The sequence below is a fragment of the Gymnodraco acuticeps genome, unplaced genomic scaffold (assembly GCF_902827175.1).
Source record: "Gymnodraco acuticeps unplaced genomic scaffold, fGymAcu1.1, whole genome shotgun sequence".
NCBI lineage: Eukaryota > Metazoa > Chordata > Actinopteri > Perciformes > Bathydraconidae > Gymnodraco > Gymnodraco acuticeps.
The window spans coordinates 183,484-246,842 of record NW_022991025.1 but is presented as its reverse complement, the minus strand read 5'-3'; the positions used below and the strand labels follow the sequence as shown (position 1 = coordinate 246,842).

General features: G+C 40.9%; 2 protein-coding genes and 1 long non-coding RNA gene across 5 annotated transcripts; 1 reads left to right on the top strand and 2 right to left on the bottom strand.

The window, feature by feature from the left end:
* Positions 1-3,914: 3,914 nt before the first annotated feature.
* LOC117559537 lies at positions 3,915-41,271 on the top strand. Of its 3 annotated transcripts, none has more exons than XR_004570982.1 (7): positions 3,915-4,170; positions 4,636-4,699; positions 7,038-7,084; positions 7,626-7,693; positions 23,306-23,364; positions 23,456-23,610; positions 39,509-41,271. It is a non-coding gene; the product is annotated as an uncharacterized LOC117559537 (long non-coding RNA). The 3 variants fall into 3 exon arrangements; XR_004570983.1 differs by lacking the exon at positions 39,509-41,271 and adding an exon at positions 28,851-28,955; XR_004570981.1 differs by lacking the exon at positions 39,509-41,271 and having other exon boundaries at positions 23,456-24,048.
* On the bottom strand, positions 29,365-35,331 carry en2a (engrailed homeobox 2a). Its single transcript, XM_034236325.1, has 2 exons — positions 34,505-35,331; positions 29,365-32,097 (listed from the first exon to the last, which is right to left on the bottom strand). Exons 1-2 carry the CDS (start codon positions 34,992-34,994, stop codon positions 31,715-31,717), a joined length of 873 nt encoding a protein of 290 aa, XP_034092216.1. The 5' UTR covers positions 34,995-35,331; the 3' UTR covers positions 29,365-31,714.
* Positions 41,272-47,011: 5,740 nt separating the features above from the next.
* On the bottom strand, positions 47,012-55,632 carry insig1 (insulin induced gene 1). Its single transcript, XM_034236326.1, is given in 6 exon segments — positions 47,012-48,755; positions 51,428-51,527; positions 52,898-53,064; positions 53,763-53,887; positions 55,288-55,413; positions 55,416-55,632. Coding segments are annotated over 6 exon segments (753 nt in total). The 5' UTR covers positions 55,621-55,632; the 3' UTR covers positions 47,012-48,725.
* Positions 55,633-63,359: the final 7,727 nt, after the last annotated feature.

Sequence of the window (63,359 nt, the reverse complement as noted above, 5' to 3'; positions counted from 1 at the left end):
TAAAATACTATATTTATCCCAAAGTTCACAGCAGCATTTTGACAGTCAATCTGCAGGAATTACAAAATTACTTATAATAAAATACAAATAAATTCAAGATAAACATTACAAAATTAAGTATAATATATACATATTCTCAGTAAAGGAATACCTGTATTCAGACGAGTATCTAAAACACTTTAAAATATACAGAATACATAAGAAAACTCTACCAATCTACTTAGCATGTAAACATAGTGTACTATATTAAAACGTGTTGGACAGTAGATTCATTGCAAGTAAACGCAGCTGCTAACCACCTTAAGCCAGCTAAACTGAACTGAAATGTACTAAACATTTAAAAAACGTACATTATTCAGTGACTTCCCCTTATCATCAATCAGTGAATATTTATTCTGATTAATGTCAGTAATCAAGCTGAGTTTTATAATGCTAATAACGTAGCGCTAGCAGCTAAGCTATCGGCAAGGGTTTGTTATAATTAACGTAATGTTAGCAAACATAAACAAACGTCACCATGTGTGGGATTAATATAAAATTACATATCAATACTTAAGCATAAATGAGGTTTGATACGTGGCCTACTTTTAATACAAGACTGTCTTAAACATTAGCAACATTAGCCTAGCCATGTCAGCTAACAAGGCTACATTAGCAACATTAGTAATGTCGATTAAAAAGCAATGTTTTTACTCACCCTGAGTGTTTTCTGTCATGTTGGAAGGCGCGTCACGCTTTAGAGTCTCACTACAAAACCGGAGAAGTGCATTTAATGTTTAGTATTTCACCATTTTAACGGTAGAAACGTGAAACTATCTGCGGCGGAGATTTCACGAGCAGAGCAACAACATGGACGAGCTGTGTTTGCTGCAGTGATGCATTGTGGGTAGGAGACGCTACAAAAGAGGGAGCTTCTTGACAGGTCATGTAAACACAGATGCAAACATTAGGACATGTTTACTTTGTTTGTACTGTAATCCACACATTTTGAGATGCTTTCCAGTATTGGTGAACTTATATTAAGCCACACGTTCCGGTTTTAACATATGATGATATCGAATTCGTCCTTCAATTTGAAAAACTAAACAAAAACTCAATTTTGAATCAATAATTAATTATACAGAGGTCTAAACACCTATGACCACTTGCTGTTCATAATGCCCTCACTTTTGAATGAACACTGATGTTAATGTGACTTTTTTTCATATGTATTGGAATAATTGTTCAATAAAGTAAAAGAGTACTGACTGGCAGGATTCATTGATGAGAAATATTGCAGGTTTTCTTTCTATAATGTGGTTTCTGGTATGCTTTTTGTGTAGATGTGAGGGGTTGACACATGACTGTCAGTCCCATGATTCTTTAAGGAGGCATGTTTAATAGAACAACAACTATATGCATGCATCAGACACTCAATTTTCAAATTTGGAAATCCAATATCGTACTTAGTCTTTATTCAAGTCCCTCCTTTGATTTTCCTTCCTTGTAAGGTCAAAGCCTTTTTACATTTCTATCTCTGACCAGGTTTTTCTTCTTCCTTTTCCTTTCTGAGAGTAAAACTTGTTGTCTGCAGCGAGACTACAGTAGATTTTCGAACCCCCAAATTCCTCCTTTGGCTGACAAACGTCAACAAAGCCCCCGAGAGACACCAAAGAGAGGTGAGCAGTGAACTGAAGCCTCATTGTATCGGCTCATTATGGCGTCCCGCAGTGAGGAAGAAGCTATTTTGTAGCAGCACAAGGTCAATATCTGAAAGCCAGGGCGATGGAGTGGATCAGCCATGAGATTTTTAATTTGAGAAAGCGTAACGGGGTTTTCCTGCAAGACGGTGTGTGAATTTCAATGGACTGTGGGGATTGTACAGGCAATATGTGGAGTTGGCAAATGTTGTCCAAGCTCCCTGATACTTCTTTGTGTCACATGCAGTTTTTGCTATCAAGATTTCAGGCAAGGGATGAGTGCTGCTGCTTATAAAAGCATGATGTTTCAGCCTCACACACACACACACACACACACACACACACACACACACACACACACACACACACACACACACACACACACAGTTACCATGCTGCACGTACATGAAGAAGCTTCTGTATCCAGTGTTTGTCCTTCATTTTAATGCAAATCATATCAATACGTATCCCACACTTTATTAAACAGCTGTTCCCAAAGCTGTCTGAGATATTTCTCTGCTTCCTGGATTCACTTTCCCAGGAATTTTGATTTTACTTCCAAAAAGATGTGAAAAGGGGAGCTGTCACTCTCTATTATGGTGACCTCAATGATTGTGTGCCCTATCCAAATCCAGCGGTTTTCCATAACAATGCAAATTAAAGGGTGCAAAGCCGAAGGAGACAAGACTTGTTATTTTCAATCCGAAGGACAGAGGTTCTTTACAACAAACTTGTCTGTACGCCTCTAAAACTTGATTCAAATGCCAACTTGGAAGTTGTTTTGTGTGTGAGACAATGCGTTTTTTGCTCATGAGGGTCAGCTACTATCTTGAGAACGTGATACTGGAGCTGTGGAGTTTATTTTGCAAATGAAAGATTATACAAAATAATAATCATATTGCATTGTGTTTTTATGTATATTGTTGAAGCAGACTCAAAGTTAGGGGAGGTCAAATTAATGTGTAACCATGTGGATGTATCATGGACACTATTGACTTAATATACTTGCTTTTGGCAGACTTAGTACTGTAGATTTCAGTTTTATCAACAAGGACCAATTTGGGTATCAATGCATGGTTTTAATTGGAAACTGGTCAAGGATCTGAGCTTCAATTGAAAGGAATACAGTATACTCCAATCCAATTTGCATATGTATGCTGAATACAATAAGCAAGCAACAGTAATACATCCTGGTACTCATAAAGGACATTTTCATTTCATTTCATTTCAAACCTTTATTTAACCAGATTGGTCCCATTGAGATCATAGATCTCTTTTTCAAGGGAGACCTGCAGCATATAGGTTCCACATGAAACATAAAACAATAAAGGACATCATACATTATATGTACAGGATACATTTACATAGTTATAGACATTTACAAGCGCCCATAGTATCAACGAGCATTTCATTTAGCCTAGCTTTAAAAACATGCAGAGGAATGAGATTGCTCAGTTTCAATTCTTGCTGAAGACTGTTCCAAGCAAGTGGAGCTGCGCACATAAAAGCTGTCTTACCTAAGACAGTCCTTGCTCTTGGCACATCTAACAATACTACATCATGCGACCTCAGACAATAGCTGCTTGCAACTCTCTGTGTGATCAGAGAGCAGATATAATACGGGAGTTTACCCAACAAAGCTTCATACTGCATAATGCTTTGTTGCACAATTTAATGCTAGGACCATTGCTATAATTTCAACTGTACGAAGTCTTGTGCAACAAAGCATTATGCAGTATGAATTAAAACAATGCATATCACTGACAATTGTAACTGCTGCTTTAAAACAAAATGGCACAGTGGGAAAAGGGAAAATCGACGTGGTTATTTATCCCCAGAGGTCATATATGTTATGTAAATCTGTAGAAATTAGATAAAAAAACATATGAAATTAGGGTTATTTAAGTTAATTGCATCTAGGTATTATTGTGTACAACTACCCGTATAATTTATGTACATGTCTGAGGTATTACTAGTCTTTGTTATACACAATACACTCATCTGCAATGGGTGAATAGTCTGCAGTCAGTGACCCACATCTCAGATCTGCTTAACTCAGACTGTTGTTTTATTCAGTGCACTGTCAACACTACTGTGAGTAGGCGGAGGGGGCGGGGTTTCATGCTTATCTGCCTCTCTGATTGGCTGCTAGATTCGATTCCTCATTTCCTATTGGCTGCTCGCTGCTGTCAGTCTATATCTGTTATCACCGCTTCCCGCGCCATTCCACGTGCACGCGCGGGACCAGCAGGCACGTCCCCGCTTGGAGACTGTCTGGAGTCTGTCTGAAATTGATAACAATTGGAGATGGAGTTTTAATTGGCATCAGGAAGACGCTGGTTGGAAATGGATTTTTATTTCTCGCGCTACTCCTAGAAAACACCTTCGCCAAAAAGAGTCTCCTTGCTGAGATATACATGTATTTTCTTTAAACGCTGTGAAAGTTTTTTCTCCTGCAGTGTGTCAGCAGCAGACAGCTCTTTATTCCCAGGTAGGTGAGACAAGTTAGTGCACTGAGCTAACGCTGCTGCAGCATTCGCCTTTAAATGTTGTTTTGTGCACGCTTTGCTTAGAAAATAAACAACCCTGTTCTGCATTATCATACTGAGTTTTACATTAATCATTTTTAGCTGTTTAAAGAACGCGTTTAATGCATATTTCTCCCACATTGCACCCTGGAAGCTAGCTGTTTTGTTTGGAGGTGGTGCAGGTGACGCACCTGTGCTGATGATGACGCTGTTCATTAACCCCACCTGTTCATTACCTGAGCGAGAAACTGCCTATTTTGCAACATTATCCCCCGTTATTCCTCTGATTAAAATGCACCACACCACGGCTTTATATTTCATATGTCACAGGTGGCAACATCTCAACTAATCTAAATGAGTGTGGCTTTAGAGGTGACGTGAAATGCATCCTGTTTGACATGTTTCCTTCTTCCTTTGCTCTTGCTTAGGCTCTGCAGGGGATCATCCGTCAGCCTTGAGTTCAGGAGGAGTGCACCATCCAGCCTGCACAAGGTTGGTTGAGACTGGGGTCAGATCCACTGCATGCATGAAATGGAGTTTATCAGATAGCATTTATTCATTTATCTTGATTACACTCCTAAACAAATTAATTCATGTTTTTCTTAATGCTTTCAATGTTTACTTTAAGCTTTCCACAAGTAGCTTCATAGTCCAATACAACTGTCTGGTAGCATATTTAGCACATATTTAGCTTATTTATGAGCACATACATGTACACACTAATAGTTGAATGCCGTCTTTCACACTTAATTCAAGGTTGGTTGAAACTGGGGTCAGATGCATGCATTTAATGGAGTTTATCAGACGGCATTTATTCATTTATCTTGATTACACACCTAAAAAAAAACATTGTATTCATGTTTTTCTTCCTTTGGCATCTTAATGCTTTCGGTGTTTACTTTCCACAAGTAGCTTCATAGCCCAATAAAACCTCCTGGTAGCTTCAATGTATTATATATTAGCACATACACACTGCTATTTGAATGCTGTCTTTCACACTATATTCAAATGCCTAGCTTTGACGTCACTTTAAATATGTTTAATATTGCTGCATCAGCACTTTAAATGGAAAAAATCTGCATGTTTTGTATTGTTTTTACACGCTATCTGTGGTGGAGTTTGGCATATTTGATATATTGGATGATTATTTCGAACAAGGCTTGTCCAGACTGTGGAAAAGGTCTATCGTCATACTGTTTCTACCCAAAATGTGTCACTTTTGCATCAATTTAGACATGGATTTAACCCAAAACAGTGTGTTAAATGCAGTTAATGTGTACCTGGTCTGCTCCCTCAGACGCTTTTGCTCTGTCACTGCAGATTTGAGCATTGAGTAGTCATATGACTCAAAGCCCTCCTCCCCAGTGTCTGCTCTTTTGGGGCAAGATGGCTGCTATAGCATTGTTGTAATCAATGAGTTGATGTTAGCAGAAAAACATGGGGTTACATTACACTTCAGTGACACCCCAGGAAATCTGCACATTTGACACTGAAGAGACGGTTAATGGACATCCCTTTAAAAGGTTTCCCCAACTTAAATATTGTGCGTTTAGACGATTTGATGATTATTTATCGCTATTTTTCACCAAAGCAACCCAAATACTGGGCAGTTTTTGTGTAATTCTTGACTTGATGGGTGTTTCATTCCCTACTTCTTGCTCCATGCTGCGTATCGTTTTGTTTTGGGACGCATGGTAGCCATTTTGTCTGATTCATGACTGGCAATTGGTGCCAAAGGCTTCCTAAAATGTGTTCTGAGCAACTCAAATGTCTCAGCAATTTCTAAAAATATCAGCAGTGGCTTCTGATCTTGAATGTCTTCTCTGCTTTCTCTGTATTTTTATATAGAGAATAGAGTATCTTGCAAATAGGCACACCTACAGTCTGTTTCTGGACACATATCAACAACACCGTACAGACAGTTTGCAAGAAATAAAAAACAATTGCTTATAATTAAAGCATTTTTTAAACATGTGGCGCCACCGAAACACAAGTATTATTTTACGCGATGTGAAATAATTTACAAACGTTGAAGATAACGCATTAGCAGCTGCAAAAAACATTTTGTAATTGTGTATAAATTAGCCTTTTCGGTACATTTTGGATTAATTACCTGCAGTCGCCTAATCTAGATTGCATTTGTCGAAAAGGTGCATGTGACGGGTTATATTTGAGGCGATATCATCACCTTGTTTTGAACTTATCTGCTTTAATAATAACCTATAATTATTTTCGTAAAATTGGAAAGCTATAGGATGGAAGAAAAGCGTCTTGCTTACGTTTTTTTGGACCTAACTTTTAGTGGATTAATTAAAGCACACATTTTTAAGGCCTTCATACGATGGATGTATGCATTATTATCACATGTTTAACGTACTTAAAAACCAACTCATAAAAACACTGGTTGATAGAAGACAAGCTTGTTGCACTCCTGTAAAGTTACGTTTTATAATCATCAACCTGCTTTTCAGTGGATTTATTAAAACGACATGCATTTGTTCTCCAGGCTGCACCATGCAATATTAGTTTTTGCACTTATTCTCACAGCCCTCAGTGATTTTGGATATTATCTGAGGCATGTAAGAGTGCTCCTCGCCTCTCTCTGACATTACGAGTTACTTCCCCTCAGCGAGTCTTGTGATGTTTATCAGTTTGCTGTATCAGTGGCCAGCCTGGACAGATCTCTTCATTAACACCTACTTACTGCATATCTGCTGTCAGCTCGTCCTGTCATAACCCTTAAAGCTTCTCTGACTGCTTCTTGTGATTATGGTACTTTCTTTTTAACCTGAGAGGACAGACACACTCAAAGCATGCTCTGTTTCTGCAGGGCCTGATCCAGTGTCTCACAAATGACTGGTATTGCAATTAGGAAAGGTAAGAGAATAGAAAAACACGGGAATATGCATTTTTGTTGGCAAAACGTCTCTATGACATTGCAGTTTTTAATATTTTATTTTAATTATAATGATTACGAATGCATAAAACAAATCTGTTTTCGCAGTATTTATTTAATAATTGCGATCATTAGCTTTTATATGCATCTAACTAAATGAGGTTTTGTGCATTGTCCTACATTAAGTGATGCATTTCTTAATATTACCTTAAAACAATTCCTATTACGGCTTGAATTAAACATTTAAATATCTTTGTATTAATGTGAATACAACTACTACAGCTCAGGCTTTTATTACGAGGATGTTAACAAGCATTATAGGTATAAAAATAATATTTAACACCTCAGCAACATGATATTTTGTTAACTGTTCGACTGTAAATTTAGCGAAATCCACGAAAAACAAATATAAAAAGGTGTTTAATTGAATGCATTTCCTTCCGTATTCTCTCAGCTTATTATTAACCCCCGTGGTGTGTATCTTGACTTTTAAACCACAGTGTTTTCTCTCTGTTTTCACAGAGATCCAGGGTTGTCCTGCAGCCTGTCATGCCTCCATGCCCTCTCTGTTGCAGTGTGACCGCCCCATGGTAAGATCCCTGTTGACCTTTCATTAAAGCACATTTGGGCTGAAGTTAAAAGTGCAGAGGAGCTATTCCAGGAATGCTTTAAGGTGCTGCAGAGTGCCTGAGGGAAATCTGCACACTGCACTATTTACTGAGGAGTTTTCTCTGGCTCGTGACGTGATGAGGAGTGATCAAATTCAGCGCCGTCATTCACTCGTCAGCGGCAATCTTTTTCCCTGATTGGTGATCTCTTCATAAGATAATCATGGATATGGATCTGGTAACTTTCACTTGAGGCTTAACCCGGAAAATGCTGATGCAAGACGAGCTTCCAGCCGAACACCCCGCGTTTCTATTGGCTCGTTGTCTCCACCCACAGTCACGAGGTACAACTTCATGATGATGTCTGGAGGAAACAGGCTTTCATCGGCAGCTTCTAATGCTGCCCCTGAGCTGTACTGAAAAGATTTCTGGGGTTATTTCTGTGCACAAATGTTGTTTCTGAGCTCTGTCGTTCAGCAGCTACAGCCATTGTGTTCCTATAAAGCTGTGGGTTGTTGATAATCCCAGAATCCTTTGCTTCGTAGTGACGCAGTTTCCTTTGACATTGGCGTGGCATATTTTAAATCAAGGCCTTCGCTGTATTTTAAGGAGTCTCCTGGCAGACTGCCAACACATGGATCCATTTGCCTGTTCCCTCCTCCTTCAGAGCACAACTGCACAGCTGTGACTCTGCGCTGGCCATCGATAACTCACAGCCAGTGGCGTCCATCTTAGATTTGGGCGAAAGAGATGAAGTGAAATGAAGCTTTGCAGAAAACAGAAAATCTGAACTTGCTGGAAAATGTTCTAAAAAAACGTCACGACTTTTACAGAGAAACAAATTTCAAAATGATACTGAATGTGGAAATACGTTTGAGTTGATTAAATGTTATTTTTTGAGTTCTGCGCGATGCATTCTCATTTTATTTTAGCGTCAGAAAGTCCTATTTTTCATTCTTTTAAACCGACTCACAAATGCATTTCATCGAATATTCTTTTGCTAGAATTTCAAGTCGATAAAGCCTAGAGTACATTCTTAAAGCCGCAATTAAATTCAAAGCAGATCATAAAATATACAGCAGTTGGAAAATAAAAAATGTATTTGTCTGAAAATGTTTGTGCGATTTTTTTTTTGTTGCAAAAGCGATCGACGATTTGAAACACAAGCGTTGCAATTTGAGAATTTTGTAAAGCAACGTAAATATGTTTTGTTTGTATAGTCCCGTGTTTAAAATGTCTGATTATTACAGGCGTTGTTTGACTCCGGTAAATTGTGTTTGACAATATGAAATCAAAAGATGACGGCAAATTAATTTGTCTAAATAAAATAAATGCAGTTTTTTTTTTTTTAAGCATCGTCCAAATTAATCTGTTAATTCAGAAAATACATTTAAAAATAATAGGATGCTGTTTTATATCTGATTTGTACGACCGTATTATCCATTTTTATTTAATTCACTACACTATTTTATTCTCCTACTCTTTATGTATATTACACGTTCTGTAAATATTTTTAAAACGACATAAAAAGTATTTTTGCTCAAGTTTTTTTAATTCTTCGTCGTAAAATCGTCTTTATTTTAAAGTTGCACATGCAAATACACTTTAAATGTATAATATTCCCCTTGCATGATGCATTTAGAGTACTGTATATTGTGCTGTGGAGGGGCCTCCTGACTCCCTGAGAGGTTTAGCTGACCTTTACCCTCTTAAAGGCTTGTTTTGGTTCCCTGTTAAGAGCGGTGTGAAAGCCACACTGTGTTTAATGCCACGTAGCACAACAGTGGCTGTCAGGGACATTAAGCCTCTGCACACAGCGAGAGGAAACGTGCTTTAATGCACATGTTGCCCAACCTATAGGTGAACGCATCAATAGTTGAATTTTATTGAGTGTATTGCACGTTTTAAATCTGTTGCAGAATGGACATGCACGTTGAAATTGGCAGAAATGTAGTAAAAATAAACGGAAATATCGTTAAGATATTTTTTTATGTAAGACAACAGAACAATGTGACTTTAGAAGATAAGATATTTAGGATTCAATTGATAGGAGAACCTTTCATGAAGCATATTAAGCCAACAATGAGCTCATAGTACAGTTTAAAGAAGCAGAAATCAAATCTAAGCTGCTCCGTTTCACTCTCACACACAGTTACTCTCACACACACTATTCTCTGAACATATAGGTTCACCTGCTGCATTAAAACAGAACACATGAAGCATCAGAGAGTTGTTTATGGGCTGGATTTAAATCAAACACTCAGGTTCACTTCCTGTTTTTTATTTTGACTGCAATCCGATTGACTTTGTAACGCAGTGTGCTCGTCTGTAACCCTCTCATAAACGCTCAAACAAGTGCTCACTTTCTGGGTAAGAAGCTTCTGGCCTGAGATGAACTCCTGCTTTTTTTTACTGAGTTCTCATAGTGCTGGATAAAAGCTTGCATGTGAAGACACGTCGTCCAAAACGGTTGCATTTAAGCGTTCAATATACTACATAAATAATCAGGATACTAATGAAGGTAGCTGTACTCCCTTACAGTTGCATGATATCAATCAGATTACTGTTAGAAATTGGGGATTACATTGATACTAAAACCTAAATGGAGCATATAGTGTTTGTTGTAAAGGATCAGATGTTATCTCTTCTCTGTGAGCGGTTCTGATCTGTAGGATAATACTTTCAGAGTGAATCTATACTGCCTGAATCTGCTTCATGGGTTTCACTTTCTTTGCTTCATGTGTTCTGTTTTTAACTCAGCAGGTGAACCTATGTGTTCATACAATAGTGTGTGTGAGCTTCACTGTGTGTGTTAAACTGAAATGGAGCATTTTCTGCTTCTTTTAAACTAGTCTGTGTTCATGTGTTTCAGTGTTAGCCTGAATCTGCTTCATGAAAGGCACGATTTCCTATCAATAAAATCCAATTTGATCCTAAATATCTTGGTTTCTTGTTCTGTAGAAAAAACACCTTGTATTTATTTCCTCTTTTATCTGCATTGCATTTGATATTGGAGTAATCCGGTTACTTTTATTATTAATGCACTGTTGGTTAATAACCCTGCACTTCAGTTTCTCAGCAAAGGTTGCATGTAAAGCACAAAGTGTCCTTGTAACCCTATATAGATCTCGACCTATACTTAAAGCATAATAGGGATATTAAGACGTATAGAAAACATTTTGATTTGACTTTCTACCCATTTTAATCACGGAACAAGCCCATTAGTTATCCTACAGTTCAGCAATAACATCTGTAGTGACCCTAACCCTAACCCTAATGTACTTTGAAAACCATTTGAAAAACGACGTTACGATAATATTTAGGTTATTTTTTAACTCAAATGCTAAAATCCTCGTTTAATATCTTGAATTTACTCTAAAAATATGAATTAGGAGAGGAAATATAAAATTAAACATGTTTTAATAAAGCTTTTACAGAGATGTAATGATGCAACCCCACTGTTAAGGAGGACAAATCCAAATGTGTGCTTTTGCTCGTCTGTAATTTAGTTTAAATATTATCTTTTAAAGGGGTTTGTGTGCAAATCAAACATTAACATATAAGTTGACTTTCCACCCATTTTAATGAAGGAACACTTCAATGAGTTGTCGTAGAGTTTCGCAATAACATCTGTAGTGTGGTACTTTGAAAACCATTTTAAAACAAGACATAATGATAATATTTTGGGGGTTTTGTATCTCAGAAATGCTAAAATCCTCGTCTAACATCTTGCATTTACTAAAAGAATATGACTTTGGAGAGAAAATATCAAATGGACATGTTTATACTTTGAAAACCATATAAAAACCAACGTTAAGATAATATTTTGGTTTTCTTTTTACCCAAAAAAAGGCAGAAATCCTGGTGAATTTACTCAACATATACAATTCAACATGTTTTATTCAAACTTCTGCAGGTTTTTAAACTAACATTGCAGAGATTTAATGATGCAACCCCCTGTTAAGGAGTACAAATCCACATGTGTGCTCTTGTACTCGTGTAATTTAGTTTAAATATGATCTTTGTGCAAAGGGGTTTGTGTGCAAATCAAACTAAAGTTCTATATATGCAAAAATAACCACTTTTTAATTGCCTGAGTTTAGCAGCTCCACTGAAACTTTTCGAGTTGTTTTGAGGGGTGGGTGTGCTTGCATTTCTCCCTAATTGGGGCTTATTGGAACACACCTGGACACACCTTCCTCCTTTTGCCTTTTGACCTTTTTGTGAATTAAGACGGCAAGCTAGAGTTCGTCAACGAAGGGTGGAAAGGGGGGGGGGGGGGGTTCACCGTGACTAATTAGTAAGTCTCACTCCTCTGAGGTGAGGTCGGGGGGTTTATGAGTAAATACCCACCTGCTCCAAGTTGCAGTAACCTAATCAGTCTCGGTGGACGTTTGAAAGTGAATATTTCATATCTGCGCTGATCTCTACCAGCTCTCATATCTGACTCTCTCTCCGTAAGCCTCACACAAGCGGCAGGGTCTCTTCCCTCCACACAATGAGGAGGGAAAGGTCAGGCCTAATGAAGTCGGGGGTGTGACCTCTAGCATTCAGTGACTTCTCCCTCCGTCCTGCCGCTGAAGCCATGCCGCTTAATCCCTTTTTGATCCTAATTGATAGGCATTAACATGATCCTTATCCAGGAGCGGTGTTTTGTCTTCCGCAGCCCTGCTCTCTGGGTGTCGGTGACACAAAGTGTGAAAGCGTTAAACCAAATGTGAAATTGATATTTTTCATGTTAGTGCGCTGGTGTTTTCTGAAACGCTCACACAGCAGAGCGGCCGGTGTTTCAGCGTTTCGCCCTCTGAGCTCTTAGCAGGACTTAACACATGACCTCTGGAATCCCATTCTGGCCTTTTATCTCCGTCACAAGGTGATTACCGCCTCACACCGTCGACTAATTACCCTCTTCAAGTCACACTGCAAACCAAAGCTGTTTAGATTTATTATCAATTAACTGGTGGTCTCTCGACTCTAATTAAACATTTTAAATAAAAGCTATGAAGACACGTCGTCCAAAAGCGGTTGCATATAAGCGTTTAATATACTACATTTAACGGGATAATCAGGACACTAATGAAGGTAACAACAATCAAGATTAATGTTAAAACATGTGGATTACTAGAATCATTACAGTGTTAGTTAAAACCTAAAAAAGGCATATAGTGTTTGTTGTAAAGGATCAGATGTTATCTCTTCTCTGTAAGCTGTACGGATAATACTTTAAGTGTGAATCAAACCAAAGCTGATTGTTTATTATCAATTAACTGGTGGTCTCTCGACTCGAATTAAACATTTCCATCTAATCTAAAGTTCTTTCTTTACATTTCACAACTTGTTCTTTAACATTTTAAACATTAGCTCAGTATAACATGCTGTGATAACATTGAAAATCTTGATTGGACGTTCATATATATTTGTTGACTTTTTTATTTTATTCTATTTTTCATTCTTAAATTGTGCACAAAAAACCAATTTCCCTCCTGGGATTATTCAAGTATTTCTGATTAACAATAAAGCAAGTACAATCATGAATACATCTGTACTGTGGGGGAAACTTCTGAAGCAAATGGAGTCAGGACTCAAAGAGACACGAGGAGCTTTGATATCAAACACTGACGGTTTATTTGGAGCTTCGGCCGGAGTATTCACGAGACATGTCCCGGGCCACGATCGACCACACGGTTGAGATGCCACATCAATTCTGAAGAGCCCTCCTGCAGCTCCAGGTTTTAGTTCAGAGTGTAATAATCAACATTCTTCAATAGAGAGACTAAACAGCTGAGGACACTGAATCACAGTCGCTTATGGCTCGAGGTCATCTCCACCCTGAGAAGGATGTGTTCCAGGTGTCCCACGACAACAACTATCTCTGACCGAGAGCTGCCCGCTCACAAACTGGCAACAACAACAACTTGCTAGAGCTCCTTAAGGGAGATAGCGGCTGCTCAAGGTCGGTCAGCTGCGTCAGAGGGCGAAGAAGGAGGAGGACATGCAGGGCGAATTATTCCCTGACATATATTTTTGACTAACCAGTTGCTTGGGAGGATTTGACTAGTCCTCTTTGTGTGGTCACAGTTAGTCACGACTTCCTGTTCATCCTTCAGTCAGCAGTGACTCAGTGATGTTGAGCCATCTTTCGTCTTGAGATGGAGGTCTCACCTGCCACCCATTTAAGACATGTTCACTTATTCACGTTGAAAGTCATATCAAATAAATGCCTGACACACTGCACAGGATGCAGATAAATAGTTTGTTGGGAATTGACCTCACAACACTAACCACAAATTGCAGCAAACAGGTGGAGTGTGTTTAATTATTGCACGAAAAAAGTATTTCCTCAAAGTATGTAAGGCATGCTATGAAAGAGGAAAGAGACATTGTTGTCTTTAAAATATATCTGAAAGTGAGACAAATAATTGACCCAAAGAGGCATTAACATGTTGGATATATTCCAAGAAAGTAACATTTAAAAGCACTTAAAAATGTGATCCTATTTAAGTTAAGATAAAATAGATCGTTATTGATCCATGTTGGGAAATGCAGGTGTTTAAGCAGCACCAGGAATACGACTCAAACACAGGGTAGCCCAGGTAGCACAAGCCTATATAGAAATACAAATATAAATGGCAATATGTGCAACTTGTACACCAGTATCGACAATGATTTGACTTTTTAAATCGAATATATGTGCATTTGTATTCAGATTATTTGTGGTTTATTGCACTGTAATTAGCTTTGGATGAAATTAAGGTTTAAACACGTTGACTCTTTGCCTTGCATCTGAGATGATCCTGGTGTTTCTCAGATGTTCTTTAATATACGCTAAATGCGTAAATACAACAGTGGACCCAAATGGAGCATTGTTAACACATTTGATTTCCTTAAAGGCAATAACGTTGGGAATGTTCTTTGCCCTCTTGCTTTGGATAAAATGATTGTTTGAAACACATTGACTCTTCTGTAGCATCTTGAGATTATCCTGATCGTTTTTGTACCATTACATGCTGTAAAAATAGGCAAATACTGACTAGACGCTTTCTCTAAATGGGGCATCATTTACACATATCCTTAAATGCAATAACGCTGGGAATGTTCTTTCCTCTTGCCTTGGATAAAAGGATAGTTTAAACACGTCCTGATATGATTTTCTCCGATGCTTTTACATTTATTTTCACCATTAAATGCTATAAAAACGCTCTTAATGCGGCATTATTTACATATTCGATCACTTTTTGCCCTCTATATCGCTCATCCCCGCATAAACCCACGTATATTTGACTAAAAGCATGTGTATAAGTCCCTATATAACGGACCATATGTGCTGTGTGTGCCTCAGCTCTGTGAATTAGGCGTCTTTGCATCGTGCTCAGCGGCGTGCAGCAGCCCACTTTAGCTGGAAAATGCCAGGTGTCGTGTTGGTTCTTGTTGGTTTCACACAGCGACTCCACTCCTCCCTGGAAACGCTCCGCTCAGGTCTCCATAGGATTGACTGTTATTTCCAGCTTGTTTGTGGCGCTGAATAATGAGTGCTCTGGAAGGCCTGATGATATCATTTGGAGAAAAATAACTAATTATGGAGCGAGGAAGCTACAGATTGGGACTGCGCTGGTGTATTTCACTTGACTGGCACCACCTGCCCTCTATATGTCACACTCACTTCACTTAAACCCCCCCACAGTTGGAGCTGCCACTTATGTGCAAACCCCCAGAAGACTCAGAAGAAGTGGGTTGGACTTGATTGTGATTTTTTTTTATTTACTCGTAAACAAAAGAGCAGGAGTTTTGGTGCAAGCAGGATTCAGGGGTAGCAACAGGAAGTCCCTGCAGTGTTGCGGTCTTTAGGAAAAGTTGAGAAAGTCAGAGCGTTGGAGATGAAGTTGTGGAGATCGAGCAACAGTATTTAGCACATGTTGTTGTGTCCTAGACTAGCTCCGTTTGTGCTGCATTTTGTCTCAAATAGTCCATTAGATGTTCAGGAAGTAGACTTTTAGCAGGGCAGGAGTTAGCTTCAGTTAAGTCGTGCATTTCTCTCATTGTGCATGATATTTCTCTCACACTTCTTCCTTTAAAAAGTGTCCAAAATAGTTGTATTTGTGCCAAGAGTGCCTCATCAAGTTTTAACATTTATGCTGGTGCTGCACGGATTCGACAAGCTCAAAAACATCAAGTGATTTTCAAAATAAAATGTAGATGATGCCCACTGTGTGTGTGTGTGTGTGTGTGTGTGTGTGTGTGTGTGTGTGTGTGTGTGTGTGTGTGTGTGTGTGTGTGTGTGTGTGTGTGTGTGTGTGTGTGTGTGTGTGTGTGTGTGTGTGTGTGTGTGTGTGTGTGTGTGTGTGTGTGTGTGTGTGGTGTGTGTGTGTGTGTGTGTGTGTGTGTGTGTGTGTGTGTGTGTGTGTGTGTGTGTGTGTGTGTGTGTGTGTGTGTGTGTGTGTGTGTGTGTGTGTGTGTGTGTGTGTGTGTGTGTGTGTGTGTGTGTGTGTGTGTGTGTGTGTGTGTGTGTGTGTGTGTGTGTGTGTGTGTGTGTAATCCCTTTTTGAGTGCATCTCAATACAGGAGGTCTTGAGCATGAAAAAGCCTCATATTTTCATTTTAGAACACTCACGCTCCTATTGGCTCGAGCTCAATCACATTGTACGTGATAGGCTAAGGGGGCGGGACATCTCTAAGCTGGTTGACCAATCACAACAGAGCTGGCCAGCTAACCAATCAGAGCAGACTGGGCTCTGGTTACAGACAGAGGGTGAAAAAAGGTGCTGCAGCACAGGCAGTATGAGAAAAATAAAGAGCTTTTTGAACATCAGCAGGTGAGGACTCTTTAAAGTAGAGACACTACATACTGATATACACCTGAACATCAGCAGGAGAGGACTCTTTAAAGTAGAGACACTACATACTGATATACACCTGAACATCAGCAGGAGAGGACTCTTTAAAGTAGAGACACTACATACTGATATACACCTGAACATCAGCAGGAGAGGACTCTTTAAAGTAGAGACACTACATACTGATATACACCTGAACATCAGCAGGAGAGGACTCTTTAAGTAGAGACACTACATACTGATATACACCTGAACATCAGCAGGAGAGAACTCTTTAAAGTAGAGTCACTACATACTGATATACACCTGAACATCAGCAGGAGAGGACTCTTTAAAGTAGAGACACTACATACTGATATACACCTGAACATCAGCAGGAGAGGACTCTTTAAAGTAGAGACACTACATACTGATATACACCTGAACATCAGCATTAGAGGACTCTTTAAAGTAGAGACACTACATACTGATATACACCTGAACATCAGCAGGAGAGGACTCTTTAAAGTAGAGACACTACATACTGATATACACCTGAACATCAGCAGGAGAGGACTCTTTAAAGTAGAGACACTACATACTGATATACACCTGAAACATCAGCAGGAGAGGACTCTTTAAAGTAGAGACACTACATACTGATATACACCTGAACATCAGCAGGAGAGGACTCTTTAAAGTAGAGACACTACATACTGATATACACCTGAACATCAGCAGGAGAGGACTCTTTAAAGTAGAGACACTACATACTGATATACACCTGAACATCAGCAGGAGAGGACTCTTTAAAGTAGAGACACTACATACTGATATACACCTGAACATCAGCAGGAGAGGACTCTTTAAAGTAGAGACACTACATACTGATATACACCTGAACATCAGCAGGAGAGGACTCTTTAAAGTAGAGACACTACATACTGATATACACCTGAACATCAGCAGGAGAGGACTCTTTAAAGTAGAGACACTACATACTGATATACACCTGAACATCAGCAGGAGAGGACTCTTTAAAGTAGAGACACTACATACTGATATACACCTGAACATCAGCAGGAGAGGACTCTTTAAAGTAGAGACACTACATACTGATATACACCTGAACATCAGCAGGAGAGGACTCTTTAAAGTAGAGACACTACATACTGATATACACCTGAACATCAGCAGGAGAGGACTCTTTAAAGTAGAGACACTACATACTGATATACACCTGAACATCAGCAGGAGAGGACTCTTTAAAGTAGAGACACTACATACTGATATACACCTGAACATCAGCAGGAGAGGACTCTTTAAAGTAGAGACACTACATACTGATATACACCTGAACATCAGCAGGAGAGGACTCTTTAAAGTAGAGACACTACATACTGATATACACCTGGACATCAGCAGGAGAGGACTCTTTAAAGTAGAGACACTACATACTGATATACACCTGAACATCAGCAGGAGAGGACTCTTTAAAGTAGAGACACTACATACTGATATATGTTGTTATTTGCCTATTTTAATGCATTTCACTTATTTATAAATGGATTAAAAGCAGGCGAGTGTTTGGGTCTGGATGATGTGATTTAATAATGAAGAAAGAGGCAGCAGCTTATAACAAAGGCAGATAATGAGTACCTGTAGATCATCAAGAGTTAGAAAATGTGCTGTGTCGGACCAGGCGAAATATATTAAACTTACATGAAAGTTCAATACTTGAAATCAGCTTTACATAATTTCACCTAGAATGGAAAGTTAATGGGAGAAAAATGGTCTTTAGGTGCCGGAGTCTTACCTTGGATATCCTCCGTTTCTCATGATTCATTAAAACATCAATTTGTTCTGGTAACACTTTTAATTTGGATTAATCCAGCAGATCTACATCAAAACGTTTGAGTGACAGGTCCATTTAAAACCTAAAGGGAAAGTACTTTCACTTAAAGGTCCCATGTCATGGCCATTTCTACTGATCATAATTCCATTGTTGAGCTCGACTAGAATAGATTTACATTGTTCAATGTTCCAAACTCACATTGGTTTCTCACAGCATCTCTGTAAAGTCTGTGTATTCACTCTCTGTCCTAAACGCCTTGTTGGAGCTCCTGCCCCCCCCCCCCCCTCCCTATGAGCCCAGTGTGCTCTGATTGGTCGGGACGTTGCGAGGCTCGTTGCGAGGCTCGTTGCGAGGTTCGTTGCGAGGCTCGTTGCGAGGCTCGTTGCGAGGCTCGTTGCGAGGCTCGTTGCTTCGAGCTGCTGCGAGGAGCGGACAGGTTTCCGGGTCGGCGATACAGCGCGAAACTCATCCTGAGCACACACACACACAAACACTCACAGCCGAAAAAAAAAACATGAAGTGTGGCTTGATATTGAGAAAGAAAAAGGTTTATAACGCTGTGAGAATGGGTCTGCGGAGAGCATTGCTCCACGACCCCAACTCGTCTATTACCAACCAGGGAGCTCTATGCAAGTCAATGGGACTCCCTGTTAGTTAGCCAAGGGGTCCTGGTGTGTGAGGAGCTCCACGGATTGGTCCATTTCTTGTTGATCTGGGTGTTCACACGTCACTGAGCCCAGGAAGCAAACAATGGGAAAAGAGAAATGTCCAACGAGGCGTTCTGGGGCAGCACAGACAGGTCTTCTCTGTGTTAGAGTTTTACTCGCTGCAGGGTGCACTTTGAGGGTTTGTGACTCTGCAGACCGTTCACATGCAGAACAACCTTCACAACACAAGGGGACGGGTGATAACCAGAAAAGAATGGCATGGGTCCTTTAAAACTTATCTGGCTTGTCTTTAATAGTGATTTTTGCAGAGTAACACATGTTGATAGACACACTTTAGGAGCCTTAAAATCCTAAATCCTAATGGTTTTTAGCATTTGTATCATATAATGTAGGGCTGTGTATTGGCAGGAATCTGTTCAATTTGTTGAACAGTCAAAAATAAGAGCACCATATGCATATCAATTGTGAAATTAAAGCAATCAAAGCACTGATTTAAGAGTGAATATCAAAGCAGATTTAATGACAGAGTGCATCATATAAACCATTGATTACAAATATATATATAATCATAATTCAAATGGTTTATAATCGATAAAAAACTGTCATAAGAGGGGACGATATCTTTGCAAAAAATGAGAATTTAAACAGTATTACAAAACATGATACTGCGTTATAATACTGTGGATATTTTCATATATTTGGGCAAATGTAGGAAGTTGTGTACTCTCCACATCACCATATCTGATCAATCTAACATCACACAAACTCACCTGAAGTACCTGAAACACTACATTATTATAACATGGATTTTAAATGGGACATTGTGTTCGAAAGACAACCAGACGAGGAGATAATAAAGTACATTTACGGCTTATCAATGTAAAATCAGGTTTTTTAACACACCCCAATAAATGCCAGATAACGTCCAAAATGATGTCTTTTAAACTCCCAGCGCTTCGTTTGATTGGTTATTTTAATATTTAAGTTACAAAGCAAACTCCTAATGAAGTCTGTCTGACCTGAGGTTAGAAATACTCGTAATAAAACGCCAGTTGTTGGCAGCGGTTTAGTAATCAGCGAATTTGGATTTCTGGGTCTTTTCATGGCAACTTGAGCTGCCGAGTAATCTGCGGCCAAAACAGCAGCTGCAACAAATCAAATGGGAACATATCGGATCCAAACGTCATGACGCCATGTGCAAAAACACTGACGCACAACTAACCAATAGGGATAGACGTGCATCATGCAGGATATACCTATTGTAACTGACACACCTTCGTACACAACGCTTATGTCAAAAAAACAACATATTTTTTTGTTTTTTAGGCCAAAGTGCTTCGTTTTCAATTATTTACCTCCTTCTTTTGACTGGATTGTAATTAAAACTCAAAATGATCACATGTATTCGTGTTTTTCTGGTCATTTCCATCACAGATCTATCCAAACCACAGATTATCTTTGCAGTGATAATGATGTATGTTCGGTTAAACCCGTAGATCTGCTCATCAGCCTCGCTTTATTTGCTGATGCAGATTTTGGCGTCCAATCTGTGCGAGGGCTTTACTGTATGTTTGAATAGATGGGATAGACGGACAGATAGGCAAACAGCAGCGGCCCTTTTCATTTTAAAAGCCTCTGTGTGTTTTTTCATTCCTTTTTCTCTGTTTGGGGGACCAGATGGCGAAAGGGGGCACGGAAGCGGCTCTTTTGTCCGAGGCGCCCTCAGTGAAAAGACCCTGTCGTCCTCCTCTTTTAATGTAATCAGCGGCACCGGAAGGGTCCATTTTGGGGGCTCTTGTGAAAAGAAGACAATTGGGGTTTTTGGACACGTCTAGATTACAGAGTTCATCTCCCCCCTTTGACACGGAGGATCCTCAGCTTTGATCAGTGGAGGGTGGAGGTGCTGATCCGACCTCACGAGGGTTCAAAGGTCCGACCCCCATCCTCCGAACTGTTTAAACTGCACTTGGCTGCTCCTTCCGGAAGAAACCAGGGGGTGATTTGGGCGTTTTGGGGGATACCATGACCTGTCTAGACCATCTTGTGTTGCCCTGGTGTTTCCAAGGGGACTTAATGAACTTTGACCTCAAATATAGTTGGTTAGGAGACACTTTGGTCATCCTAGGAAGCAGTTTTTCTGTTTTAATTTCCACTTTTGGGGGTGGGGAAATGAGGCGGGGGACCCACATTGTATAAAGAATCTGCTTTGAGGGAATAGAAGCGTGGCAAAAACGTCCTTTTTTATTTTTTAAAATCCTCTGACATCTGCAGTTTGGACACAAGAACAATAAGATCTTCGCCTCTCAGCTTAGAGATGTATATCGGTGTGCTTCAGGTCATCTGATCCCACAATAACTGAATTACATTTTTGTATTGTTACTATTAATTTGTGACATACTTTGGAAGTTTTTTATTTGTGACATTTACAGGGAGTTTTAATTTATTCATGACATTTTTTTCTTTGGATTTAAAAAAGAAATGTGACACATACAGGAAGTCCATTTTTGTATTTATTTATCCATTTTTTTAATTGTCATTCGATTCATTTTGTAATTTGTGAAACGTATTGGTCATTTTTGGACGTTTTATTCCACATGCGCAGTAAGTAAATCCAACATTTGTCTTACTTCTCAATCTCAACAAGCATTTTGAGGATAAACCCAAACATATACTTTCATTGAGATGTTTTTTTATTTTAAAAGCTGAGTAATGCTCGTCTTCCTGAGCTGCTTTTTTAAGGCGTGCCTTGTTCACAATATATTTTATTATAAGTCCTTTTATTTTATCTGTATTTAAATTGCATGTTTGTATCTCTTCCCAACAATGACTCCCCTTTAATGTGTACTTATACACAGCGTATGCAAGTGTGATTTCATGGAGCTAAAATTATGTTTCGCTCAGATTCTCGCCAACACTGATATATCGTATTGATGTTTACTTTTGTACTATTCACTGTATGGCCTTATTATTGATGTAGAGTATGTCATTTAAGATTTAAACATACACACGTAGAATTGTCCTGCAAAAACGAGGATGAAATGCTTTCAAATTGTGAGAATTACTAGGTTTTCGTGATGTCTCGTGTATTTCACTCCTCTCTCGCGTCATACTTGGATTCTCGCCACAACACAATCCCCAATGTGTGTGTTTGATATTGAGGCCGTTCCTCAGTGTTTGTAGTGACTCCTCCATCATGGCCGCCGTCCCCACTTGTTCCCAAAAACACCCCGCCCTCTCGCCCGCCTGCCACTCAGGAAGCAGTTAAAATGGCAGCATGGCAGCAGAATGAGTGAAAGGGAGAAAAGGGAGAGACGCCCACCGCTGTGAGCTGGAAACGGTCGACTGAACCGAGGCTTTCCTCGTACGCCAGGCGAGATGATTATTATTTCTCAGTGTATCCGGCCGAGTGAGAACAATGTAGAATCTGAAGGAGTCTAGACAGGTAGATTGGGGCGGAAACCAGTGGAGGGGTTAACCAGAAAGCAGGGGTTCACACAGTCTTCATTTGTCAGGGTGTAGAAGCAAATAGTGAGAATTAATGCTATAAACCTCATCTAGACATGGCTGGTGAAAACCCCTTGGCTAGCGTTGTCGTAGTGCGGCTAAATGGGAAATGAAATATGCTTTTTTTCTGACCGTTACTTTAAATATAAGGTCTTGGCCAACTGCCATTTCATTCTCCACATTTTCCGTTGGTGAACAAGCACACGCTGAAAAGGTTAGGAGGGTTATTTGAACAATCCAAGTAACCCGATTACTTTCCGTCAATATCAAATGCAATGCAAAGAAATACTAGGTGTTTTTTACTTAAGTGTATTTTGTGGCCTTAGAAAAGAAAGATATTTAGGATCAGAAATGATTTTATTTAAAGGAAAACCCGGCTTTCATCGTAACTATAAGGGAATACAGTTACCTTTTGTTGTATCCTGATTATCCGTTTACATATAATCTGTTATTCCCTGCTCGCTATATTAATCATATATATCTGTCTTAATTGTAATTTCTCTCAGCGTTGGCCACAGCATGATTTAAATTCTGCTCTGCTACAGTACAGAATATCAGTGGCTATATTCCCTCTTAATGTACAAAGTGCTGTGATCATTTGAACCCTTTGCTCTTACTCTAACAGCTCCATGCATGTGCTTATTATGTCATCTACTTAAACCCAATTAAAGCAAGCTATACGCTACAGCAACCCAACGCTGTTTCAATGAGTAGATGTGTGTGTGTTAATGCCGTCTCAATAACCCATCATCTGCAGGTCTGGCTGCCACTTCATAACAACTCTATTGCAGCAACTGCCTGGTGGAGAATCTTAAGGTGAATTATTTGTAGGACTTCTCCTCACTCTGAATGACATTTTTCTTATTGTCTCGTGGTGTGAATGTGTTGATTGTGCTTCCCTCCACAGTGCAGAGTGGACGAGGAGGAAGATGTCATGCTAAGGATGGGTTTTGGGGAGGATGATGCTGCTGTTGATGCTCTCACTTTGTGCCTCTGTCAGTTGTGATGCGTAACCACAGAGTGAGTGACAGTTGGGTCCCGAGGGAGAGCAGGGGGCCTGAGGTGAGTCGGATGTATCCTTGACCCTGTCTCACTGTGTCAGCAAGAGACACAACTCAGTAACAAAGGCCAGAGATGGCATGACTGTACATTGTACATCTTAATTTCAGAATATAGAGGGAGGCTGCAGTGGCCGACAGGTGCAAACAACAGACGCACAGTAAGGGGAAACACGCTGTAGCTTCAGAAAGGATGCAGATATAAAAACAGAAATGTTCCACAACATCTTCAGCAACTTGACAACACATGCAGCGTTTAGAGAACATTCAGCAACTTGAGGAGACATGGCAGCGTCTACTAAAAGCTGTAGAAACCAAACACAACGGAGACCAGGGGACACTAAAGAGTGACGCACACAGCCGGGAGACCAGGGGACACTAAAGAGTGATGCACACAGCTGGGAGACCAGGGGACACTAAAGAGTGACGCACACAGCTAGTAGACCAGGGGACACTAAAGAGTGACAGCTGGGAGACCAGGGGACACTAAAGAGTGAGACACACAGCTGGGAGACCAGGGGACACTGAAGAGTGACGCACACAGCTGGGAGACCAGGGGACACTGAAGAGTGACGCACACAGCTGGGAGACCAGGGGACACTAAAGAGTGACGCACACAGCTAGTAGACCAGGGGACACTAAAAAGTGACGCACACAGCTGGGAGACCAGGGGACACTAAAAAGTGAGACACACAGCTGGGAGACCAGGGGACACAAAGAGTGACGCACACAGCTGGGAGACCAGGGGAAACTAAAGAGTCACGCACACAGCTGGGAGACCAGGGGACACTAAAGAGTGACGCACACAGCTGGGAGACCAGGGGACACTAAAGAGTGACGCACACAGCTGGGAGACCAGGGGACACAAAGAGTGACGCACACAGCTGGGAGACCAGGGGACACTAAAGAGTGACGCACACAGCTGGGAGACCAGGGGACACAAAGAGTGACGCACACAGCTGGGAGACCAGGGGACACTAAAGAGTGATGCACACAGCTGGGAGACCAGGGACACTAAAGAGTGACACACACAGCTGGGAGACCAGGGGACACTAAAGAGTGACGCACACAGCTGGGAGACCAGGGGACACTAAAGAGTGACGCACACAGCTGGGAGACCAGGGGACACTAAAGAGTGATGCACACCGCTGGGACACCAGGGGACACTGAAGAGTGACGCACACCGCTGGGAGACCAGGGGACACTAAAGAGTTAAACATGCATGTGTTAAGTTGCTGGAGATGTTTCTTGATGTGGAACCTTTGTGTTTTTATATCTGCATCGTTTCTGAAGCTGCAGCACGTTTCTCCTGATGGAAATGTTTAGTAGCGCGTTAGCACCTGTCGGCCACCGTAGGAAATGTAGCATACAGAAAGAGCCATATCTGTTGAGGAGATCTGGTTTTCAACCCCCTCATCTTATGAATTATTGAATTGTAATGCAGCAGATCACATTACAGCCTCCTTTGGTTCCTTTGCATGCATTTGTTTCTTCCAGAATGTTTTTAGAACAAGAACTCAGTGCTTATTTTGAGAGATATTCAGCAGTGTTTACCTCAAACACGCTGGTTTTCATTCTGGAGTCAGGGCTTGTTTTTTCGTGCAGGTGTTTTGTTGCATGTTTAACTCGAACAGGGAAGTTTTGGGTGTAAAACTTTCTGTGCAAAGTAAACTTGGGAATGCAGGAAACATGAACTGAGTCGTTGGTGTGAAACTGTGTTATAATTGCATGGTGATTTAATACTAAAGATTGTGAGATTGCATCATCCTAATTGCATGGTTTATGATAAAGACATTTGTTAAGACATTTGAAATGCAATTTAATAACATTTGAACTCGTGCATACCATGTAATGCATACTAATTTATAATAAGTCATTTGGTAACAGACAGGTTTAAGTGTGTTTCATGATATTGTTTACATGAGAAAGCAATTAAAAGTAATGTTTCATATGTATTATTGAATCAATTCATTGATGAACACAATACAACAATTCTGTTAATTGATGAGTTTATTTGATGAGAGGCAAAAACATAATCGTTCTTTAAGATGTGATTTATGTAATGATAAATAAAATATCTTTGTATTTCGGACTCTTTTAGCAATTTGAATATGTTCTGGAAGGTCATGATGATCAACATTAAGGCTTTATGATGAATCAACTAGGCAACAGACTGATGTCGATGTTTCTTGGGGTAAAATAAATGTTTGGTATATCTGCTTCCATTTGTCCCAAAAGATAACATGTCAAAATAATGAAAGTTAGTTACCAAAAAACGTCATTTTATTGAAGCTAAATCCATAGTGCAGAGAAAGTAAAACAATTCAGTCATTGTGTGAAATTTAATATTTTATAAACAGATAAACATTTAATTCAGATTTAAAGTGTTTTCTCATTAATTTCCCCCCAAAAAAGAACAATCAAGTGCTTTCTCTTTGCGCTTCATCAAGGAAACCACATTCTAACTTAAATGTAAGATTTCATATCTCCTGGTTTTAATCCACTCCTCTAAAGCCTGGGGAAACAGAAATGGCGGCTATGGGAAAAAGGGAACGGGGAGAGATTTGTTTTTCCCTGAGTTTCCGCCCTAGTGAACAAAAAGGACCTTTATTGAAAAGCATCTCTTTACAAGGGGTCGCTCAAACCCGGTGTGTGAAATGAGAGTTGCCTGGGTGTGACTTCTGCAGAAAGCATCCGCTCTCCATTGTCTGCGCAGTCATCCATGAGAGATCAAGGGTTACCAAGGTGCTCTGGAGAAGGGAGGGCTCTATGTGAGACACCGAAAGTCCACAAAATACTCATTTCCTTGTGAGTTGGCGGGGGCTTCAGACGCTCGTTAATGAAAAGTGTTGCCTGCCTAGCCTCCTGTACACTATATGTAAAGAAAAGTTAGTCCAGACTCTGTTTACCCCGTGCCGAATGTGTAGAAAAGGTAAAAAGTAATTCTCTCTTTCTTGCCAAGAAGAGTTCAGTCACTGAGCCTCGGCATTAACTTGTATTCTAACAAGATTAAAATATATTCGTCCTGGGGATTAGCATAGTTAGGTGTCCCTTTAGCTCTCTTTTTTGCAGCAGTGGTGCGGTGACAGTGGGCTTTGATCTGCGTACCGAGGCAACAGTCCTGGCTTGGACCTAGCCACTCGAGTGCCAAGTGTGAAATTGGCCTGATGTCATCCCCATTCTTCACCTTTTACATCTTTCACCACTTTAATTATGTTTCCGCCACAAAGCCCGGGCACCTCGGAGCAGCAGATTCCACTCTGGCCGTAGGAAGCATTTTTAGAGAAGTGGGTAAATGACACAGTGGGGGGGGGGGGAGGATGGTGGGAGAGGTCATAGTAGGATGGGGGGGGGGACCCTTTTGTGTTTTAGAGGTAGACATTGATACTCTCCTGATGTATCCTGCGCTCACTTCCATCTTTACAGCTTGAGAACTTGCAGAAAATCACTTTTATTTCATGCATTTTGCTCAACTTCTGCACGTTCTTGCACAAGAGGCGACTTGGTGATTTGTACTCCATGTGATGTTGTTTTGGAGGACACTTTCTTTGCTAATTACTTTCACATAAAAGCAAAGAGAGCGTGCTCGTGCAGCTTCGGCTATTGATTCTGCAGAGAAGGCCGTCCGTGGTCGCTGGTCCTCTCTTTCTTCTTTGGTTTGTGAGCTGTTGGCCGTGTGGGGAGGGGTCACACACACACACACATATTGGTTTGTCAGCATCAAAACATGGTCATCATTACAAGGCACACAATAAGCATGGCCACTATGGCTTAATACTCAATCCACGTCTAACCAGTGTCGTATTCCTACTTGACATTTTGGATAGAGCATATGTGTCTAAAACGTAACGAGCATAGATTTAAAAAATGTACAAATACAGAAATAAGTCGACCAAACCAATATGTCAAAAACACTAAATCTAAAACGGGTGCTTAAAGTACATTTTCAGACGAAACGTAGATATTTCAAAGTATTTAACTATATTTGAAATGGAGAAATAAGTGAACCTCTGTCCATGCATCTGTCCTGATTTGGGTAGTGTGTGCACATGCATCTAAAACGGGTGCATAAAGTACATTTTAGGAGAAAACTTAGATTTTTGAAAACATATTTAAGATGGAGAAACGAGTAATACTGTCCATTCATGTGGTGTCATTATAGGGTAATGTGTGCACCTAAAACGGGCGCATAAAGTACATTTTAAGAGAGAACTTGGATTTTTAAAACCTAAAATAGAGAAACAAGTAAACCAACATCTGTCTTCATGAGTGGCTTACAGGTTTTATTGATTCCCAAACAGTTTGGTTGCACACTTCGATGAATAAACAGGAAGGTAAGATTGTAAAATGTTGACATGTGCAACACCAAGCATCTAAAGCTCACTCTTTGCTGCAATGAGACAAGTTATCTTCCCGTATTAAAGCAGAGCGCTCCTGCAGCTCCGTGCCCCGTGTCCCTGTCTGAACTTCGGGAGTTTCTCTGCGAGTGAATATTTTTCTTCTTGTTGGACCTGAAACAAGTGTGTGTGTGTGTGTGTGTGTGTGTGTGTGTGTGTGTGTGTGTGTGTGTGTGTGTGTGTGTGTGTGTGTGTGTGTGGTGTGTGTGTGTGTGTGTGTGTGTGTGTGTGTGTGTGTGTGTGTGTGTGTGTGTGTGTGTGTGTGTGTGTGTGTGTGTGTGTGTGTGTGTGTGTGGAATCAAGTGTGTGTGTGTGTGAGAGAGAGCATGTGTGGAATCAAGTGTGTGTGTGCCAGGAAAAATAAAATAAACCCGAGTGATAGTAAGATGTGAGTGTGTGAGCGAGAGTAGTGTGTGTACTGGGAGGGGCGAACCAGCCACCTGCAGCCATGACAGGCTTTGACCTTCATTGCTCCCCCTCTCTCCCCCCTCACTCTCCCTCCTCTCTCTCTCTCTTCCCCCCTCCTCTCTCCCCCTCTCTCTCTTCCCCCCTCACTCTCCCCCTCTCTCTCTCTTCCTCTCTCTCTCTCTCCCCCCTCACACTCGCTCTCTCTCTCTCTTCCCCCTCCCTCTCTCCCCCTCTCTCTCTCTCTTTTTCCGCGCCCCTCTCTCTTCTTCTTCCCCTCACTCTCTCTCTCTCTCTCTCTCTTCCCCCCTCACTCTCCCCCTCTCTCTCTCTCCTCTCTCCCCTCACTCTCCCCCTCTCTCTCTCTCTCTTCCCCCTCACTCTCCCCCCCCCTCTCTCTCTCTTCCCCCCTCACTCTCCCCCTCTCTCTCTCCCCTCTCAGTTCTGTGACAGAAGCTTTCAGAGGAGGAGGACTGACCGTCGTGGAAACATCGCTCTATGCACGGCCGTTAGACGTGGCGTTCAAAGACTAGCGGTGCAAGTATGGAAATGCAGATAAGGCATTGTTGTGGAAACATGCCTGGGAATTGTTCAAGCCCCCCCCCCCCCCCCCCCCCCCCCTTCACCACCAACAACCACCACCCCCCTTTTGCATAATGTTTGCATGCTTTTTTGCAAATGTTTTAATCTCAGAAGCCATGAATTTGATCCTGTGTGAATGCGATGCAGAACCGCCCATGAGTGAATGAGTGGGAGAGGATTGTCATGCCATGCAAATGAATAATATGTGATTATATTTGGGAGTATTTGACATCTAGGCAACTATTTTTGTATATATCTGCCTAATTTAAGCTAATAATGCATGTTGTTTTCCAGATTTGAATGCGTGCAGAAGCTCAGCGTTGATTTGAGGTCACACTTTGTGTTTGTTTTTACAAAAAGATGCCAGAAACATGTTTGTGTATAATCTTCAAGGTTTTATTAACTCTTCTTTTGCAGTGTTCAGGAGGCAGTTAATTACACAATTAATACATGATACAAATTATGTACACTTATACCAAAGAATACTTCAACATAAAATAAAAAATAGCATTGTCTTCTACAACTCTGTGTTGTAATTTCATTGAAACATGTTCATATATAGATAGATATACGCTGATGAGTAAATTCATAATGTCGTACCAGCAGTGTTTTCATAAAGGCATTGAATAGTCTGCATTTGAAGTAATACTGCTTCTCTGATTCGGCACAGTTTCTGTTTCAGAAAAAAAGTTCACACTTGAACTTTAAGGCAAAGTGTGTCTCTGTTTGGTGGATTTTAATTCACACACACTTTTTGCAGATACACAACAAAAACACTTTGAAAAAGGCAGAAAAGTCCACAATTTGGTATGGATACAGTCTAAAACTTCATACTCCCGTCGATAAAGTTTATAAACACAGTTATTTTTGCCCCCCCAAGTACAACAAATTGCAGCTTTCATGCAAAAAGGCCCCATAAACTATTTTCATTCACAAAACAAAAAGAAACAAAAGGAAGTTATTGCAAGATAAACAAGCAGTGTGAACACCTCAGATATCTACTCTAAAGCAACACTGGTCATTGGATAGATTTTCTCAATATAATCTATATAAATACACATAAGTCCTTTCAACAACGATTTGTAATACAGTCAGTGATGGATTTGCCTTTTTCATGATAAATGTAATAAAACTGTATATAGAGAAGGATTTGTAGAGGCTATTCTAGAACAGAAGGAGGGGGGGGGTCATCATTGTCTTTATGCTACAGAGTGAGCCTTCGAGCTACAAAATGATTCATATTGCTGGTTAAACTACAACAGCTGCACTGATGCATTGGAGGGGGGTAGCCTAGCTTAGCCTAGCTTAGCATTTTAGTGGCGTTAGACAAAAAAAAATCACTTTTTAAAAACGTATCAAAATTCATTGTCTGCCCAATTACATTTAAAAACACCCTCCTCTCTCTGCCCTGTTTTCACATTGAAACACAAACCAACAAGCACTATGGGAATAATAATAAAAAGTGGTGTTAGCATTTATTTAAATTCACAGTAGCCTGGGTGCAGCACAAATGTTCTTTGGACTTCGGTTTGTTCACTTCACTGACACATCGCAGCTTTAGCGCCATGGAGAAATGACAATCATGAGAGGCCTATAGAAAAAATGAAGGGTGTGAGCACCTCATATTGGGGGGGAGGGGGGGGGGACAAACAATGACTTTTATACAACATCTTTTATAGACGTGATATTGTAGAAATATCTCTATTTATTTTTTTAAAACAATTGATGCTGGTATTCTCTACACTGGCCCTTTATTCGATGAGATTATTGCATTGTAGGCTTGACAGACCCCTCCCATATAACGAAACCCCACTATAATATTCCTGCAGGAGGCTATAGAGACTGACATTCTGTAGGGACGGTTTTATCTGTAGTGGGTGAGCAGTATACTGGTTTCTTTAAATATTTCCTGTAGTTTTGCTGTGATATCTCTATAAAAATCTATCGTAGGATTACTATAGCGTCTGTTCGTCAGGAGGCTGCTCTGTGGTCCTGGTGCCAGTTTAGGGAACCCGACATGTTGAGACCCCAACGTTTAATGATAGAAATGTATAGTAAGGGTCCCAAGAACACAGAAACTGCCGGATGCTAACCTGCATATGTTGAGCAATTTGCACAATTAGTTTACGTTGCGTTAATTAAAATGAATGGCATTGTTGCGTATAAACAATAGTTTGAAAATGGCTTCGCCGATTTGGACACTTTGAGTGGTTTTGGGGGTTATTGAGGATATTTAATGCATTTCTGACATTTTCAGGATCCAAAATTGCAGTTTTAATCAGAAAGTGGCCATATTTGTACTCTCTGTGGACTGAATTTGATATATTTAGAAATAAATAGGAAATCTGTCCAATCCAAATGATCAAGAGTCGACTAAATCTTCCAAATCGATCCAAAATCTAATCAAAATCAGCCCACAGAGTAAAACTATTGCCATTTATGTCAGAAATTGACTCAATTACCCCCAAAAATCACTCCATAACTGTCCGAATCGGCCAAGCCTTTTTTTTTTTTACTATTGTCCACATAATCGCTATAATCGTAATTCATGCTAATTAACACAATGTATGCTAATTGCGCAAATTGCCCAACATATGCAGGTTAGCTTCCGGCAGTTGCTATGTGCTGGGGACCCCATCTATAAATGTTTAACATAAAACGTTGAGGTTATCAACATTTCCGGGTTCACCAGAGGACTTTATGGGCTGGCTAACAGACCTCTGATCAGTCGCTGTCGGATTTCTCGTCCTTGGACGTGACGGTGGCGTGATTGTAAAGTCCCTGTGCCATCAGGTGCAAGGCCAGAGAGTTTTTTGCCCCGCTGGCCTTCTTGATTTTGGCCCTCTTGTTCTGGAACCAGATCTTGATTTGGGACTCGTTGAGGCCCAGCTCCTGCGCCAGGTGCTGCCGCCGCTGCTCCGTCAGATATCGGTTCGTCTGGAACTCGGTTTTTAGTCTTTGCAGCTGTTCTGCAGTGAAGGCCGTCCGTGGTCGTTTGTCCTCTTTGCTGCTGCTGCTGCTGCTGCTGCTGCTGGTTGGGGGGGTGGTGGGTGTGGTGGTGGTGGTGGTGGTGGTCGATTTCTTCTTTGGTTTTCGAGATCTTGGCCCTGTAAGGTGGGCAGGGGGCACAGACATAGTGGTTAGTCAGCATCAAAACATACAAGGCAGTAAAGTAATCATGCAAACGGTTCAAAAACAACGTTAGAAATTAATTTTAAATATATTTTTGCTCCATAAAATACTCAATCAACCTCTAACTATATCCTATTGAAACAGAGACTGCATATTGATGGTGTTTGGCACTGTAAAGTGGGGAGGGGTCCCGCAGATCTTGGTTTGCCAGCATCAAAACATGGAAAGGATTACAAGTCAACAACGTGACCAAGCATACGGTTTAATATCAATTTTAGAAATGTATTTTAAATATAGTTTGCTCCTTAAAATACTCTATTTAAACAGAGACATCTTAAACTGGTGTTTTTTGGCACTGTAATGTGGGGAGGGGTCACTCGGATATTGTTTTGTCAGCATCAAAACATGGTCATGGTTACAAGGCCAAACGTAATGATGCATACGGCTCAATAACAACTTTAGAAATGAATTTAAAAATAGTTTTCTGCAGTAAACTACTCAGTCTACTCTAAGTGGTATGTATTCCTACTTTTCATGCAAATGCGTCCAAAACTCGTGCGTAAAATGTATTTTAGAAGGAAACTGAATTTTAAAACTATCCAAATTGAGAAATAAGTAAACCAATCCATACATCCAGGGTAATATGAATCCGTGCGTAAAGTCTACTTAAGAAGATAAATTAGATTTGAAAACGTATTTACCATATAATAAACAATTGTGCATGAATCATTATTACGGTAATGTGCGTATTAATCTTGAACTGGTGCGTAATGTCTATTTAGAAGAAAATGTGACTTTCCAAAATAGATAAATATGTAAACCATTGTCAAAACACCAAGGGTAATGTGTATGTATCCAAAACAGGTGCTTTAAGTTTGTTTTAGAGGACAGCATAGATTTTTAAAACGTATTTAACGATCCAAAATAGATAAATAACTAAGTGAACCAATGTGCATGCATCCTCAAGTCATTCGGGGCTTACGTGATTTGTTTTAAACAATTCACAGAATAAGTTTAATTGATTCCCCAAAGCCTTTTTTTGGCACACTTTAATACGATTGTAAAATTGTTGACACCACCAACACCCAGGAACCAAAACCTCCCCCCTCCCTCCCTGTTCCTATCCTTCTTCCTCGCTTACACACACATATAGGCTACGTACACACACACACACACACACACACACACACACACACACACACACACACACACACACACACACACACACACACACTGTCTGTAGTAATAAGGAATTATGAACCAATAGGACGACAGTAGGAGAAACATCACTTTTACGCAGCAACAGCACAGGATACAGTTCGCTGCAGCTGCTTTGCATTTTTGTTTTTGTGGGCCACTTGAAAAGCTCCTCAATGGAGGAAACGTGAAGAGAATTTAGAGCAGCAACACATTACGATCATTTTCATTCTGCTGAGAGGCCTTCGTGTTTGGTTCCCTCCTCCAATCAGAGGAAAACATACATGAAGCTCTACAACACGCCGAACATGATGAATCAGCTTCTGTCTGTGTGTGTTTTCCACGCAGCCCATATACAAGCTGAGCAGCTCTACAACTCGTAGTAGTCCTCTACGCTACTCCATACAGCGTTACATAATGCATGAGAACAAGTTGTACTCCACTTTATGGACGCTCCAGAAAACGCTCCTATTAAGTTTTCTGCAGGCTGACAATGTTTTCTTATAGCCTAAACAAACACAGGGAATAATACCAGGAGACACTTCTGGACAGCACACACACATAAGGAGCGTCCATTGTGGAAACATGCATTTTTAATTCACCCCAAACTCAACTTTCAGCAAAGTGCCAAAACAAGAATATAATTGTTTGCAAAAAGCAGTTCCTCTGGGAGACTTTCAGCATCGAGCTATTTTTTTTTGTATTTATACGACCCCGGTTTCATCATATTCAAACCCGAGGAAATAAACAACAACTTGTAACATTTAAAGAAAATAAATCTGTGCGTAAATTCTAAACAGCTATTTTCAAAATGTATTTAAAATGACTTTTGCGAGTAGTTTAAATACAAGTTACTTTTAAAATACATAATATTCCTTTCTAGTTTCAAACAGGCCTCATCTCACGGAAAATCCCGATTTAGATTGATTTAGATTTATAAAATCACATTTTACAACCGCATACTCTTCGTGGACCAAATGTATTTGCGTTTTACATTTAAATAATATTTCTACAAAAATCCTACGTGCTTTTATGCTCAGTATATTCTCAGTTTTGCTCCGCTCTCTCTGCACGCGTCGCTGCTCCACTCGGGAGAACTCGGTCAAGGCATCCGGGGTCAGTGTTACGGGGTATTTCAGGTTACCGGGAATACGGTACGGAGTGAAAACGATGTGAAGCACCAACCTGAAGAAGGCCTGTCCGAGTACCGGGTGCAGTAAACCCAGGCCGGCCACAGCATGGGTTTACTGGACTGGGGAGGGTTCGAGCTGGCTTGGGAACTGTCTGAGTCTGAGCTTAGGCACTGGTCTCCTTTCTCTCTGCGGGCTTTCAGGGGCTCCTCCTCGGCTATAGGGGGCTTCTTGGTCCCGGTGACAGTGTGAGGAGTGGAGGTGCCCTCCGCCGGCACCGTGTTCCCCCCCACCGGCTCGGTCTGAGCAGGGCTGTGGAGGTTCAGGCTGCTCTCTGATCCTCGGGTCTCTCCACCGTCCTTTTTGCGTCCGAAGTCCGGGCGCAGGATGTTATCGATGAAGAAATTGGTGACCCGGTGCGGGATCTGCGGGTTCCCGGGCTGATGGAGCATGGGGAGGATGGCTCTGTTGGACTCATCTCTGTTGGATTCATCCGCCGACTCCTCCACCACCACGTCTCTGTTGCCCTGATCATTTTCTTCCATACTGATTCACTTTCCTTTACGCGCTTTAACCCCTTTGTCGCCTCTGCAATTTAAAATGTGCAAAAAAGAACTTCTGGGGAGAAATTAAATTGCAGGATTTTTTGCACGCTAAAAAAAATAAAACTCAAATGCTAGTGAGCGCCTCGGACACCATGCAAAATCTTGCAATAGTGTCCTCTGAGAAAAGCATACTTTTTTGACATATATTCCCTCAACCTCGGGTTACAGCTGAGCTAAATGTGCCATTTGCGCACCGTCCAATTTATCCGATTTCTGTGCGCTCCGCTACACCTAAACTAAACTAAGGGTAAATAAAGAGGCTCCTAAACTGATGCTCTAATACTCTCACTCTGGAGTTTTGTTCTTATTTTCAATACGAGCCCCTCGAGTGACGTTTTCCCACCGTCCTCCCAGACACGTGCCTTGGACCAATAGGATGGCAGAAACTAGGCCACGTGACGCAGACCCCGGAGTAGTCCACAAACGCCCATCCTCGCCCCAGTAAAGGGGAAGAAGCCTCATTTAAATCCAGTGCGTGCTCACACACACTCCCAATAATTACTCTGTGCGTAAGAATCTGCATTCTATGTTTTCTTTATTTGAGTTTGCAATGCAAAACATGATGCCCATCACATTGTTTGATGTTTTAAAACAATGGAAGCACCGTCTGTGAAACTGAGACCCCCGGGGCTCCTTTGCTTGCAGGGCAGGGAGGAATTCCCAATAAAACCAACAATAGTACATTTTTACTACATTAAAACATATCTTAGGTGTACATACATGTCATTGTAAGCACTTTGAGATCACCAAACTTCCATTTTAAATCAATTTAAACCCACAAATCAGATTTTAAATCAAACATGAAAAAATCCAGAGCTCAAGACGAATTTGGAGATTTAGGACAAGCTTTTTCATTTACAATATCTAAAAATATATTGAAAAAATCATATTTACAACATGCCTTTGTCTGCTTTACAGGTTATTATAACACCTCTGAGGTCAATAGGACGTGTGGGCCAAGGTTAAAGCCGGGAAACAGTGCACTAGGCTCACATTTGGAGTCATTGTGGACCCTTTAAAACATCTCTTTGAAATCCAATGCAATTACACAACAATAGTCATTATAACCACTTTATTTGAAGGATGTGTCTCATAATTGGCTCCAAAATGCCTGAAAACAGAAACTGTGCCAAGCTAAATGTCCATGTGTGTTTTTGATGTTCTCCTGTTGGCCTCTCGTGACGCTGCGCGCGGACAGGGTCTTTATCCCTTTAACAGAAATCAGTGATGCAAACAAACTGTTTCGGGACACTGAGTCGCGCCAAAGACAAAACTTTGGGTAACTTTGCTGACCGATGTGAAGTTAGCTCTCCTCCTCCCGGGACGCCCCCCCCCCCCCTCCCGGCCTTTAGAGGATCCAGAAGCCGAGTCTCCGCGACTGATCCCGGGCGTAAAGAGCCAAGAGGTACCGAGGAGCACCAGAGACTGAGTGAGGAACAGATCTGTTAGAAAGTCACGCAGCTGCTTTCTTTTTTCATTAGTTTTTTAGGAGGTGGGGGGGAAGCTTTTTTGTGTTTTTTCACCTTTTGCAATAACATATAAACTACTTTGTATGTACTGCTGCTCAAAGCTGTTTTAATGTAAGTACATTTTAAGTTAGACAGTGTCTTGTTATCATCTAAAGACTGAGAACGTGCATTGTAGGTTTTTGTATAGTTGTGTTGGAGCAGAAGGTCTGAGACTGAGTGACTGAGACTGAGAGACTGAGACTGAGAGACTGAGACTGAGTGAGACACAAATCAGTTGGAAAGTCAAGCAACTGCTTTCTTTTTACAAGTTGTTTTTTGGAGAGCAGCTTTATTTTTGATTCACATTTGCAATAAACTCGTTTTCATGTTCTGCTCAAAGCTGTTTTCATTTCAGTTGGAAAGTCATGTATTTGCTTTCTACATATTACTGCACTGTTGTTGTTTTTGGGAGCAGCCTTCATTTCTTAAAACGTTGAAGCATTTGTGTGTTTTTAAATGATTTAGCAGTTTTTTCACCTTTTGCAATAACATATAAACTCGTTTTCATGTATTCTGCTCAAAGCTGTTTTCATTCAGTGAGACAAGATGCTTTCTGAGTGAACAGCTGGAGCAGAAGGAACAATTCAGTTAGAAAGTCATCTGCTTTCTCTTTACTATCACAAGGTGCATTATTGTTGTTTTGTTGGGAGTAACATTTCCAAGATTAGTAAAAATGTATTTGTGATTATCTTAAATTCCTTAAATGGAAACTACAGTATTTTTTATAAAAAAAGTCAGTGTTTTCTAGCTTTTGCAGAACTTACAAGGTACTTTTCGTGTGCTGCTAAAAACTGTTTTCATTTCAGTTAGAAAGACATCCAGATACTTTCTTTTTATTAGGACAAGTCTACAAGTGTGCGTTGTCGTTTTTTCGGGAGTGGGAGAAACTCAAACTCCTTCAAATGTTATTTTGTGGTGAGCCTTTTTTTAATATGATTTCGCAGTTTTAGCTTTTGCCATACCCGCAATATGCGCTTTCCATGCTCCTTTTCAAAACGGTTTAATGTGTTGGTTTCTAAATTGAAACTCGAGAATAAGCCTGGGTGTGTGTGTCTTGCGTAACGCTCCCTATAAGTGACTTTTCACTTGTTAAACACGGGCTTTGTGCAAAAAGCGAAGCAAATGAGATGATTTGATGACCTAGAATACTTTAGTCCATATTCTCAAAACGCACGTCACAGGCTGATATGTGTTTCTTTCTTTCTTCATTTTTTAAAATCCGTATCCCTAAAATCTACCTGTTTGTGTCTCTCGTGGCACAAAGGGCTCATCACATGTCGGCTGCACAGAGTTAAAAGTGAGAGATGTAATTAGACAGCCTCTCTCATGCTGCGATTGTTTCTCCCTATGTGAGGGGAAGCGCAGATTAATGTTGAGGCTAAATAAACACAAAGGACCCGCAGACAGGCCGCTGCTGGCCTCTAACCTCACAGAGCAGGAGGAAATCAGTCTGGAGGAAATGACACCAGCCTCTGAATTATAATAAGAGCATGTGTGCACTGCTAAACATGCACATATCAACCCATATTACAACTCATACAATGCTTTAAAAAGCGATATGAATGCTAGTTATTTCACCTGTTTCTATTTTAAAGTGCCGGTTATGATTTTTACGCACAGCCACTTTTACCCCAAAAGTGCGCAGAAGTAATCTCTTTCTATTTAGCAAAGTACACTAGAATATATGTGTGTTTTCTGCAGTAAATACCACACAATTACACATATTGTATTCCCTATTGTTTGCTCACTTTGCATCGGTTTCTTTTGGACACAATGCTTCCTGTTTTAGGAGAGCCAGTCATTGCTAACTGAGGATTTGTTGTTTGACTGAGGCCTCCGTCTTTACTCTTAGGACACGTCGTCTGTTGATGAAGGGTTAAAATATAGCTACAGCATCCAGTTGATTTGCATATTAGTGTTATTTTTTACAAGTAAACACAGGCAAGCTAGTAAGTGTGATTTTAAACCTGCTTTATTATTGTGTTTGGCTGTTTTTGGTTATTGTCTTCATCGGCTACTGAACCCTTCATGTTATTCAGTTGTTTCTTCAAATATTGCTGGATTCAGTTGGAAGTATCCATGCAAAATGAAGCGTTTATGACCATTGGACATATTTGTAGGTGTGTTTTATTTTTATTGTATCCGTAGGTCTGTGCAAACGTGGTGTTAGGATGTGAGTCGAATTGTTTTATTCTTGCTTTAATGATCTAGAACAATCCAAAAGAGTGCCTAAAACCTGCGCTTACAGTTTCTTTAAGCGTGTGTACTTTTTATTTAGTGATTACTTTAAAACATCCACGCACATTTTGAATAGTCCAATAATGGCGTTTTAAAGACACGCTGTCCTTCAAAGTCGACTATAATTAACCTATTTCCGTGTGCAACAATCGCTCTGCACACACGTGCACGTTCCAAGCGTCTATTCTCTCATATAGTCGACATTTTTTCCACAATTATTCTTTTTTGTAGGCCTTATTGTAATTCCCCAACATACGATCACACCCTCATCACCGCAGCTTGTTGTTCTGAACCTGCGGGACGCACGTTGCCTTGTATTTGAAGCAAACCTCGGATTCAATTTATAATTGACCATGAATATATTCGGTTCTTGTTCATGCAAGCAGGAAATATTGATCATGCACACATGTCATGTCTGTCTGTAAATAAGTGAATGCTTTAAAAACACACACACACTGCATGGTGAAGCTTTCCTGCTTTTGGGGTTAAAATCGCTAAGAAAAAAAATCAGTTTTCGCACTTCTAGTTTTGTTTCTGTGCAGGTTTCATATTATAGCTGCACCCTCCTCCTCCTCACACATACCCCCCCTTCTTACTACTACTATAAGACATCGAGTGCATTGTGCGCATGTGCCCTGTCCTTGAGTTCCTAACCTATTCCCCCCCCCCCCCCTCCTCCTCTCTTCTTCTCTGTATTTTCCTTGGTAGGATTGTCTTCCACGTCACCAGCGCTCAGCACTATGGAGTTACTACAAAAGGTGACGCGCAGAGGAGGATTTGTGAATGGACGCCGTGATGTGTGCAGCTCACAGATCAGAGGGTGCTGGGACCTCTTCTGCAGATGCACCCCCCCCCACACACACACACACACACACACACACACACACACACACACACACACACACACACACACACACACACACACACACACACACTCTCTCCAGATGAATGGGGGTCTCTAATATCAGCTCTGTCACCATGCAGGGCTCGCACCAAATCCTCCAGCTTCCTGTGCCTTTCAAAACCCTGAAAGCCAGCCTCTGCTTTTTGGTGATCCTGTATGATTTTGTTGTTGTTGTTGTCATGCTTTAGAGGGCCTGGAAGCCGCCCTGTTTTTTGTTTTTATCACGGCTCAGGCCAGAGCAGCAGCCGAATGAGAGATGATTAGAACCGGGCCTAATTACGCAAAGTGCAAAAAATCCGAAAAGCAAATTAATCTAAAAATACATTTAAGTGATTTGGAGAGTGACTTCCACCTGTGATGTTCTTAATTACGTGTAGTGTGTTGGAAATGGGAGAACTGGTCAAAGCACCAAAAATACATGGTAAATAAAAGACATTTAGATGAATAAAAAGCAATTATTTGTCAAATCATGAATATTTTTGCAGCGTAAAACACGAACCTCTTTCTGATTAGCGTGCGTAATTTAACTTTTTCTAAAATATGCTACTGTACCATGCTCAATATTCTACTTTCTACTTTCTACTATGTAAACTATACACTATATTCTATTTATAAGGTCATTGCATGATTTACAACTTGTATTTTTAAGTCTAATTTGTCATTTTTACGTCTAGTCATCCAGAAATCATAGTTTACTCCATTCTTTATTCACCCTCCCGCATGATGTCTATATAATTTCCGTGGTGTGTGCGTGTGTGTGCGCGTGTGTGTGTGTGTGTTTACAGATGAATCCTCTGTACTTTGAGGCTGCAGGCTCTTCTGGTGTCAGGCCTTTTATAGGTTTTAATAACTCCTAATCCTTCTGATCGCTCTGGCGAAGATAAGTCTCATTTGAATGCGGATTGTTCTTAAGGAGCGGCGCGTATTTCTGCACAGCAACATGTGCGCCACCCTGAGCGCAATTAAGGCCTCAGCTAAATTGGACGACGGCTAACTGAATGCAGCTGATCTCCCTTCAGAAGACTGCTCACAAATATGAGGAAGACGTGCACGTGCAGTCTTTGATTTCTTAATAATTCCGTAAAATAAGTCAAACTCCTGCATGAATTAACATCAAGGCGAACACTGTTTAGTTGCTGATAAAAAGTGAAGTTTCTGCAGGTTAATGAAGTTGTGACCAAATACAAACTGTATTTAAAGTTTACTACATTTAAAATAGATTTTGCCCGAGTGGAAATAGTTATTTTTTTAGAGCTATGATTAGTGTGTAAATCCTAAACAGGCTGATTAGGAGACTGAGAGGCTGGAGCAGGAGATCAGGCTTTCTGAATCATTTATTGACAAAATACGGAATTTTAAATCGGAGAGAAACACGCCTTCCAGCTCTGAATAACAACCAGGAGACATACAAGTTATAGCAAAACTAACACAGAAAATATGTTTGTATTATTCATTTAGAATTGTAAATGAAGTCAAAACCTAAATGAAGTGCGCAAAAAGAGAAATGAAGGCTCATAAAAACGCATGGTTTACTAAAGTATACTTTAAATTGGAGGTACTTTAACATTGAGTGAGAATGAGTATTTTCATTGTATGCCACGTTAAACTTCTACTTTACTACATGTTTGAAGCCAGTATTATAGTTTTTACTCTTGGCCTACATTTACCTAAAAGCTTTTACAGATTCAGATCATTAGCTAATGCAAAATATCAATCCACTAGTAAATTGAAATATAAAGTCACGATATCGAGAAGCAGTTTATAAAGTAATTTAAATTAGCTCCACTTTCACCAGTAATCCAGTACTTTAATATATATGATTCTGCATAACAAGTACTTGGTACTTTAAGTATTTTTTAATGCCAACACTCTAGTACTTAAGTAACATTTTAGTATGCAGGACTGTCACTATACAAAATGGAGTATCTTCCACCTCTGCACAAAATACTTTAAACCTGGTTCAAAGTTGTTTTTGTTTTTTTCCAATAACGTAATTTAATACAATCTTGACCAAGTCCCTTCAGAAATTCTGTACCACGAAATATGAGAGTGTTGCAGCAAAACAAAGTCACTGAGTATTTTATGTTACTTTATTTTGTGGGCTATGACTTTGTACTGAACTAATAGTGTTGCAATGTTGTCTTTATCCCTTTTTAAATGTCACCCTCATAAATTAACCCCCCAGTCAAATTGGTCTAAGCACCACTGATGCGTAAAAGTTAGAATGTAGAGTTTCCTCCCAAATGTTGCTAAAGTCCCCGGATGTGCATCAGGTAGCTGCCTTTCCCCTCTGAGGCCTTCAGGTCTATTTCAGGTCTCTGGGTTTACATTCTCCATATGCAGCAGGAGGGAATGCAGAGTGAAAGAAAGAATAAGATAATGTACTGTTAGTGACCTGCAGCTCCCCATATAAAGTATTCGGTTCCTCCCAGCATGCTTCACGGGCTTTGGATGGTCCAAATGCCTCGTGCACCTGTCTCAAAGTCCTGTTTACGAGCAGGAGGAACAAGTGTGAGAGAGACAGGTGGAAAGCACTTGCTGCAGAAACTGTCTGAGAGCAGGTTGGGGAAATACTTCTGATTTGAAACATGTGACGTGCAATCCTAAAGACATTAAGAACATTTCCCCAAATTATATCTATTTTCAATTCTCATAAAGTGGGTTAATGATCCAAGCGTTAAGTTACTTGTTTAATAAATCTGTGTGAAAACCTCATACTACTCTTTGCACCTTCTTGTTAGATGCAAACTGCATTTCTTTCTGTGCATTGACAATAAAGTTGGATCTAACAGAAAAAGAAGGAAAGAAACACACGTGCAACTTTTCCCCCTTCCGTGTATTCCCGTTTCTAAAAGTGAGAAACAATTCCTGTAATGTCCGCGCTCCGGAGGTCAGACTCCCTGTGTGGTATCGGATAAAAGAGCAACCGAAATAGCACCGGACTCCCATGAAAGCACCATGTGCCACCGGGTCCCTTTCACCCCTGGGTGCACCTGAGTTGTTTGTACCCCCCCCTCCCCAGCTTCAGATATGCAGTGAATGTGTCACTTATCAGGGGGGCTGAGCTGCCAAAGGCCATTTTAGGCGCAATAACTTTCCCGGATGGATTTAGCCTGCCAACTTTGCGCGTCTCTCAGCAGCTCAGAGAGAGCCTGTTGCTTCCCAGAACATGTCTCCCGCGCCTGCTAATGAAGAAGACTAATTAAAACATGACAAACATCGACCTTTAGTGCATCCTAAACAGGCTGCAAGCATGACTGGGATTATGCAAATGAAGGCTGCTTTCTTTGACAATATGTGAGCAGGTGACTTATCTTATATGTGTGTGTGTGTGTGTGTGTGTGTGTGTGTGTGTGTGTGTGTGTGTGTGTGTGTGTGTGTGTGTGTGTGTGTGTGTGTGTGTGTGTGTGTGTGTGTGAGTGTGTGTGTGTGTGTGTGTGTGTGTGTGTGTGTGTGTGTGTGTGTGTGTGTGTGTGTGTGTGTGTGTGTGTGTGTGTGTGTGTGTGTGTGTGTGTGTGTGTGTGTGTGAGAAAACAGCTCTGCTTCTTTAAATATGGCGCACATCTGTCTGCACAACAGGTGTCTGAACTGTGAGTTATAAGGGTACAGATTATTCTAAAAATCGTGTTTATTTTTCACATTCTGGCATCTACTATGTTTTTATTCAGATGTTGTTCTTATTCCTGCAGCCTTCTGTCACCATGTTGTCCTTTGCACTGTTTTATTGCACTATTTCCTTTTGTTTGAAGTGTGCTGCATTGTTGGAGGAGACTTGTTCATATGATAAATACATCGTAAAGCTGCAGGTAAATCAGAACTCTCCCTCATATGCCCTTATTTATTTTTGATTTATGAAGGAAAAGGCTGATATTAACTTGCTGTGCACCTTGACTTTCTGCCTCTCGGGTATCACGCCCAGCTATTATTATTATCATCATGACGGTGGTCGGTTTAGGGAGTCAGATGTGAGCTGCAATTTTAATTTACACTGGGAAGGATTTGTTTGGATGGCATGCATAATGTGCCATCACATGAGGTTTAGCCTGTCATTGTGTTGTTGTCCTGCGGAGGAAGAAGAGGAGGAAGAGGAGGAAGAAGAGGAAGAAGAGGAAGAGGAGGAAGAGGAGGAAGGAGAAGAGGAATGGCACACAAGGCTAAATCCCACTGTGACGTTGTTTAAACATGATTCTGTGTCTCTGTTTTTACTTTTGATTTACTGTCAAGACAACCGGTTTTATTGTTCTGAAATCCTCTCCTTAGATGAAGAGTGGGGGGATAATAAGACCCTCCGATGGGAACATGTGCAGAGCAGCCTGCCATTTGAATGATCACAGAAGTAATTTGAGCTAAAATGGAGTCCAATGTTCTCCCCCCCCCCCCCAATGCATAATAATTCATTATTCCTGGCCTAGTGGAGAGGCGCTGATCGAGGTTAGAGGACGGGAGTGGACCTCAGCTCTGGTGTAATGAAGACTCAGTAGACCCTAAACACACACTCCCACACACACGTAATCTTTCATTAGACGCTGAAGACCTTTATATTTTTTGGGCCGAGAAACAAGAGAGTGCAATGATTTCCTCCACTCGATCCATTTCATTGACCTTCTCTATCATGCATGTGACTCGCTGCAGCGCCGGAGACATATTCCAGGAATAATCTCCCTGCCTGCCGCTGTTTAATAAACCATCTTTTGGAGATCTGAATTTTTATGTTCTGGTGCATTTAAGGAGAAATCTGAGTGGAAAAAAACACATTTTGGTGTGAAGTTCTCTACCTCTTTTGTATTCAACATGTATTCATGTGTTGTCTGAATTCTCCTGAGATGTATACATGTAATTTTATATGGAATAAATTGATGAATAAAACCTTTTGCAAGACCTCTCCTGTTTCCTGTGCCTCCACTAGGGGTCCATGGAGGTCATGGTGTTAATGTCCAGACAGAATAAGAGGATAAACACTGTCATCTGGTGGCAACAAAAGCCATCACTCCTCACTGTGATCTACCTGCTGCATTTACCGCTCCTCAATGCTCTTGCTTTTAACTTCCACTCTCAGAGACTTGTAAATGTGTGTGGCAGGCAAAGAGAGGAGGAAGAGGGGGAATGGCGTCTTCATCCTGCAAAGACCCCGAGGTGAGGAGAACACACGTTTATAAAAAGTCATTTACTGTGAGGTTTTAAACACACACTGAGTTTGCAGAGGTTAAAGGGGACGAAGGTGTTGCACAACTTTAAACAACAAAGGAAGATAAAGGTGGAATGCTTTTTAATTTATTGGACCTAGATTCTGTAACACTTTCTTGATCCGTACTTTCTATTCTAATCCGCTGTGCCACCTTTCATTTCAGCAGTGGTGGAAAGAAAATAAGTACATTTGCTCCAGTGTTGTACCTTGTTGACATATTAGTACTTGAGTATTTGAAAGAGGATCTACTGTGTTCTGCTTGTTGGGGTTTCCTCTTCCCTGTAGTGGCATCAGGGCGACTGTGGCTGCGAGGGGGTGCGGTCCTTCAGAAGGTTGTGGGTTCGATCCCAGCCCATGCAGTCAACATGTCGATGTATCCTTGGGCAAGATACTGAACCCTGAGTTTCTCCCGATGGCCAACGGTGTGTGAATGTTAGGTCCTAGAGTCAGGTACACTGCTCTGTATGAATGGGTGAACGACATAGCGCTTTGAGAGGTCTTAAAGACTGGATAAAGCGCTATATAAGTCCATTTGACCATTTACCTGTAGTGTATTCTATAGGTTTCTGTGCATGTAAATGGTCTGCAAAGGCTACAAATCTCCCTAAATTGTGTCTTTGCGTGTGAACAGCATGTCATTCCCAGCCAAATCAATAATTCATGCACCTGTGTGGCAACAGCTTACAGTAAGAGACCCCCCTTTGTTTTGGACATGATGTGACATCAAAGACGCTGTAAAAACAAACTCCAGTGGGAAAACCAAAATACACGATTTCCCATAACCAGGCTTCCCTTACAGTTACATTAAAAATGTGACTAGCGTTAAATTGGGGATGTATTCAACTAAAACTGAGCATTGTCCGTTGGCTCAGATTTGATTTGTCTTTTTAACTGTAGATGTGCTCATGGTGTCTACGCTACTGCCTGAATATGCTTCATGATATAAGGTCTTTTAGCAGACGACACATTTTGATATGTTTCCTGGCAGACAACAAATGAATAGGCTCAATAACAGCTAGAGACAAAATGGAAACACAATGTAGCTGCGAGGAGGTGAAACTGATGTTCAGATCAATACATCAGATCTGTCTCCTGGCCTTGGAGGAAGGACGTAGAGAGAGGGGGTGTACGAGGGGGGGGGGGTGTATTTTGGCAATAAGGAGGCGCTCTAATGGAGTCTTTCAGTTTGCCGTGGCTGGAAATGAAAGGAGGCTGAAGTCCGGCCAATTATTGTGCCTGAGAAGAGGAGGAGGGGAGTGAAAGAGGAAGAAGAGGAAGAAGAAGTGGCGTGTGGCGCCGGATCGTTGGCCTGTCAGAGAGACAGATAAATAGATAGAGGGGCTTCCAGAACGAGGGGTTTCCATTCAGAATAGCCCACAGATATTGGCCCCACTCCCAGAAATGTCCCTCCCCAGAGCAAAAGGTTAACTGTCAGTCCCCCGCTAGGTATATATAGAAGTCTGCCCTCCAGAAAGGCGTGTTTTGGGAGAGGAGGGGGAGAGCTAGTGACACACAGGGGGTGGGTTTTATTCGGGGAGGGGGGAGAAGATGCAGCCGAAGACATTATAATGGCTCCGGAGACTGACAGAGGCCATGGACAAAAGAGTGTCCTCATCTATTCAATTTGGGCCTGACAGCAGACACAACAAACAGCCCAGAGACCCCCGGTGCAACGGACCCCCAGACGAAAAAAACAAACCCAAAGCCATTGTGTTCCTGACGCTGCTGAGACGTGTAATTAGGGTAAAAATAAAAGGTCTATATCATGATGTCATCTAGTATTAAAGAGGACATACTCAGCTTTTTCCTGTGGTGTGTTTATTGGTGCATGTAAAGGCTCCTTTTTGTTCATTTCCGTAACATTATGACGTCCCTATGTAACACTCACGCTCCTATTGGCTAGTGCTCCAACACATTGTACACGATAGGTTAAGGGGTGGGATATCTCTTAGTGTTTGACCAATCACAACAGAGCCGTCCAGAACAGACTGGGCTCTGGTTTCAGACAGAGGGTGAAAACAGGTGCTGCAGCCTTTTGAACATTAAAGCATGGAGACAGAGACATGAAGTTATAAACATGTCCTCTTTAAAACCCTTATTGAAGAATGACTAAACGCAGATCTCCTTATGAGGTGTTTTTATTTTTCACTTAAATCCATGGTAGCAAAAAATGATACACCGCTGAAATATCAGACACACAAACGCCTAAAACATCCCAAAGGTGCTTCACCACCTCCAAAAATAAAGCTTCCTCTCCAGAATAACACACCTGAATGTGAGCAGATCGAAGTGATCCGCCACAAAATGTTTAAAAAAGTATGGTTTCCTTCTATGATGACAATTGTTTTGACACAATATATTGTTTCCTCTCTTGTGAGAGTCATTGGTTTTGACTCTGAAGGCATGTGACTCTAATCTCTGAACCATGTTATTGTTTCGGTATCCACACTGCATATACTTGTCAGAAATAATAAATAAATGGGCTCATGAATACTCTGATTGCACTTAATCCTCGCTGACTAACATACTGTAGGTCTAGTGTGGCAGTAATACCTGTCTCACAAGGAAATCCATTTTACATGAGCAATAATGTCGTGTTTGTACAAATGATGAAACTAAAATGGTTATAGTGACAAAAGCACTACGTTCTATAATACACAGGCAATCACAGACTGCAAATCTTAATGTCTTCTTCATCGCCGTATGTTCCCAAAACTAAACTCACCGGAGAGCGGTTTCAACCGGTTTACCCGTGGCAAAAGTACTTTACTCCCGGTACATTACCTCCAGAATAATGCTCTGACTCTGTCCATAACTTAATAACTAAAAATGGTTTTATATGGAGGAGGATTAGGGCCCAAAAGTGAGGATTTTGCAGGGAAAAAATAGTTTTTTCTGAAAATCTGATATTCTTTTCAGAATTCTGTTAATTTTTTTTCTTAGATTTCCAACTTTTTTTCTTAGAATTTCGACTTTTTCTTAGAATTCCTAAATGTTTTCTTAGAATTCCGACTTTCTTAGATTTCCAACTTTTCTTCTCGAAATTCCAACTTTTTTTCTCAGAATTCCGACTTTTTTTCTTAGAATTCCGACTTTCTTAGATTTCCAACTTTTTTTCTCAGAATTCCAAACAAAATAAAATCTCTTTTGGTCAGATCTCCCCAAACACGTCACACGTGGCCCTCCTCATCCTCCACCGTTTTCCAATAATTGTATGGTGTAAATATACCATTCAAGGGTCAATGCGACTTCTCTGAGGAACTTGAATTGTGAGCTTTTTGACTCGTAGCATATTGAATTTACGCAGGTGAGTCACAGCCTGTAAAGACTAATTGTCACTCCTCTACATACTTCCTGTCTCTCTATTCTATCCACCATCGTCACTTTAAAGGAATACTTCCATATTTGGTTTGGGGTCATTCAAAAATAAATACTTAATTTGGTTAAACTGGGAACACACATCTCCCTGCGCTTCAACTGAATACATTTCACTGAGAGAGAGTGAGGACATCTGTTTCGCCCACTCGTACAATTCCCTTTTTATGATTATATATATTAAAAATAACAACAGAAATAGTCTTTTGCACCAAGTCCAGGTGCATCAACACCTCCACTCAGGAAGATGCTTCCAGCGGGGAAATAAAACACTTCAAAATCAAAGAAAAGGCAAAACACCGTCCTCCTGTCTCGATGGAGGTTTGGCCACAAGGAGGTGCATGGCACTTTGTTATGAGGACGAAGTCTAATCAGAGTCTCTTTCCTCCTGTTCTCTCCTTCTTCACGTAACGTGTCCATCTTTAATTCGCCTGTCCTTCTTTCTCTTCTTTGTGCTGCGTTCAGTCCATGTGGGGTTTCTCCACGCCGCCCTGAGGGGAGACAGAAGAGTGTCAATAATACCCTTTATGTATATAGCACCTTTCATGCTGCCCAAAGAGTATGACAAAGAAAATCACAATAACAAATTAGGAACATCATTAAAATATGTAAAAACATTAAGCTGGCTCTTTTTCTGCTGTAACAACGTGCATGTACCCTCGGTGGGACTAGTGAAGGTATTCTGAAAACAATAGAACATGAACAGTGATACATCTAAACACGATAAGCCAAATGAAAAAGACAGGTCTGAGGCCTCTCCAGTTCTCTGTAATGCAACTTTAGGTACTTTTAAAAGTGAAACATTTGAGGATCCAAGTAGAAGATTGCAGCAACACATATTCACCAAATCAAAGTAATGCAGAAGTGAAAGTGCTGGAATGAAGTGCTTCAATGTGAGCTGCTTATTGTCAGATTCATGATGCTGAAGTGCTTTGTAGAGCGATGTCATAACTGCTGATGTGTTCATGACCTCAGGTGACTCGTTTCCAAGAAATCAATCTGAGTAGTTTCACTTTCCTGTGAAGAGCTGCACCCTCTCTCAACAACCAGTAGCTTTTAAGCAAATAAGGACCTGGTGCTAAAATATATTTTAAATGTCAGCACAGGAATATTTAGCTCTCAGTTCCTCCTTTTTTTGGAAGTGCTTATTCCTTCTTTTTGCAAAAGGGGAAGAGAGGACTTCTTGCTCAACACGTGCTGCTTTCTGATGGCTCATTTAGCCATCTTAAAATATCAAAGAGACATTCTCTCGTTCTCGGGTGTTGCTCAACGGTAGCCCCTCGTTGTGGTTTCACCTACAATTATGAAATGTGGCATGTGTACGCAGCACGGTGAGACGAACAGAAAAGCCTCTTGGAGACATATCATATAACGAACAGGAAGTCGGCTATTTAGAATTTTCTATGCAATGTTTCGCACTAACTCGTGCCGCATTTGAACAAACTCTCACGCTGCAAAAGAGATCTGTAAGAAAAAGCCCCCAAAGTCTCGTGTTCCTCCTCATAAAACGCCCCTCTGGAGCAAAAGAGAGAGAAACCCATGAGTGCCGCCTTGTGCCAACATTCCTCCGGCCCGATCACAAACAAAAACAACGAGGAGCAAATGACCCTGTGGTCAGCCGAGTCCTGACTGCCAACACTGTGACAAACAGCTTTAATCTGCTTTCACGCTGCCACTCGAGTCAAACGGAGCGCTGACGGGACTTTGCAGACGGAACGAGGCGAGGCTTCTGGGCACGAGCTTAATGGAGACATCAGAGCTGACTTGATGGGATACTTATGAGAGAAGTGTTTTTAAAGGCCTTGACGTGCTGCGGAAGTAGATTTATTTATTTTTTGTGTGCAAACTTTTGTAAAATGTGATATTTGAAGCGTCTCGCTCTCGGGTGAGGGCCAAAGGGTCTTCAAATTGACAATTATGACATTTGGTATGTATAAGCAGCGCGGTGAGACGCACTCTTGAAGACATATCGTATATCCAACAGGAAGTTTAATTTTCTATGCAATTATTCGTACTTTACTTCTGGGCACGAGCTTAATGGAGACATCAGAGCTGACTTGATGGGGTCATTATGAAAGGAAGGGGGGGGGGCGTCCAATGCACTACTCTTTGGACAATGTTATCGTGGCGCAGCTTAGTAGATGCTCATAACGCGTGCAGAGGAGCTCTCTAATGCAAATCTGAAGCTGGTTGACGGCATGTTTTGTGGAGCTGTGGGATTATTCTGTTTGCTGAACATGCATTTCTATAATTAGCAACACTTAAAACTATCAAAGTATTGTCTTAAATGTGCTTGTTTTTTTACATTATTATGTTTACCATCAACATAAGGCTCGTTACTTGTAACCTAGGATCGTTTTGCATTCCTTTAAAATGAAAACTTTAATTGGAAATCAATGTAGTTTACAGGTTGCTGAACAAAATGAGTCCCCAGCACGTAGAAACTGCCGGATGCCAACTTGCATATGTTGTTAATCAGCCTATTTGTACAGTTGTTTGAAAATGGCATTCAAGTCGATTCTCAAACTTCAAAATGGATTAAAAACAACCGGGAGTTGAAATACGGCTACTTCCTGGTTCAATGTGTTATCGTGGTGCAGCTTAGTAGATGCACCGACTTTAAAGCGTGCAGAGGAGCTCTCTAATGCAAATCTGAAGCGGATTGACGGCGTGTTTTGTGCAGAGTGACACGCCAAACATGAGGTGTTTAACCTTCAAGTATACTCTTTGCAAAATATGAAAGACATCCAGGTCAAGAGTTTTGCATAACTGGAAAAGTTCCCTTGAAAACCGCAGAACTGGAACTGGTTTGGTCGCCGTTTTAAAGTGACATTCCGACTGTCATTTAACTCCATTATCTCCAGAATAATGCTTTGACTTTCTCCATAACTTAACAATCTCCGTCTGAGTTACACGGAGGAGGATCAGGGCCCCAAAAGCGAAGATTTTGCGAAAGATAATCCGTTTTTTTTCCTGAAAATCTGAGATTATTTTCAGTATTCTGTCGTTTTTTCCTCATAATCAGATTAATTAAAATATCATATGTTGCCCTTAGATTTGCTATTAAAGAACTGAGAAGCACATAAGTACTGCACTTGATATCTTTAAGTGGAAATAAGCTGTCAAGATAAAACTTTAATGTATATCTGTGAATTAGACTTACCATGGCGAGCTGGCGTCCGATGTTCCCCACGGTAACTCCGCCTGAGAAGAATATGCACGGGAGCCAGGAGCGCACATACAGGAAGTCCGGAGACGTGTATCTAAAAGAGAGGAAAAGCCCAAAGAATGTACAATTAATATCCATGAAGTAGAGATGTTTTGTTCAGCAGCTGCTTCCAACTTATTCTTAAGGAGTTAAAATAACTCCCATTGATAAGAAAGGCACCTCGAAGGACACCTGCGTAAAGTCAGTTTGAGCGTCTCATCGTGAACAGAAGTCTCTTTTCTCAGCTGTGTGTTTTTGATGAACTCAGTAGGAGGGGTTGTTCGTTTGGCTTCAGGAGAAACAGGGTCTGTTTGATGGCTTCCTGCAGGTGGGACAAGACACTTCTCAGTCTCACAAGCTGTGTAACTAAAACCTACGTGGTTTGTGGTGCGAGTGCAACATGAAACCAGGAGGTAGGGATGACAGAGCACGGCTCATTAATCCTCTGGCAGTTTTGTTTCTTCAAAGAAGGGAACACTTGTCTCTCGTTTGCTTTGTGTGTTTTAATATTGATGTGTCTATTATGAGAATGTGTATACTTATCTCATTTGCTCTGTTCTTTGTTGTGTTGTTGTTTTCTTGGGGGTGGGGGATATATTTGATCTGCTTTTTGTCAGACTGGTTGAAATGTGCACTGTTGCATCTACAGTATGTATTTGACTGCTCAATGACATTCTGTATGTATTCTGTACGACGTGCATTGGGGTTAAAGTCCCCTACGGGCATTGGCGGTACAGATGGGGTCCAAAACTAGCAAGCCACATGAATGTCTGGGAACAAATGAATATGATATATATTGAAGTAACAAGTCATGATATGCTACAGGAATACACCTTCCGGCGCAGACTGAAAACTCATCTCTTTCGACTCCACTTCGAGCGATAGAACTATTAACAAAGCACTTTTATACTAATAAAGGACTGGCTTATCTAAAGCCAGTTGAGTAGCACTTGAAATGTTTGGCTCTATGAAACCTGATGTACTTTATGATTCTGTTTTCTTCAAGGTTGTATTTTGTTGGTCGAACGCACTTATTGTAAGTCGCTTTGGATAAAAGCGTCAGCTAAATGTAATGTAATGGAATACGGCCAGGATCCGTTGAATTTTCTGAATATTGGGTTGCAGATGAACATTTTCAAAAAGGGGGGTTTGTTTAGCATGAAACACTTGAAAGAACTAAATAAGTTAAAAAAGAAAGTAGAAAGAAAGTGAGGTCAAAGAAAACTATTTCTGCTAAGAAGTGAGCAATGATTGAGTCAGACATGCGAGTATCTCACACGGCACTGTCAATGTAATCCATGTACCTTTGTTGTTCATGTTTTTATTATCTTTGCTTTTAAATGAGTGCCATTTTACAATATGTCTCTTAATGCCTTTCATCTTTGTAAAGCACTTTGACGTCCCCTCTGTGTGCACTGAACTCACTGGTAGACTCCGTTGTAGACGAGCAGCTGCGTGAACACGGTAGCGAGGACGGCGGTGGTGATGCCCAACCCGAAGCCGCTCCTGGACCGATCGAACGTCCACCAGAGACCCAGAGATAGAGCCGCCAGCGTGAGGGAGAGCTGCACGTTGTTGTCGAAGTCGAGCTTCTGTGGTACGGGAAGTTAAGGACAAAACCAAACAGTGTAACGCAAACACAGGATTAGATCTAACTCAAATGTTTGTAGAGGCTAAGTTAGGGATCCTGCCAGTTTCCATTATAAGGACCGGAGCACTGACGGACCTATTGATATCGCAAAGTTATTATTACACTTGCTAAAAGTAAATAGAGTTTTGAAAGGCCTTGATGCACAAGTAGATTCTTTCTTTCTTTGTGTGCATATTTTAGAAAAATGTGATATTTTAAGTGACACGTTCTCGGTGTGGGCCAAAGGCTCTTCAAAGCTGCTCAAAGGTAGCCCCTCGTTGTGGTGTCACCTACAATGATGAAATGTGGCTTGTGTATGTAGCATAGTGAGACGAACAGAAAAGCCTCTGGAGACATATCGTATAACGAACAGGAAGTCGGCTATTTTTAACTTTCTATGCAATTTTTCGCACTAACTCGTGCCGCATTTGAACAAACTCTTTCTACAGATTACATCCGATAGACTTAACATTGAGTCAGTACCATCTTAAGACCTTGAGGATCAAAATGTGTGATGTGCAAGGGCTCATCCAAAGTGTTTGCAGCTTTAATAAACCTAAATCATTCTTAAATCATGACATCCTGTTTGAAACTGTAGATAGAACAGTGCTCACATAACACAGATCTGTCATAAAGAACCCACAGGCTCTGAAAGGATACAACACTGGCGTGGTTGATGCCCACGAACACTGCGATGCACCTCATGACGCTGGCCCACTCCCTCTTGAACTTGTGCGGCTCTCCCAGGTGTTTGTCGAGGCACGGATACAGCAGACCAACCACAGCTGTGCAGAGGAGAAAACAGACCAGAGTCAAACACCATAAGCAGACAATCTGGAAAGTCCTGTCACAGAGCGGTGGGATTATCTGTTTGCTGAACATGCACTTCCAAAATTACCAATCGACTATAGATAGATATTATGTTAACCATCAACATAAGGCTGATTACTTATAACCTAAGATCTGGTATCGTTTTGCATTCCTTTAAAATGAAAACTTTAATTGGAAATAAATGTAGTTTACTTGAGTATATTTGGGAGCACTGTGAACCTGGAAATGTTAAATACCCTAAATATTTATGTGAGAAATGAACAGTACGGGTCCCCAGATCGTAAAAACTTCCGGATGCCAACTTGCATATGTTGTGTTCTTCAGCATTAAACAGCCTATTTGTACAGTTGTTCGACAAATCGATCCAGCGTCCTCTTACACTATCAAAATCAACCACACTGGGAGTTGAAAAATGGCCACTTTCTGATTAAATGTGCCATTTTGGATCCTGACATTTCAGAAATGGATAAAGCGTCCTCAAAAAAACAACAAAATAACTTAAATATTGTACAAATCTGCTATTCTTTCATTTGAACTTTTGTACACAAAGGCTAATACTGCTAGTTAATGCTTATTGCCCAACAGATTCAAGTTTTCTAATTGCTGGGGACGCATACTTTACATTTCAAGTATAACACCTTTCCTGGTTCACATCAGGACTCTATGAGCTACTGAAAGTTTACACAATGAAAACGAGTCCCTACATGACATGAGATATTTATTTGGCACTCAGTAATGTCAACAATCTGTAAAAGCCACATATCTCTTTTATGTGTTTCTGCCCTGCAGCACATGGAGGAGGAGGAGGATGTTTTTTTTACTTCTTTCTCCCCCCCACTTCCTGGTCCCTATCCTTAAAAGGTACCGCCCCCTTTCAGCTCACCCGTTATGACACTAGCCAATCAGCGCGCAGGTCGTTTAGTATCCGGCAGCTGCGGCCAATCAGAGTGCGAGAAAGTCAACCCACTGGCAGAAAATGACCACGAAGACTAGTATAGCATTAGACAGGAAGGCTTGTATAATTGCCAACAATAACAAAGCCGAATGATGATTCATGACCACACAGTAAAGTGATATAAAAGGGGAAATAAAAGGAGAGCAGTTTAATATGTACAATTGTGTAAAATGGCACTATTTTACGTTACGTAAGTTTGGTGAGGCATGTGCGTAAACGTTACATTTCCAGACTTTTAGCACCCATAAATTCATGTTACTAGTATTATTTTCGGCATTTACAAAGAAAAGGCTACTTCCCCTCTTTGTCTGAAACTTAGCAGCCAACTCAAACTGCTCTGCACAGATATTTAAAAAAAACTAGCTTCCATTTTTCTCCAACAAACTGTGTTAAACTCACCGGCCCCTGTGCCGCAGCACGGAGGGATCCACCAGGCAGACGAAAACAAAGTTGTCATCACCTCCTCGGGAAACAAGGTGACATTTCTCTGAATCTGCAGCAAGTTGAGCACCAGGGCCAGGAAAGCCCCACGGTGAAGAGCACGAGACCCCTGCGGATCAGATTGGCCGTGCGCACGTCGTGCAGAGATCCGTACGCGTTGCTGAGCACAGAGGTGATTATGGACATCATTTCTTCAGCTTTGGATGCTAACCAGTGAGCTCCGGATGAGTGTTTAGTCTCAACACTTGATGCACAGGAGCAGCTCCAACAGTGGTCCTCTAATCTGGGCATTTGGCACTTTAAAGCTGAAGGAGAAGAAGAAGTGGATATATATAGATCACAAGTGGAGAGAGAGAGAGGACACAGTGTTGCAGAATGGAAACGGTGTTCTGTTACAATAAGTTGGAAAAGCTGGTGTTTACCTTGATCTGGAGACGTCTTCTTCTGTGCGTAAAGACTCAAATCTCGTTCACATCATCGTTAGAGGAGAAAACAAACAGCTCTGCTCCATTCCACAGCACACAGCTCATAGCAGGCACAGGAGCTTCCTCTGCACAAAACAATCACAGCTGTGTCGGGTGAGAATCGGCAGCCAATCAGAGCGCGGCGGGTGATATGACGTAGCGCCACTCCACCGCCCCCTCGTGCAGGACAGACGCACAAACTCCAGTCTGCAGAGCAAGTGAAAGTGGAAACAGAGAAGTATTTAAATGTCAGCCAAAACACACGAGAGTCTGAATCAGAATCAGGTTTATGGTCAAGAAGGTTATTCATGCTCATTTGGCTCATGGTGCATAAATAAACACAAATACAGAAGATACATTATGAGAAAAACGACCCAAAAAAATCAACTATTATAAAATACTATTAAAAAAACATTAAAATATACAGAAATATTTACATGAAATATCGAGAAAAATAGATAAATGCTAGGAATAATATCATGAAATATAATCTGTGCAGTATTGGTATTAAAATGATAAAGCTGTGCTGGTATTAGGAGGTATCTTTGTCTACAAATATGCAAAATATTCAGAGGGTTGTGCAGGACTGACATGAAACACGAACACGAAGAGCATTTGAACAGCTGCAATAAAAAGCAGTGATGCTGTTTACAAAATGAGATGTTATACGAGCTTAGACAATAAAGGTCGCCCAATAAGTCACGATAAAGTCAGTGATGAGATCATATAAGCTAAGATATTCTTTTATTGATCCTAGTATGGGAAATTCCTTCGTCACAGCAGCATGTAAACAAGCATTGCATATGAATTAAACATTACATTAAATACAAAATAACAGCAAATATATATGTATAAACAGTCATACATTAACAAAACAGAACAGTATGTACATCTCAACAGTGTAAGATGTATCTCTATTGAATATACAATATTAATACACAGATTTGAAGTCAGTGTACTTTGATATTACTTGCTAATACATGAGTTAATAAGTACAGTTTGGAAAAGACCCTCTTTTAGATGTGTTTACCACTTCCTGTCTGATACATGCTCAAACTCTCCCAGATATTTTCCAAATAAAGGTTACACAAACTACTTCCCCTCTCCTGGGAACAGGGGTTCGTTGTGGCACATTTAGTTTTGTCTGTTGTTGATGAAAAGTGGTTGAACTCGGGGTCATGTTAAAGGAGGTGTGGCTGAAAAAGGAGGAGTGTGCATGAAGCCAAACGGCAGTCAGTGAGAGATAACGTGAGGGGGAACGGTTCAGTGCCCGAATGACACCATTCTTCAAGGGCCGACAACAACAAGGAACATGTTGTGCAAGAGGCCGTGTGACCTAGCCGGGTGGGCCGAGTGATAACAAACCTCCATGGCATACGTGAGGCAGAAAGCATACATCCATAGGTGCAGGGTTTGTTTTCCACTGAGCCTGAGGACATGCATACACTTTCTTTTGCAGGACACATCTGAGAAAGTTATTTCAATTGAATTATCAAAAAAGTATAGACTAGCTGCTGGCACTGTGTTCAAATTAATACCACGGATGAATCATCTTTTTTTTCATGCAAATAAGCTTGAAAATTAAGCGACGCCTCATGACCTACAGCAAATTTGCAAAACAGAAAGCATATCAATCAGATAGCATTTACTTTCAATTAAGCTAAATTGGTGTAATTATGCCGCCAATATTTAGGGTATTAAATTCATTTTTTTGTTGTTTTTTAAATGACGTGCTTGTTAAAATGAGGGGACTATGTTTCTAGTTGTCACCCAGTTTTCAGCTTTAATAGAAACAGCTGAATTCACCCTGTTTGTATGGCTGCTTCGACATGTGGAGGACAACGATGCCCAATTACTGGGAATATTGTCAGAGAAAACAACCCATGTAAATAAGACACAGAAACACTTCAGGCACAACTTTTTTCCAGCAGCAGTGCTTTGGTCTAGGCTGAAATACCTCAGCAAATATTCCATGCATTGCTGTGAAATGTTGCACAGACATTCATGGGTATCCTAAACACTGCCTTCCTCTCCAGTCTGCAGGAAATAACACAGCAGGCCAGTCCATAGCTTAGTGCAGGAGAGAGAAGACTCTTCTTTACTAAACAAATGGCTTCTTTAAACCACCCTTTAAGTTTTAGGGGGATGGTACAGTCCAATTAGCCAGGTACATTTACAGGTAATGTTCATCAGCTCAGATGTTTGCCAGCCAATGCCAGGATCAAGGTGAGCTTCAAGACACTGACACAACACACATTAACAATCACTAAACAAAATGATAAGCTTCTCAATCCCCCAGAAATGGCACCAAAGTTGTGCTTTTAAGGGAATATCTCTACTGTACTAAACACTTTCTATGTGGTGCTAAAAGCAACGGATAGCATGTTAACAGGCCTAACTGAGACCTGCTTAGCATAATAATAATGCATGTATTTATATAGCGCTTTTCCTGGTGCTCAGAGCGCTTTACAAGCAAGTAAAGGCAAATAACAACAAAGTAATAAGTGCTAAGCTAGGTGGAATAGGAGTTGAAGGCAAGAGTGAAAATATGAGTTTTTAGGGCTTTTTTAAATGAAATGATTCTGTTGTTTGAGCATGTTGTCTTTGTGAGCATGTAGGCAAGCTAAAGTTAGCATTTAGATGAAAGTACTGCTGTGTCTAAAGTCAATAAAGCTCCTAGCCTGAAATAACACTTTGAATTCTAACATCATAGCTGCTTAGCATGCTAGCATTGTCTTTTTGAGCCTGTTAGCACACTGAAATGAACATTTAGCTGAAAGTACTGCTGTGTCTGAAGTGTCCCAAGCTACTAGCATGAATTCAGACTTGTACTTACAAAAGCTGATACAGGGTAGCAGAGGCTACTTTATTCCAGACTTATTTAAAGTTATTAACCATGTCATCACACAATTTAAAAGATAGCCGAGCTGTTTTAGTCCCACATGAGCAGTTTCTGAATGTTTCACATGGATATACGGTTCATCGTTGGCATTACAGTGTGCAGACGGCGCCTTCAGACAGGCCGAGTTTAAATTGGTTTCACTTGAATTGAATGAGAAAGTGCCATTTCTAAAATGGCAGTAATAACAGAATGGTTAAATATAAATGTCACAGCTGCACTCCACTGGAGCGGTTTCACTATTTTGTACCAAACAAGTCAAGCATGAAAGAATATCGACGGGTTGAAAAGTTTGCATTTGTCTCCCTGTCTCTTTTCTGAGTGCAACAAATACAGCATGTCTTATTGGATGAGAGGACATTCTGCTTTTGAATAGGTTTTCTTCTTCTCTCATTCCATAGCTCTTTATCAAAGACACTTTAATATACATGCTCAGTCGTGTCCTCTGTGGTCCTAAACCAACATACAGAGACATTCACTTTGCTGCAGTGCATGGATAACGACATCAGTCATATTCACTCTATCCTAATTGGACTGGTCCATGTGGTTCACTCAGATAAATGGCCAGAGCTTCACAGTTTCACAAAGGGGAAAAGGAGGTCAAAATGAAAAGTGTGCTCACCAAGGCCCCTGAAATCCAGCAAAGGGGACACATGAGTGAGTTAATGGTGTATGTGAAGAATATTCCCCAAATTAATATGTTTATTTAAATCAGTGAGTGTGTTATCTTAATCTAAGAAAAGGTGCATTGTTGGATATGTGTTACCCAGTTGTGTAAAGTAACATTTATGTACATTTTTGAGGTACATGTACTTGACTTGAGTATTCTTATTTGATTCTACTTTATACTTCGCTAAATTTTTGCAGCAAATATTGTACTTTGTACTCCACTAGATTCATTTGAAAACATTAGGGACTTTTGCACTCTGCAAATATGGGATTTTATCATTTGCAGACCATTTACATGAATACTACAGGATAGGGATAACAACAAGACACAGAATAGGGCCTCTTTAATGTTATTACATCCGGCAATATTAAAATGATAGACGCATAAATGCATCACTAATTGTAATCCAGTGATAAAATACATATTATTCCGAAAAAGGCCATTAAGATTTGGTACATTTTGTATGTTTACTTGTAACAGAGTATTTCCCTGTTACTTTCACTGGTGTTACCTGAGACAGCTTCCACACAACACAAATGTATTATATTAATTAAGGGCAGTGGTGGCGAAGTCCATAGGAACTTGGCTTGGCAACTGGAAGGTCACCAGTTCAAGTCCCGGAAAGACCGAGTGCTACCGAGGTGTCCCTGAGCAAGGTACCGTTCCCTACACTGCTCCCCGGGCGCCGTACATAATGGCAGCCCCTCCTAACACTGGCTCAAATGCAGAGAAACAATTTAGTTACATAGTACCTGTACGACGTAATGACAATAAGTTGAATCTTCTTCTTCTAATGACAGAAAGAAAAGGTTAAAAGGAAATATTGTGGGATCCCGCAGGAATAAAGATCCCTAACATAGCTAGCTTAGTTTAGCTAGATGTGCATTAATGTGTAACTGAAACTACAAATCGTAAGCTGATAGGAGGCAATAATAACCATGAAAGTGACTCTGCATAGCAAATAGCTCCTAGCAGAGCAGCCGAGCTGGCGCGGGTGTAGAGGAGGTCTCAGCCCGTCAGGATGCCACGACACTTCAAATGAATAGCAGATCAAGCGTCTCATAGATTATGCTGTTAGACTGGGAGGGGTTGAGTTATAGCTAAAGGAGAAGCATGCTGGGTAAATTGATCCATCAAACTCGAGCTTGACAATTCCTCTCCTCAATCCTGTGTGAAATTACGAAGGGAAACATCCTAATCCGTCCCCTCGGAGAGTTGATCAAGACGAAAACGGTCTCATCCTGTTTGTTCCCATTTAGTTCAGGTGTCAGAAATGCACTGCACATTTAGATAACCTTTAACCATTTAATAAAGAGGGGGTTTTGATGTAAATGCACCTCAGGTAATTGTTCATCATCCATCCCTTTTTTTATATCTAGGTTAATAATTCTCTCAGCATTCTCGAACCCTTTCTTCAATACTGCTGCTTCAATGCATTCTGGGTACTCTGGATACACACAACCTTTTTCCAGTACCTCTGTCTCTGTGCCATGAGAAGATGAAAGGGGATTGTGGGTATGGAGGGCATCAAGCAGCTTAACAAAGGCCCTGACTCTACAGCCTGAGGGTGTGGCACCAGGATGCAATCTCCCAGCTCTTTGTTCTCCAGCGTTAAGCTCCACAGCAGCTCACCTTTTTTTTACAACCAGATCCTAAACTTACTCCTGCACAGCATGCCTATTGTATGTATGTATTACACCAAAACAGGAGGAAAAAAACGTGTTAGGGTTTGGCATTTGGAATCTGAACTACAAGACAAACAACTCTGCTTTTCAGAGAACAAAACTCCTCTACCCTACAGGCTTCTGCATTCAATTTGCTTTTATAAAAACTGTAAATACGTGTATCTACTTTTCTTGGAAGGGCTGTGTGTAAATATAGGGGAGCTAGCCGTTAGCTTAGCGGTGGTGACGTGAAATCATGTGACCGTGCTGTAGTTCCTTTATAGCCCAACATTAGCCACCGTTAGCTTAGCGGTGGTGACGTGAAGTCATGTGACCGTGCTGTAGTTCCTTTATAGCCCAACATTAGCCACCTTTAGCTTAGCGGTGGTGGTGACGTGAAGTCATGTGACCGTGCTGTAGTTCCTTTAGAGCCCAACATTAGCCACCTTTAGCTTAGCGGTGGTGACGTGAAGTCATGTGATCGTGCTGTAGTTCCTTTATAGCCCAACATTAGCCACCTTTAGCTTAGAGGTGGTGACGTGAAGTCATGTGACCGTGCTGTAGTTCCTTTATAGCCCAACATTAGCCTCCTTTAGCTTAGCGATGGTGACGTGAAGTCATGTGACCGTGCTGTAGTTCCTTTATAGCCCAACATTAGCCTCCTTTAGCTTAGCGGTGGTGGTGACGTGAAGTCATGTGACCGTGCTATAGTTCCTTTATAGCCCAACATTAGCCTCCTTTAGCTTAGCGATGGTGACGTGAAGTCATGTGACCGTGCTGTAGTTCCTTTATAGCCCAACATTAGCCTCCTTTAGCTTAGCGATGGTGACGTGAAGTCATGTGACCGTGCTGTAGTTCTTTTATAGCCCAACATTAGCCTCCTTTAGCTTAGCGGTGGTGGTGACGTGAAGTCATGTGACCGTGCTGTAGTTCCTTTATAGCCCAACATTAGCCTCCTTTAGCTTAGCGATGGTGACGTGAAGTCATGTGACCGTGCTGTAGTTCCTTTATAGCCCAACATTAGCCTCCTTTAGCTTAGCGGTGGTGGTGACGTGAAGTCATGTGACCGTGCTGTAGTTCCTTTATGGCCCAACATTAGCCTCCTTTAGCTTAGCGGTGGTGACGTGAAGTCATGTGACCGTGCTGTAGTTCCTTTATAGCCCAACATTAGCCTCCTTTAGCTTAGCGGTGGTGATGTGAAGTCATGTGACCGTGCTGTAGTTCCTTTATAGCCCAACATTAGCCACCTTTAGCTTAGCGGTGGTGGTGACGTGAAGTCATGTGACCGTGCTGTAGTTCCTTTATAGCCCAACATTAGCCTCCGTTAGCTTAGCGGTGGTGAGGTGAAGTCATGTGACCTTTTAAACAAAATCTACTCCTTCAGGTTGACACACACAGCCTTATGTCAAGCCGTTGTGTCCTTGGGCAAGACACTTCACCCGAATTTGCTCCTGTGGGTATTGTCCACAGTCGATGACCATTACATGTATGATCTGTATGTGTAATGTGTATTTGTAAATATATTGTATAATAAATATAAGGATTATTATTATTATGTACTGTGTGTGTCTGTTATGATGAACTCTTATCATCTGTACTCCATCTGGTGCCAGGCTTTTTGCTGCTGTTGACCTTTTTAATCGCTTCTTGACTTTAGAGGAAAACATGTTGTTATCTTTCTTTCAAAATTGATAAGAACTGTATGTAAGCAGGGCTGTACTTGTTATTACTTTATGGTGTTCGTGCAACATTTGAGACAACACCAAAGACTCTTTAAAAGCCCCACAGACTTCATTGTAGGGTTATTGCAGTTCATTATACAGCAATATGGGCCATCCTGCCCCCCCCCCCCCTGGCTGTATATCTGGCATATTTACACAAAAGCTCTATTCAAGTCTGCTACACTAGTAGTGCCCTTGAACAGCACATTTCCAACAGCCAATCAGCGTCCTTTAATGGTCCTTGTGTGTCTGCTCAGGTGTCATTCTCGACCAATCACATCCCACTGCTCCTCATGTGCGAGAGAGCAAATGACAATGCTCCTAAAATACACCTTGCATGCTTTTCTCTCCAGCATCGCACAGGGTTCATTCATTTGTTTAATGAGAGGACATTTATTGATGATGTAATCCTAAAACTGATCCAGATCGTGTTGCAGAAACAGCACAGCTCACTGACAGTCACCTCCCATTGTGATACACTGGATGTATTGGTTATAAAACTCACCTGTTGGAAATCAGCAACAACAACAACAACAACAACTCTGCAGAAAGCGTCACCTTTTTATCACCTTTGAATCATGGGAATTCACTTTACTGTCTAAAATGAATGCA

What these genes read in the sequence shown, in the direction of transcription:
- en2a (XM_034236325.1), bottom strand. Translation starts at nt 34,994, where the DNA reads ATGGAAGAAAATGATCAGGGCAACAGAGACGTGGTGGTGGAGGAGTCG. An exon ending in CTCGGACAGGCCTTCTTCAG is followed by an intron (nt 32,098 to 34,504) that starts GTTGGTGCTTCA and finishes CCCACCTTACAG; the next exon opens with GGCCAAGATCTCGAAAACCA.